A 72,089-nucleotide genomic window follows, 5' to 3' on the forward strand; every position below is an offset into this window, starting at 1 on the left:
CAAACTATCAAGCACAGGAAAGTATTTGAAATGATTTCAAATACTATTTGAACTCAGCCGTATAACAGTCATGTTTAAGCTGATGACAGGTTAAATAAATGTTAAATAAATTGTCATGACCTTAAACCCTTCCTAATGTAGGAAAGCACAACATGTGCCAGTGTATCACCATTTATGCAGAATAACTTTGCTTAAACGAATTATTTTTGAAATGTTTATGATGTAACCTCTAGAGGTGTGTCCTCAACTTTCAGGCACTTCAGAAGGATATTTATTTTCAGCTGTAATTAATAATTTAGAAGAGAAAGCCATGTAGAACTATAGATAGAATATGCAGAACCATCTATTTTAATGGCTCTGTTGATGATTTCATAGAATGAAAATGAGAATATAGATTTGAATGAACAAGTTAGTTCTAATCATTATAATTCTTTGGATTCTCACAACTATCCTTTGATAACTCTAATGGCTACTCAAGCCAAATACCATAAAGACCACCTCAGTAATACACTGTGACCTGGAACCTCACAGCATGTTTCTTCAGTGAAATTAACGTTGGTTCCAGGCTACTGCTGTGAGGTAAACAAAATAAATAACACTTGACTTAGTCCAAAAGGCATTTTGACTGGCAGCTACAATTATGTGGAAAGTATTGCACATATGTCATAAGTGATTAGTGTGCCAGTGGCTATGACCCTCTCAGTGGTGCTGTAGAGTACAACGTTGGGACTGCATCACTCACATTCCTCTGATGGTATTTCACAAGCTAGCACTAGCACTAGCAATAGGCAGAATTATCATGATTTATATACTATATGATTGAATATAAATACTTATTAATACTTATTTTAGAACATACACATATTGGTACATATCATATCATAGTACTACATGTACATGGACAAAGGGTGGTATTAGGATATCATTTCACACAAAAAAATACTTTTATTTCAAATGATAAGACGTCACTCTGCCGCCCCCTGTAGGTTTAGTTAGGAAATAGGATCACCAGCCTGTTCTCTCTCTTGCTGTTTCATTGACTGATCTTTTGGCAACTCCTCATACTCCTCACTGCTGATATTAGTGTCTGTCAACATGAGGACCAAAGAAACGTCAATAAAAGTCAAGGAAGCTATTATTATGCAGAAAAATCTGACATTATCAAGTCAAAACCTTAGAATATACCTCAGAACATCATTAAAAAAAATATATATATAATAAAAAATGCACTGGCAAGCTCAACAATCAAACAACCAAATAGGCTGGTAAGCCAAGGAAAACCCCCCAAAACAAGTGTTGTACAGATCAGGAACCCTCTCCGGGAGGTAGACATTAACGTGTCAGAGACCAGAACCTTCTGCAGAATACAGTCACCAGCCCAACTACAGATGCCTCACTGCAAGGTGCAAACAACTAATTATCATCAAACAGGATGGTCAGGTTACAGTTTGCTAAAACGTACCTAAAAAGCCTAAAGAGGTCTGGCAAAGGTATCGTGGACAACAATATTATCATGTACCAGAGTAATTACAGGAGAATTTGGAGAAAAAAAGATTTTCAGCATACAACCTCATCTGTGATACATGGTGCAGCCAGGTGGTGTTAGGTTTGGGCATGTATAGCTGGCACTAGAACTGGCTAACTTCTCTTCTAACGTCTTAATTGATGATTATAGCTGCTGACAGCAGCAGCAGAATGTATCCTGAAGTGTACAGAAACATATTGTCTGCTCGAGTGCAAGCAAATGCTTCCAAATTCATTGGAAGACAATGACATAAAACATACTGCCATAGCAGTTTTCAGGGCCAAAAGGTGGAAAGGTCTTGACTGGCTAAGTCAATCTTCAGCTGTAGTATACAGTAGGCCTGGCAGAGCATCACCAGAGAAGACACCCAGTGCCAATTGGTCGCAGACCAAGTTTATTGTTAAGTCATATTACACAAGTGTAAGAGAGTACAATTCTTAGGCTTCGGTTCCTGACATTGCAGCACAAGACAATAAGGCAATAGGCATAATTCAAGATAATTTTAAAAAAGTGACAATAGAACAGGACATCAGTGACACATATATAAATATACATTATTTGTAGACAATAAGGCACTAGGCATAATTCATTAAAACAAATTCAATAGTACAGGACATAAGTGACAGTGGTAAAGGAAAAACTCATAGTATTTGTTTGATTTAATCCAATCTTTTGGAGTGCAGAGCCACAATAAGAACAATGATTCACTGTCCTATTAATTATGCAGAGCACTGTATTTCAATAAAACATTCAATGAGTCTCTCCTGGCTGAAATTTTGTAATGTCCCCCAAGGACCACATATCTATTGACCTGTGACCCCCCATTGTGACCTGACATCAGTGGATGGCTAATTATGGGGGCTAAACAATGACCGTGACAGTTTTAAACCATGAACTAAAAGCCCTGTTGATTCCTGATAACACACACGAATCAAGCCTTTTATTCTCTGACATCTGATAGAACAGAAGATAGAGGAATTTGTCATGTCTTTGGCAGAGTGTACTGGAGCCACAGCTTCACCTATGGAGGTATACTGTATATGGAGGTATACTGTATATGGAGATATGCTGTATATGGAGGTATGCTGTATATGGAGGTATGCTGTATATGGAGATATACTGTATATGGAGGTATACTGTATATGGAGGTATGCTGTATATGGAGGTATGCTGTATATGGAAGTATGCTGTATATGGAGGTATGCTGTATATGGAGGTATACTGTATATGGAGGTATGCTGTATATGGAGATATACTGTATATGGAGGTATACTGTATATGGAGGTATACTGTATATGGAGGTATACTGTATATGGAGGTATGCTGTATATGGAGATATATGAATGAATGAATGGTCTTTATTGTCATTGCTACAGTACAGGTACCAAACAACGAAATTTAGGAGGGGTGGCTCCCCTGGTGTTAGGAAAGAAAAAAAAATCACAAGAAGGGAAGGAGCTGGTTTACATAAATAAAGGCTATGTACACTATCCACTATACTATACTGTACAGATAGACGACTAGGGTTGTCATATTGCACAATAGTGTTATTGCACATTTATTTAAAGTGTCGCAGTTTGCAGGCTTGAAATGTACATATTTGTGCCTCAGCACTACACCTGATTTTTTTTCAGTCCAGCAGCAGCCATCAATCCGTCCAGACTGTCCAGGGCCCAGAACCTAGGTCTTTGCTGTGTTCAGGGCCTGGACGGCCCTGTGGTAGAAGCTGTTCTTCAGTCTGTTTGTCCTTGCGGCCAAGGTCCTGAACCGCCTTTTCGAGGGCAGCCGGGTAAAGTGTTCGTACCCAGGGTGGGTTGGGTCCCTGGAGATCTTGGAGGCCTTCCTGAGACAGCGTGTGTTGTACAGCTCTTCCAGAGAGGGGAGGGGGGCGCCGGTGATCTTCTGTGCTGTTCTCACGACTCTCTGTAGCGCATTTCTCTCCGCGGTTGTGCAGCTGGAGAACCAGTTGCAGATGCCGTAGGTGAGGATGCTCTCCACTGCGCCGCGGTAGAAGGTCACCAGTATCTCCTGCTTGCTGTGTTCCTTCCTGAGGACTCTCAGGATGTATAGCCGCTGTTGTGCCTTCTTGATGGTGGCTTTTGTGTTGTCCTTCTAGGTCAGGTCATCCCGCATGTGCATCCCCAGGAATCGGAGGGTTGAGACTCTCTCCACGCTCTCTCCGTCGATGAGCAGGGGCTGGATCTCGGACTTTTTCCTCCTGAAGTCTACAATGATTTCCTGGGTCTTTGACTTGTTCAGCAGCAGGTTGTTAACCTTGCACAGCTTGCTCAGTTGCTCTACCTCATCCCTGTACGCCGCCTCGTCCCCCCCCGAGATGCATCCCACCACGGTGGTGTCATCTGCAAACATACTGTATATGGAGGTATGCTGTATATGGAGATATGCTGTATATGGAGGTATGCTGTATATGGAGGTATACTGTATATGGAGGTATACTGTATATGGAGATATACTGTATATTGAGGTATACTGTATATGGAGGTATGCTGTATATGGAGATATACTGTATATGGAGGTATACTGGAGGTATACTGTATATGGAGGTATGCTGTATATGGAGGTATACTGTATATGGAGGTATGCTGTATATGGAGGTATGCTGTATATGGAGATATGCTGTATATAGAGGTATGCTGTATATGGAGGTATGCTGTATATGGAGGTATACTGTATATGGAGGTATGCTGTATATGGAGGTATACTGTATATGGAGGTATGCTGTATATGGAAGTATGCTGTATATGGAGGTATGCTGTATATGGAGGTATACTGTATATGGAGGTATGCTGTATATGGAAGTATACTGTATATGGAGGTATGCTGTATATGGAAGTATGCTGTATATGGAGGTATACTGTATATGGAGGTATGCTGTATATGGAGGTATACTGTATATGGAGGTATGCTGTATATGGAAGTATACTGTATATGGAGGTATGCTGTATATGGAGGTATGCTGTATATGGAGATATGCTGTATATAGAGGTATGCTGTATATGGAGGTATGCTGTATATGGAGGTATACTGTATATGGAGGTATGCTGTATATGGAAGTATGCTGTATATGGAAGTATGCTGTATATGGAGGTATACTGTATATGGAGGTATGCTGTATATGGAGGTATACTGTATATGGAGGTATGCTGTATATGGAGATATGCTGTATATGGAAGTATGCTGTATATGGAGGTATACTGTATATGGAGGTATGCTGTATATGGAAGTATGCTGTATATGGAAGTATGCTGTATATGGAAGTATGCTGTATATGGAGGTATGCTGTATATGGAGGTATGCTGTATATGGAAGTATGCTGTATATGGAGGTATGCTGTATATGGAGGTATGCTGTATATGGAGGTATGCTGTATATGGAGGTATGCTGTATATGGAGGTATACTCTATATGGAGGTATGCTGTATATGGAGGTATACTGTATATGGAGGTATGCTGTATATGGAGGTATACTGTATATGGAGGTATACTGTATATGGAGGTATGCTGTATATGGAGGTATGCTGTATATGGAGGTATGCTGTATATGGAGGTATACTGTATATGGAGGTATGCTGTATATGGAGGTATACTGTATATGGAGGTATACTGTATATGGAGGTATGCTGTATATGGAGGTATACTGTATATGGAGGTATGCTGTATATGGAGGTATGCTGTATATGGAGATATACTGTATATTGAGGTATGCTGTATATGGAGGTATGCTGTATATGGAAGTATGCTGTATATGGAGGTATGCTGTATATGGACGTATGCTGTATATGGAAGTATGCTGTATATGGAAGTATGCTGTATATGGAAGTATGCTGTATATGGAGGTATGCTGTATATGGAGGTATGCTGTATATGGAGGTATGCTGTATATGGAGGTATACTGTATATGGAGGTATGCTGTATATGGAGGTATACTGTATATGGAGATATGCTGTATATGGAGGTATACTGTATATGGAGGTATACTGTATATGGAGGTATGCTGTATATGGAGGTATACTGTATATCGAGGTATGCTGTATATGGAGGTATGCTGTATATGGACGTATGCTGTATATGGAAGTATGCTGTATATGGAAGTATGCTGTATATGGAAGTATGCTGTATATGGAGGTATGCTGTATATGGAGGTATACTGTATATGGAGGTATGCTGTATATGGAAGTATGCTGTATATGGAGGTATGCTGTATATGGAAGTATGCTGTATATGGAGGTATGCTGTATATGGAAGTATGCTGTATATGGAGGTATGCTGTATATGGGGGTATGCTGTATATGGAGGTATACTCTATATGGAGGTATGCTGTATATGGAAGTATGCTGTATATGGAAGTATGCTGTATACGGAGGTATACTGTATATGGAAGTATGCTGTATATGGAGGTATGCTGTATATGGAGGTATACTGTATATGGAGGTATGCTGTATATGGAGGTATGCTGTATATGGAGGTATGCTGTATATGGACGTATGCTGTATATGGAAGTATGCTGTATATGGAAGTATGCTGTATATGGAGGTATGCTGTATATGGAGGTATACTGTATATGGAGGTATGCTGTATATGGAAGTATGCTGTATATGGAGGTATGCTGTATATGGAAGTATGCTGTATATGGAGGTATGCTGTATATGGAGGTATGCTGTATATGGAGGTATACTCTATATGGAGGTATGCTGTATATGGAAGTATGCTGTATATGGAAGTATGCTGTATATGGAGGTATACTGTATATGGAAGTATGCTGTATATGGAGGTATGCTGTATATGGAGGTATACTGTATATGGAGGTATGCTGTATATGGAGGTATGCTGTATATGGAGATATGCTGTATATGGAGGTATACTGTATATGGAGGTATACTGTAACTGTAAGCTGTTCTGAAACCACTTCTACCTTGAGGCCAGAAGACTACTGACACACACACACACACACACACACACACACACACACACACACACACACACACACACACACACACACCTTTTCACTTATTGCCTTTTTGATTGTTTCTCCTTTGATTGCAGCTCCTTTTCATTGCACTGGTTACATCCTGTAGCCTATATTGTGCATATGACACATACACTTTGATTTGGTGTATTTGATTTGTGACTAAGGCATGCCCATAAGAATATCAGTTCGTTATCAGTGTGAGGGTATGTAATGTGCTTTGGGGTATTACAATGTTCACATGATATCATCCCCAAAATATGTAAAATGTGTCAAATATTGTTCAAGGAAATACATTTTTGCCAGATGCAGCAAGAAATACATGGAGATAAAAAAATCTAACAATTAGAGTTGACAAGTTTCAGATCAACATCCCTGAACATGTGTTATTACAGTTATTTCAGATTTAAAATCTCTAATTACAAAATTATTAATCTGCCCTGAATTTTGAAATCCTATAAAGTGTTGGCCAACCAAAGAATTACCCTTGTGTAATAAGGCATAAGACAGATACACAAGCTGTATAACATACATGCATGCATAATAACCATAAATACATACAATACATGAAGTAAACATTTGTCATATCATTTCATTACACCCTTTTTTGGACATATATATGTTGACTAGTCAATAAGTGCATGCTGAAAAGGCACAATACAATTATTCAAATTAATCAATAACTACACCATAACAACACAAGTCAATAATAAGTATAATGTGTACACGCAGTAAGGTGTGTAGAGCATTATAATATGGTGGGATATATACAGTATGCAATAATTGCATGCTGCATATAGAATATAACCCCGTAAGGACAACTAAGAGTTACATTTGCTTATTTCTTCTAGTTGCTTTCAATATGTATGATTTACGTATGTCTGGATCTGTCAAATTGAAATGATATTATATGAATTGTTTAAATGATGAACGCAACCATTTGAAAGTACAGTAGCCTACATCATTGGTGGATACATTATAGGAATAACAACATGTTTGGAATGTTCAACATCAGATCATGCGGTGTTTCAAATACTTTCATCTACTCTACAACTAAACTTCCAAGGTTAGATTAGACTTCGATTTAGTGTTTTATCCTGTCTCACTCTCTCCGTTATTTCCCTGCGCAACATTACGGTCGTTCTGCCGTTTCTCCCCTGGTTGGTCCCAGAATATTTTCGATGTAGCGCTGCAATTTGGGAATCTGTCCTTGTATGATGGCGGACGAAAATGTCCATTGGAGGAACCGCAAAGCAGAAAGCAGCGTAGTACCCTGAGCAGAGCAGAACACGGAGGCACCCAGGAGCGAAAAAACCTCCTCAAAACAAACCCGCAGACGCCCGGACTCACGGACTCACGCCGGAAGATGTCAAGGTTGCAGCGCTGAAATAAAGCTGGAGCAATTTGGACCATTTCAGATTTTTGATAACTAATTTCTTTTTTTTCTTTTTTTTAAAACCACATTAGTTGTGCAGTCAACCTTTGGACGAGGAAGAGGATTTCCAACCCCCTCTCTCCGAGAGCTGCATCTTTACGGGAGGTAAACTAAACGTCAATTCTAGCTTCCTTTCGTCTTTTTTTCTGATTTAGAATTCTCAAATTTGAAATTTTTGTTACAGGCCGCAGTTGTAGTTTTTTCTCTGCTCCTCGATAATGAACAAGGTTGGTCTGTCTGCGGTAATGTGCCTGGTCGGAGAGAGCTGGCCACTTTAACACGGGGTGATGGCTGTGTCGCGAATAATCTGTTGATTTTTCAAAGCGATTTCAAAGTGAAGTTTTTAAGAGTGCTGCGACGAATTGATTACCAAACACTTGTGTAAACAGCTAATTAATCAATGTCATTAGATTTGATGACGGATGTATTTTGTTGTAGTGACCGAAGGACGTAGAGGAACATTCTATCGAAACACTAAAATGCTGTTGCAGCCATGTTTTGGGAATTTTTCCTGCAATTGTCTATCTGTCACATTCTGCAGACAAGTCGTCTGGGTGGTGGAGCAGTGTTTGCTCGTGTTGTTATGGACCGTATTCAGTTTGTCAAGTTTCCTAGAAATCGACATGCTTTTAGAAAATGCCTCGAATTTTGAATAGTTCCTACTTCTGTTCTCAGAATGGTTAAGGTTTGTAATTAATTTCCATTATGACATTGGCGCCACCTTTCGGCAGGTATTTTTTGAGAAATTACAATTTTGTCCTGTTTCAACATTTGATTGGAACCATTTGAATGATTGTGGAATAATGAATTTAATATATTTTTTAGACATTATTGAATACAGGTATATTTGACTCATTTACAGAAAATGCATGCTTCCTTGCAGTATATTTGTGTTGGCTCCATCCTAGAGTGTTAGAACATAGATACATTCATATTGATATACAGTTGCCTTGAAAAGTCACTTTTATAAATCACTACTGTGTGTGTATGATGCTTTTGTCTGCTGAGAAATAGGTAGCTGCAGGATCCGTGTCAACACGATCTGAACATTGTAAAGAAGAAGTCACAAGACCTTCAGATTGTGTAACACACCCTGCAGCTACCTATTTATCATCATCATCATCATCATCATATATTATTTGATTAATAATAATAATAATAATATATTATATATAGAGGCTAGAACTGACTTTTGAGTAGAGTTGCAAATGCACTCTTCTGTCTCATAAACCAACCTTATGCATGGTCTGAAGTTCACTGGTGTTGGGGCCATAAGAAATACTAGTTGTCTAGTGTTTTATAATCAGAAAGGTTATTTAAATACACAGTATTCATCTACATTTGTTTTTGCTACCAACATGTAGTAGCCTGCAGGTAGTAAGACATACATAACCTAAATAAAGGGCTCTATGTGCCTCTCTATAGTATTAGATAAGGTATGAACAAGTCTCGAATAAGAAAGAGAGGTAGTGAGGGAGATGGTGATACTGAACATGTGAGTAATGTCCACTGCATTGCATTCCTCTGTTTTTCTAATTCCATCTGAAACCAACTAGAAATGTAGGCTATTGTGTTGAAAAGGCCCAGGTTGATTGTTTCTCTGTGGTGTGAGAAAGGAGGTTTCAAGAGAAAGAGATTTCATCGGTTTGATGCAGTGGAGATTGGTGGAGAGAGACATGAGGAAGACTGGCTCACTGTAATGCTTGAAATGGAATGGAAATACACATGTTTGATATCATTCCTCATTCCATTCCATGCATTACAATGAGCTTGCCCGAAACCGAGGTATGAACTGGATTTGATATGTAAACTTTTGATATCATAATGGAAAACAAAACAAAACACTGACCAAACAGAAGGGAACAGAACAGCACACACAGGGGGGAAAATGCAGAGGAAGAGACAGTCAGCACATTTTAGGAACAGGAAAACAATCATAACCGATTTCTCTGCTGTTTACATTAATCTCGTGGACACAAAACAATTTCCCGTGCTGCATAGGTTGTCTTTGTAAGTCAATCTGGGGCAGCCATTTTGCTTTAGTAATTTAGAAGCTCGCTGACCTTTCAGAACCGCTATAAATTTGAACAGTTGGTGGAAAATGTGTGCTATGCATGCAAAATCTGAATGTGAACTCTGACCTTTCCCCATTTGCATCTAATCAGAAATACTGGGGATATAAATTGCATGAGGAAACCAATTCCATGTGTATAATGGAAGGGGGATGAATGTATGAATGACAGCAAGGTATTGAATGTCAAGCCATGAGGAATTTTGGATTTGTTTGTTTGTTTGAGTGTTGAAGTGAAAAGCACCTTTTAACAGACACACAAATTCCTCTTTGATTGTTGATTTAAAGGAGTGTTAGAGAACAGTGACTTGATGTGTGTGTGTTTTAATGAATCCAAGAGTTAGGCCTAGGCATTGGGGGGAGTCCACCTTACACCTTAAAACAATGTCATGCTACAGATCTCTATTTAGAGAACTACACGCTTAACATGAAAGCACGAACTGACCAGACCTCTTTTGCACAGGTGACTGACTCCTTGGCCCCAGGACGAAGGAGAGAGTGAGAGGACTGATAAGACCTAAAATACCTGCTTGTACCCTCAGACTCATCACCAGGTAGGTAGGCCTAGGTGTGGAATCCTGGTCAGTTTGTGAACCAAAACTGTCTTCAGCTCCAATTCATACTAATCAACTATATATTTTGTTATTTTTGTTATGGGCATCCACGACCTCTAGATAAGCATATTTTACTCTAGTGATTATTGTCTGCTGCAGTGCCATTTGGCATATATGCAGTCAATGTAGGCTGTGTAAACCTACCTTAATTTAAAATAAAGAAAATAGGTGTTTTAACATAGATGGTGCTTTATTGTGAGGTTGTATGTGGAAGAGGATACTTGTCTGACCATATTTTCTGCCCTAGTATTGAACATAAGAATACAGGTCTTATCTTTGCATCTGTAAGTACTTGCTAAAAGCTATCAAGGCCTTAGCAAATAGTATTTTTTTGTGCTCTCCTTTTCTATTGCTGGCCAAGGTAAACCATTGGCATTTTTCCAAATCTGCTAAACACGTCAGCAATTATCCGCCGTATACAAGTGTTGGTGTCCTGAATAGAATGAACATCTCTGAAAATGTCATCACTCGAATTAGGCCCAGGAGAATGGGTTTTCAGATTTTGGACTGCTACATGAAAAGGGTTTTTGGCATTGGGAGAATGTGCATTGCATATTTCCTTCCATCTTTCCCTCGCTTGTTCTCTCTCTCTTTCTCTCTCTCTCTCTCTCTCTCTCTCTCTCTCTCTCTCTCTCTCCCTCTCTCTCCCTCTCTCTCTCCCTCTCTCTCCCTCTCTCTCTCTCTCTCTCTCTCTCTCTCTCTCTCCCTCTCTCTCTGCTTAAAATGAACCTTATTGGCCTCATGAATAATGCACAAGGACACCCTACTGATAGAAATTAGGCTTTTTTCACTGTAGTTATTCACATAGAGCTAGTGAGAGAGTTTTTTTGTCCATTTTGTAAAGGTTTTGCAGCTCAGGTTGCCTTTCTAAAAATAAAAAAAATTTGCTCAGAGAATCTCATTTCATTTCTGAGAGCGAGGGGAGAGAGAGGAATAGAGGGAGGGAGCGGGGGGGTAAAAGTCTCCTCTTGGTCTAATGAATCCATAAATCATAATAGGGCAGGTTTTCCATGCTTGCCGCAGTCTGCACTGCAATTTTGATTTTCATCAAAAATGTAATCCGCCAGCATACAAGAGCTTAGCGACAGACCGGATGCAGCTCTGAATTTCTAATTTTAAGGGCTGCTCTTCAGGATTTATTTTGCTATAATTCAAGGCTGCTTTTCAATATCTGAAGTTATTAAATTTTAATTCACAACATTAACATATAAATTGAAAAGATTTTACGGGGGTTTCGAGAGAGCATGCGGAAGGAATTTTACGAGGTGCTGCTGTTTCTGTTTCCAGACCATTCCAGCTAATAGAAGGAAATTGGAAAAAAGAAAAAGAAAAAAACATTATTCTGTTTCTCTGCATTATTGCTTTTTTGAAATCTCTCTTTGGAAGCCATCTTGGGGAACATTTATTACATAGAGGTTGGTGGGGGTGGGGGGAATGTGGTATAGATTAAGGAGAGTGGGAAAGTGTTTCAGACTGAAATAGGTTTTGGTCACCTCTTTGGGTGGGTGACAATATTCTACCCGCCACTAATGCTCTGCATGGTAGAAATGTAGGAAATCTATTTATGTATGTTAGGTTTTTCTTCGTAATCCTATAACATAGCAACAAATTCAATTCTCCCATCATACTCTGTGTTCTATTCTCGTTTCTGTTTTATTCTTCCGGTTGCACAATATGACAATAATTCCACACAATTATTATCATGCAAATATAACACATTTTCCTTTCCTTTGCAAAACTCTTGCTCAAGAATGAAATCCGATGCCTGAATGATTACTTCTGCTGTTACCCCATTGCATACCGTCCATATTTGGTCTAGTATTTTTAGTATCTTGACTAATCTCAATGTGCTGTTTAGAAATGATATCAAGTAGGCCTACCTTTTCCCCAGACATCTCTCTCGCGTTGAGAAACATTATCTCAGGCTGTACCACATTTATTTGAATACCCATTCAATGACATTTAACAAAACGGCTGCCCCCAATCTCGAGGCAAGCAGTCTATTGGTAGTTTTGCATAACTGACATTCAGTTCTACACACACTCCATGTAATGATGCACACATCTTGTAGAATGACGCTTGCTGCAGGCTGGAGTTAAATCCCAGACATTTTCATGTGAAAATGAAATTTTATGAAATAGCCTTATAGTTGTTATTTCATGGTTGATGTGATACCTACATCATGAGTATTGATTTGCCTTCTTGATTGGATGTTTTATTGATGATTTGTCAGCATCTGTGATGAGATGAAAAGCGTTCATGTAAAATGTGTCATCTGAATTGGAACTTGCCATGTGAATGTCTGTTACAATTCCAATGCTACAAAAACCCACATTTAAGCAATTAAGGCCTCAGATCTCAATGAAAAGCCTGACGATTTGGTTTTGCATGTTGAATTTGATTGGAAAGAATACAGCCAGGAAATGTCTCTCTTCATGCATGATATGCACTCCAACTGCTCCGAAAATATTAGCCTACATGAGAAGTGTAACGTGGGTGGCAACATGATTAATCACAATTCAGACACCCATCAAATCATTTGGCCTAGCTAGAGATGAAAAGTGAGACATTTGTTCCGCATTTTGCTTGGAGAAGTGACACCATTCATAATCTGGTTGATTCTTGAGAATTCTGTGCTAGCTTGCTGCCTTTTATTCTTTTTCATGTTGAATTTACCTTTCTTCCCCATTTGAGCAAAAATGCTTTTTAAATTGGCTGTGTGATGCATGCATGAGCAGTATGCTCGATACAAAACCTTTTGACCATGAATTGATTTTCAGCCATTTGAAGCTGATATGGAGAGAAAGGGAGCGGAGGAGATCAATGCTGCTTTCCCAGAATGTAATTGTTCTCTTATCAATATCCATAATGCTGTGTTCCAGGTTTCCCAGTGTTTTTGCTTTTACCGACACACTGTTTGGGGTGACATCCTGAAATGTTTTTCAGTTTTACAGCATCAGGCTATTATTTGAGCAAGTCGTTCACCTGGTTTGTTTATATATCTGTTTTCCTGAATTGCCTAGCCATATACTATGTACAGATGACAGAGCCAAGACAAATTGCTTGTGCGTGGACGTCCAAATCCTCGATTTCAACTGGATATGAAAAAAACATGTCAGGAGTGCAGACTCAGTCACTAGCCCATATGGTGGAATTCTTTGAACTGTGAGAGGGTGGAAAGATCTGAGAGTGATATGATGATACCTATATTCTGTCTGCTCACTCAAGTTCTGTTGAAAAACATCTGTTGCCTATTGATTGTGTGGTGGAGAGAGACATTTCAGGAAATGGCTCATGGTTTTGTAAATGTAGCTTGCCTCTTAAAGAGGATGTTTTCGATGGCCTAGCTTAAAACCCTCGGTTCACCCTTTCCATGGTTTATTGCTTTCACTGACATTTCATCAACTTGATTTTTCATTTGATTAATTGTTTTGATGCTTCCAGGTAAGCCAAGCTCAAATAACCAGGCTATCGATAGCTAGGCTAGCTGACAACTGCATAGCAACCAGCCGAGCAGCACAAAATTAATGCCTATGTGTGGTAAAGGAATTCACTGAAGGAATTAATCACTGTCCGTCAGTATGGGATGAAATCTAATCATGTCGAGCTCTGGGAAGGAATTCCAATTTTGCTCCGGCTTGTTTTTCACTCAAGCTAGCTAACTGTGTTTTTTGTTAAAAGCTCCTGTCATGAACTCCAACCAAAAATTGCCCTCTGTAAAACAAAATCCTGTCATAAAATTCAACACAAACTGCCCAGATGTGGAGAATTTGCCTCTGTGAGGAGCATTATTCGAATGACCAACATTTAGGCTAAGCTTTGTTGTTGACGACAGGGGCCGGGGCGGGGGGGGGGGGGGGGGGTTGGGAGCATGATCACTGAAATGCAAAGAGGACCAATGTATTAAATAATGAAGGATGCCTTTCACCAAGATTAGAATAAGCCAGGCCTTAACAATGCTGGCCACTTTCCTCACATAGTGGTTAGTTGTCATTTCCCAGACAAGGTGTTGCTCTCATGAAAAAGGCTGATTGTTGTTTTTTTGTGCTCTATTATTAGTGGTGTTTTGTCTTCCCCTTTACACAAAATCAGTCTTCCTGGTAGAATTCTGTTTGTCGGTTGAAATGCAACCGCTCGACAATCATTTGAACTTTGAGCTGCTAAAAAAACACACACACACACAAACACACAGATACACATAGACACGACCACACCACACAGACACACATGCACACACGCAATATTCTGCTGAATGGATATTTCGTGTGTATATTTTTCTTGCCTTAAATGTATAGAATTCGATAATTTCTCATTTTAATGGATTTTATGCCTCTTATATTTTGTTATCATATATATGTATTTTTATATGTACCCTCAATAAAGCCCCCCCCCCAAGAAAGTATCTCACACTTTGAAACCGTAGCGACAAACATCTTGGATCTCGCTTCCTCATTATTTGTTCACCTCAAGCCCATGTATGAGCCTTTTGTCCAGCAGCACTCTGTAACCACTAGCACTGTTAGGAGATGGACACTGGCTGATGAGGCTCTGCACCACACGTTGTTTTGAGACCACAGACTGGGATAGTTCTCTGTGAGTCACATGGGGAGGACATTTATGGTCTTTCACATTGCATCTCATGCTACATTAACTTCTGTGTGGAGAACACCCTTCCTACTAGGATGGTGCAGTGTTTTCCTAACAACAAGCTTTGGATTACAAGTGACCTACAGGCCCTCCTCAACAACAAGAGAGCCTTCAGCTTCGGGGGGGGGGGGAGGGGGATTCCATCTACGTCGCTAACAAAACCTCTGCTTAATTGAACAAGCCCAGTTTGAATTAATGTTGACTGTGTAAGGTTCAAGCTCTTCCATTAACATAACTTAGTCATGTCTAGTCAATGTTAACCCAAACAAGCCTTGATTGCATGTTGCATTGGGCATGCGCACGGAGTACATATGCAGCCCAGAACAGGCGATTGTTGAAAAGAAAATACTATTTCGAAAACAAGAGCGGTGTTCTTCTCAGTAGCGGAACAAACCCTGCTGATGGATTTTTACAATCCCATACATAATCTAGGGGATATGGGGAGTAACAATAAGATACACTGGGGGGACAAGAACCAGAGGCGACGGGAGAATATAAATAAAACAACATTTATTGTACAAAGGTAACAAAAACAGGTTTCTGTGAAACACTTACAGCTTAAGCTTAAGCTAACAACAGTGTTTCCTCCAGGATTTTTCACATTAGTGGCGGAGCGGTTGTCTTTGCACGCGCATAAAACGCGCACTGGCGCTCAAAACAAGGACGTAGTTTCACCAAAAACTAGAGGGTGGCAACAATTATAATTTCTTAAATAGCGGTTAAGTCATTCAAGCCGAGCAGGTGATTTTATATAGAAGGTGATCAAATACCAATATATCCTACAGCTGCAGCGGAACATGCGGAACGCGCATTACACACACACACAGAAAGATCAATACAAAGTAGGCCTACATGAGAGTACACGCACAAAACCAGCTAACGTTACTCATTAACTGTTTACACAAGTAAAATCACAGTGTGACAGTCAGATGGAGCATTCGGTAAACAACAACAGCAAGGTAATGCTATCAGTTGAGTTAAAGAAAACCAACTCTTACCTTTGAGGACACCAACATGAGACCTGCTTACCCGTACCTCCGCCGTTCTGTTCGTGGTGATTTTAGAGGCAATAGATTATTTTTGCCCCGCGCTTATTGCTATGAATAGTTCGAAGCTAGGTGCTTGCACGTTAGGTGCGAGAATGCTCGGTTAACCCATTAGCGGGAACATTATTTGTTTCACAAAATAGGCTGATTTAATTGACCATGAACATCAGAGACATACATTACGAATGTTCATTTAAAATACTCTATACTGAGCACTGGTATAAGAACATGAGCCAGAGAACAGCAGTAAATGCAATAACTCACAGTCGTCGCTGATGATGTTGCATGTTCGATTAGGATACGGGATTAAAGGCACCGGCGACGGGCTAAAAGAGAAATCCAGAAATCCGCTAAATTCGGACCAATCACAAAACTGTTTTGAAAGCGCGTCGCCTCGCGCGCGCGCCGGTTGAGAGCGATTCAGTCTCGATTGCAGTGCGAACACAAACGACGAGGTTAATTGCAACATTGTAACATATTGTAAATAACTACGCCCTAAATCTTAACGAAATGTTGGTCTGGAAGCGGCCTAAATCTAGCTTCAATCTGCTTTTTTTCTGTTCTCCGGTCATAATAACTCGCTGCCTTTCTGCGCAGCCTGAATCAAAGTGGACTGTCTGAATCAATTAGTGGCGGAGGAAATTCATTCGTGGCGGCCCGCCACGAATAAATGCATATAGAGGAAACACTGAACAAGCAAGCAACACACAGTAGCACACTATGGCGGTAGCTTAAGCTAACTAGCAGCAAATATACTATAGAAATATACTATAGTAGAACACACAGTAACAGACTAGAACTTTAATCCAAGCACACAGAAAGATACTAGCAGAACACACAGTAACAGACTATACTAGTACACACAGTAACAAACTAAAGCTTTAACCCCACATACAACTCTCAAGTTGTGGAATGGCCCACTGGCACCATCTGAGTGCCTTTTATCCATCACCTTCCGGCACCATGGCAATAGGCAGGGAGGAAGGACAATCACCTGGGAGAAACACAGGAAACAAACAGAACACACATAAACACAGTACGGACGCAACATGGATATTTATGAATAATATAATGGAGTCATCACAAACAAGGGCAATACTGCCGCAATTAACGAGGCGAGGGAGATGGCGTGTCAAAAAAATTGCTAACAGATTAAATGCGTAAATTATAGTTGCCTACAATTTTTTCTTTTTTAATAAAGGAACATTCAGGAAATCATAGACGGAGCCAGGCCATTTTGCTTCGATATTCGATATCAGGCAACTTCCATCGCAGATCATGTGACAGCATAGATGGTGACCTTCAATGATTGGCACAATTTGCTTGGCAGAGCATTAATATACAATTGCTCAGTATGACTAGTATGAAGAGTTGATGCAGTGGTGTTTTTCAAAATGTAAAATCAAGTTTAGAATTATCTGAATTTGTCTCACATTCCAGAATAATATTTTGTACTTTGGGTCTGACATTCTGTAAGACTTAAAATCAGTTTTTGCGTAGGCCCGCTACAACTTAGTGCTATCACATTTTTTATCACAAGGAAATACCTGATTTTGTGCTGATACGGTAAAGTGAAACACTATCTGTACAGTACAGTTGCTTCTTTGTGTAAGGCTGACATTGAAATGGACATTTCTGTGAACAACTGCATGGGTAACAGGATTTAAATCCAAAGCAGTGTTGACATCAAAACTATTTTGATCTATTATCACAGATGTGCATCCAAATCCAATGATGACTATTCTGCCTGACAGTGTATGGACAGCTGCCCCCAGTACATACCTGTACATTTAGGCTATGGAAAGATTTCCGATTGGCATAGTCTGCCTCCACAGGTGCAGATGGGGGCCTGGATACGCACATGGGTACACTACAGTCTATTGCACCTAGAACATTTGGGTAAGCCTGAAGGAGAGGATTAAGTTAATACAGAGGCTTGTTAACCTGTAGGCTACTTTACATTTATTTTAGCTGTCACATACCTGAAATTGAATAAACGCCTCCTTGATTCTTTGTATTTCAAGATGACCAGGGAAAGGGATGAAAATATTCAGGTACTGCTTTAGATTAAGGTATACCCTTATTTCCCGGCATAGTTACCTTCGCAAGACCTTCTGCATCAACAACCAGAATGTCCCACATGCAAAGAAATGCAAAGCTATGCAAACAGTCTGAACATTGGTCAAGGCTTGGCTATGGTGAGTGTGCTTCCTTATGTTTGGTTCCAGCAGACTACATGGGTAAACTATGCTGGGCCTCCTGAACCTGTACCTCTCCTACAGATACTCATCAGGGAAGCCCAGTGGATTACTTCTATCTCTGAAGACCCTCGGGGCTGGTGTTGCAAATGCTCTGTGTACAGTTGTCTTTCTGAACACAGGTATGACAAAAGCAATGCGACAGCGAAAAGACACATAATGGAACTGTCTTTTGGGATTTAGTTTCTTCTTTGAAACACAGCTAAATTAAGCTAGAAGGTTAGCCTGCTATAGAGCTGGCTAGTTCAGCGGTATAAATCACCTTGGTTACTGAGCAGGGATTAGTTTAAGCCACAGTCGTGGAACGGAACTCTCACTTAAATTAGCGAGACTTATCAAAATAAGCATGGAGACGTTGATGGAATACCCCCCAGGTCTGGTGACAAGGAAGAGCTAAAGCGGCTGCAGAAGCTCAAGAAGAAGCTGAAGGAGAGCAGGGACACCTTTCCCTCCTTCTACAGCCCAACCATTTACCCCATCACTCTGCCCCAACTTTGCCAGAGCCAAAGACCCCCATGCCACAGCCAACAACCCCCCCCCCCCCCCCCACTCCCCAGGTCCTGACAGCATGAGCTCGAGGGGGCTCACAATCTGTGCGGACCAGCTGTGTGGGGTACTCCAACACCTCTTTAACCTGAGCCTTCAATGTGGAAAATATATTGCCTGGTGCCAGTATTTAAGAAAAAGAACCCCAGTGTCATGAAGACCATGGAACGACTGGTGCTAGCACACATGAGGGCCCTGGTGAAGACATCCTTGGACCCCCTGCAGTTTACCTACCAGGCAGACATGGGTGTGGATGATGCTGTGCATCGTCTCCCTGCTACACAGAGCTCACTCCCATCTAGGCAGCACTGTGAGGGTCATGTTCTTTGACTTCTCCAGAGCATTTAACACCATACAACCCTTACTACTTGCTGATAAGCTGCTGAGGATGCAAGTGGGCGCCCCATTGTTTCCTGGATTACAAACTACCTGACCAACAGGCCACAGTTTGTACAGATGCAGGGATGTGTGTCGGACTTGGTGGTGAGCAGCACTAGCACCCCCCAGGGGACAGGTCTGGCTCCTCTTCTCTTCTCTTCTATACGTCGGACTTCAAGCACAACAAGGACACTTGCCATCTGCAGAAGTTCTCGGATGACTCCATTGTGGGATGTCAGTGGAGGCCAGGAGACTGATTACAGAGGACTGGTGGACAGTGTTGTTGAGCGGTGTGACCAGAACCACCTGCTACTCAACATCAGCAGGACAACGGAGATAGTGGTGGACTTAAGGAAGACTAGGGCCTTTCGGTGTCCTTTTTCCATCCAGGGAGAGGACGTCAAAGTGGTCCAGAGCTACCTGGGGGTGCATCTGGACAATTAACTCGAGTGGACTGGCAACACAGACGTCCTGTACAAGAAGGGCGAGAGCCCGCTTTATTATTTATTTTATTTTGCTGTGTGCAGGACTCTGTGCTGAACATGTTCTACCAATCAGTGGTGGCCAGTGCAGTGCTGTGCATGGTGGTATGCTGGTGGAGCAGCATCAAGGAGGGTAACACCAAGAGGCTGGACAAGCTTATAAGGAAAGCTGGTTCTGTCCTCGGTGTCACCCTGGACACAGTAGAGGAGGTAGCCAAGAGGACGATAAGGACCAAACTCTTGACCATCATGGACAATCCCTCCCATCCCCTACATGACACTGTGGCAGAGCAAAGCTCCTTTAGCCACAAACTACTACATCTACGTTGCACTAAAGAGCGCTATAGGAGATAATTTCTGCCTGCTGCAATAACACTACAACTCCTCCTCCGGCTGGCTCGATCTGGGTGATCAGAGTCAGGCTGGATGATGTTAACTCTTATCTGCTGTATATAACATCCCACATGTTTATTTGTCTCTCTTTATTTTCTAATTGTATCTATTTTATTTAGCCTATTATTCAATCGTCACTTTATTTTGTTATGTGGTCTGAGCTGCTGTAACGCCTGAATTTCCCCTCAGAGATCAATAAAGTATCTATCTATCTATCTATCTATATATCTATCTATACAATAGTCCTATGCTACTTTTACAGTTGGAGGCTGGAAAATGTGGGTGTTTTCCTAACGTTGGAGCACCTGAGTGCTTTGAGTTTATTGTCATCAAAGGTCATCCATAAACAATGAAGCTCTGTGCGCTGAGGGCTAATTATAGATAATAATGGGTATCTAGCCTCTCCCATTTATTTAACTCATTTTTTAAAGCGCTGTCGTGACTGCTTTTTTCCCCCAGTTTCTTTTCTAGTTGTGATTGGTTCTCCCCCGGCTTTGGTCATAACAAATCATATACTGTATCTGTCTATATCAAAGAGCAAACCTATTTTCAGTTTTCACTATTCAGACAAAGAGGACCTAGCCTATGGTTTCCGGATTTAAATATTTCAATTCTGTTCCTGTTCCACATTTCTGTTTTCCATATTGAAATTGTTCCTCATTCAGACAGTTACCTAACATTGCTGTTAAATTGTACTTTCTCATTGGTATGCCAAGCTCTCTTCCCTCTCCTCTCTCTGAATTCTGAAGTGGATCAGTCAGACATAGCAGCATCCATCCAAGTGTGTGGGTGTTACTGAGTGTCAAGTGCTTTGCCATAGAGCTGGATAGAGATATGGTACAGTAATAGGCTTGTCGGGGCTAACCATTGATGTTGTCCTCATTACTATGAGGTATGAGAAAGGCAAAGCCCTCGTGTGTCTATCATCTGCACCTGTTCAAAGCAAGGATTCAGTTATTCAAGAGTTGTATGAATAATCTCTCTCTCTCTCTCTCTCTTCCCACCCCCCTCTCTGCTTTAGGAGTGCTGGCCCACAGTAGGTGGAGTCATGAGTGCTGCTCAGGAAGTGCCCAATCTCGGGCAGGAGCAGATGGACACAGAGGGGGGGGTTCCGGATGGCCCCTCCCCAACCCCAACCACAGCTTCCAATGCCACCAAGACCCCAGCCCAGGTCACAGTTAAGAAGGAGCCTGATACTGGTACTGGGATTGGCACTGCAGGGGCTAGCAATGGGAAGAGCCAACCTGCAGAGATCTGCGTTACACTTGGAGATAGCCGGACCCAGGGTATGCCCCGCCCACCACCATCATCACCTAACCTCACCACACTCTTGTCAACTAGGATAGGGCAAATCACTTGCAGGGTTGATTTGGTGAAATACAGTGTAATGGAAAGAGGAAGCATTTTGTCTTCTTTTAGCTCTATAGTCCAACAGTGTTGATTTGAGATCACATAATTACATAATCCCCCTATTTCAGGGAACCAACATTATCAGAAAAGACATGGAATGCAATGAGGAATGGTATCAAACACGTGATTGATACAATTCCTCATTCCATTCCATGCATTACAATAAGCCCGTCCTCTGATTTCTACCTCCACCAGCCTCCGCTGCTATACATCCACCATAGATACAGTAGAAACAGGAAAAGACAATGCAAGAAAAAATATTTGAACCAGCGCAGTTCTGTATGGTTTGGTTTGGGTTGGCCTTGTAGTGTATAAAGCCCCTAACTTCAACAGCGTTTTTTTAACTTTGAGGCTCGCTCTGTCTCACACAGGCTCCTACGTTTGTGGGATATGTGGGAAGAAATACAAGTATTATAACTGCTTCCAGACCCACGTCCGTGCGCATCGAGGTAAGGGCTACTTCCCAACACTGCTTCTTTTGTGTTTTCAACATGGATATTGTTTGATATGATTAACATAATCAACTCAAGTCGTCTCATTTTAGCGATTTAAAGTCACCTCATGTTTAATGATCTCCTTCTGGTGAATATATGGGCATGAATCCAATTTCGGAAAGCTATACATTTGATTTGTAGCATTGTAGCAATGCTTTGCCCTCATTTCTTAGCATTAACTTGTCATCTGCATTCTTCCACTAATACTTTTTAAGTAGTCAATTTTTCCTCTTCCTGACATCCATTACTTTTAATGTGAAGGATGACAAATGTTTTGGATGTGTGACTCAGACTGAGTCAAGCTGTTGTTATAGGCATTGGCACCATTCCAATGGAAGAACTCTTCTGAATGTATATTTTTCTCTCTCTCTCCCTTTCTTTCTTTCTCTGCAGAATCAGATGGCATGCCATTGGAGGGGGCACCCCCACCTTCCAACAGTGAGTACAAGGATGTTTAGACACACACCCAGCTACACACACGCACACACACACACACACACACACACACACACACACACACACACACACACACACACACACACACACATACAGATGGAGTTATCTGAATAGTGAAGTTATCTGAAACAAGAGGGGAGAAGTGCTGTAATCTTACTGTAAGTAAGCTGTGATGCTATTGGTTGCGGCTGTGTGTACCACAGACAAGACAGTACGGTCTCTATGTGTCTATGTAAGCATATAGTGGAATTCATTCAAATAATAATGCAATTTGAGATTGTATTTGCATGTTCCACCTTTGCATGCATTCTTTCAGTCAATATTAAAATGCAATCATATGATTTGCATTTTCATTTTCATGTACTTGGTATGCACATTCGCTGTCAATATTAAAATGATAATGCAAAGCCATTTGACATTTCATTTTCAAAGTCATGCGCTGCTTTGTAGCTGACAAAATTCAAAAGTTCATTCTAATGTGAAAATTACTATGCAATCCCACAATAGCATATTCATTTTCCACTTTTGCCTGCATTATTTCAGTCAATATGAAAATTGTAATGCAATAATGTGATTAGCATTTGCATTTCCATGTTCTAGGAAACCCCCCCCCCTCTTTGTAGGTGACAAAATTCAAATGTTCATTCTAATGTGAAAATGACTATGCAGTACCACAATAGCATTTTCATTTTCCACTTTTGCCTGCATTATTTGAGTCAATATGACAATTGTAATGCAATAAGGTGATTAGAGTTTGCATTTCCATATTCTAGGAAACACACCCGCTTTATAGCTGACAAAATTCTAATTCTCCATGCCCCATCCATTGCATTAACATTTGAATTAAGTCCACTATATGCTTCCATATGTGTCTGACTGCAGATACCTTCCGCTACTCCTGTGACATCTGCGGAAAGAAGTACAAATACTACAGCTGTTTCCAGGAACACCGGGACCTACATGCTGTTGATGGTAACTACACCCTCTCAACTCTGTAACTACCCCTGTCATCTCTGTAACTACCCCTGTCATCTCTGTAACTACCCCTGTCGTCTCCGTAACTACCCCTGTCATCTCCATGACTACTACATCACATCGATGTACAGTGCCCTCCACAATTATTGGCAGGTAAAGATGAGTAAAAAGGCTTATACAAAATGCACCTTTTGGTGAATTAGCTTAATGTCACAGTGAAGTATATTTATTCTGAGAAGAAAAAAAATCTGTCATCAAGAAATAATTATTCTTAACAAAACTATGTGTGCCACAATTATTGGCAACCCATGCATTTAATACTTTGTACAACCTCCCTTTGCCAATAAAACAGCACTGAGTCTTCTACTGTAACATCTAATAAGGTTGGAGAATACAGAGCAAGGAATCTGAGACCATTCCTCTGTACAGAATCTCTCCAGAGCATCCAGGGTCCTAGGTCCTCTCTTGTGCACTCTCTTCTTCAGCTCAGCCCACAGGGTTTCAATGGGGTTTAGGTCAGGGGACTGAGATGGCCATGGCAGAAGCTTGATTTTGTGTTCAGTGAACCACATTTTTTGTGTTGATTTGGACGTATGTTTTGGATCATTACCCAGTTTTAGTTTCCTGGCAAGCAGCCAGATTCAGATTTAAAATATTCTGGTATTTCATGGAGTTCATGATGCCATGTACCCTAACAAGGTTCCCAGGGCCTTTGGAGAAAAACAGCCCCACAACATCACAGAACCTCCACCATACTTATCAGATTATTTTCCATATAGCCATGCTTCTTTTTACGCCAAACCCACCTTGAGTGTTGATTGCCAAAAAGCTCAATGTTTGTTTCATCGGACCATAGAACACAGTACTCCAGGCACTTAGGTTTGTGTGACAGGAAAGGCTTTTTTCTGGCATGCCTTCCACAGGGTTCCCACGGGTCCTTGAAATCCTTGACAGTTTGTGAATTTGAGGGGAAAAAAATCAAGGTCTTAAAAGTATTTGAAAATAGACATGGGTCATTGAAAGTGCTTGAATTCCTCTCTCTCTCTCTCTCTCTCTCTCTCTCTCTCTCTCTCTCTCTCTCTCTCTCTCTCTAAAGCTCATCATACTTAGCTCATCAACTAGTAAATAAGTCTCTGTATTGCTTAACTTTACACATATTTCACAATATATTGTTTTTCTGTGCTGTAGAGAAGGCAAGAGACCATCTAGTGTTCACACATTCAAGCCTCTCTTTTTAATTGTTGTCTGTGAGCGGATAGTTTATATTGAGTATTATATAAATTCTCATCTAGATCTGTCTCAAACTGTGCCATGTTGGGTCCTTGAATTTGAGGGAATTGAGTCTTGAAAGTCCTTGAAAGGTGCTTGAATTTGATGTTTCAGAAGGTGTGGGAACCCTGCTTCCAAATAATTTGTTGACATGAAGGTGGCATCTAATGGTAGTTTTGGAGACTTTTTTTTACCCCAAGATGCTACTCTCCTCTGTAATTCTCTAATAGTGATCCTTGGGGATTGTTTTGCCTCTCTTACCATCCTCCTCACTGTGCGTGTGGGCAAAATAAACTTGGGTCCTCTTCAGTGGCGGCTGGTGATAAAAATGTTGGGTGGGGCACAGGTTAAAGGGGCATGCTCCATGGGGAAGAATATCAACTTTAAAATCTGGATTTACAGTCAATTTTAGCATGAGAATATATATATAACTTAATTATTTTTATATATAACTTATTAAAGGGCAAACTGCAAACACAACAAAAATATAACGCACAACAACTGACAAATCAACTGGAATAGTCTTTGTTAGCAGAGTAGACCTAATGTTAACAGAATGGACTTATACCCTTTGTCTATCTGTGCAGCGGTAAGGTGAATAATTCTAGCAGTACTGTCCACAGACAGTTGTCTTGTTTAGCCATTCAACTAGGCATTATTTATTCAATGGAGAAAGACATGGAACACAATGCAATTGTGATAATAAATGTGTTCTTTGTTACTTCTTTAATTAAATTAAAGTGTACCTTTCTATTATCATACAATATTTCCTTGAACATGTAAACTCTATAATCATACAGTTGTCTTTCTATTAGTTGTCTCTGTCATACTGAACTGTTTGTTATCATCCTGAACTATCTCTGTTGCTCACCTCACCTCAGTTCTGTCTCTATTGCTCTCCTCTCCTGTTGTCTGTCTCTCTGTTGCTGTCCTGTTGTCTGTCTCTCTGTTGCTGTCCTGTTGTCTGTCTCTCTATTGCTGTCCTGTTGTCTGTCTCTCTGTTGCTGTCCTCTCCTGTTGTCTGTCTCTCTGTTGCTCTCCTCTCCTGTTGTCTGTCTCTCTGTTGCTCTCCTCTCCTGTTGTCTGTCTCTCTGTTGCTGTCCCCCATGTTCGCCTCAGTGCTGCTAGCGACACCCGACCCAGTGCTAACTGCTTCGTGACTCTCACTCTCAACAACATTGGTCGTCGCAGCTGCATTTTTATTTTATTTTTTAACTTAGCTATTCGGTTGTTAAGTCGCGACGTGTTTCCGGGTCCAAAGTTGGCTGAGGCGCTGTCTTCCAAATGCCGCAATAATACTAATAATAAATTATATTTATATAGCGCTTTTCCGAGGCTCAAATACCCTGACAATATGGGGAAAACGGGAAAGTGCTGTGTCCCTTGTTGTATGAATAGATCTGAGTCTAAAAAACGATTAAACTGTCATTCTACCGCTGTAGTACACTGGTATTCTGGTGCGGAGAATTTCTGGTTTGGACCCGGAAATTGCAAAACGTCACGTTTGACGTCAGACTTAACAACCGGATATTCAGGGCTCTCAAGTCTCACGCATTTTTATTTTTTTTTGTATTCAATGTTAGGTGGCCGTCGTGGCCCCCTACTGGTAGTGGCCCTAGGCTGCAGCCTAGGTAAGCCTATAATCCGCGCATGCTCAGGGCGCACTTTTCTGCGCCCCGACCGGGAAATAGGAGACAGCCAATTGGAGCGCTGCTACAGCTCACGTGTAAGCCAAAAGTATTTGCACTGCCATAGGGTCCCATTCGGCCGGCGTCCCGACACTCTTCCCTATGTATTTTCACAGTGAATTTTACACACACACACAGATAAAATGTTTATTGTATTGGAGGATTTTTAATGAATGCTGATAGGCGCCGACAGAATATCAGCCGCATTTTATGAATAAACAATGTTTATTTTTAAAAATCTTTTACAAGTAGCAACTAGGAAGTGGGGGCGGCACCCTAGCGCCCTCTATTGGCCAGCCGCCACTGGTCCTCTTCCAGGCAAGTTTGTAACAGTGCCAGTTGCTTTGAACTTTTTAAGTATTGCATTTAGATATGGGTATTTTCAGGTGAGTAGCTATTTTATATAGCGATTCCCTGACTTATAAACCTCAACACACTTTTCCCTCATTTGATTTGTGTATTCTCTTATCTTTCCCATGTTGATGTATGAATAAGGAAATATGGCCTCTGTGTCACCTCATATTTATACCCCAGTGAAACAGGAAGTCATAGATTACTGCTTGAAAATTCCCCCCCCAAAAAATCCTAATCAATTTAAAAAAGTAAAATATAAATTGAAAACATGCTTCAGTTATGTTGTTCATAAGATTTTCCAGGGGTGCCAATAATTGTGGCACACATGGGTTTGTTAGAAATAATTATTTCCTGGTGACAGATTATTTTTTCTGAATAAATGTCCTTTTATTTATTTTATTTTTTTCTCTATCGCTTTAACACGTTTTCTCAAAGCATAGCTAATTTTCTCTTAACCCTAAACTCCACAAATCTCTTGCAAAAGCAAACACTGCATTCAAAATAAAGTTATGTCTTCTCAAAATGAAATGTTGTCACACACCATCAAATTAATCGACACTTGAACACTGATGTGCACAATGGAAAACACTATGATCAGATGAAAACAGTACTATGATAAGATTATCAGTGGGCCTTTTGCATTTTAAGTTTTACACTACATATGTACAGTAGCCTGTTATAAACTGTTATGTTTTTATTCTGAAATTCTGTACACGTATCAGCAATAATAGTTGGATTTGTAAAGTGTTCTTCATACAAACAAACAATAGAAAAAATAAAATAAGCCTTCAGCATATACTCTACACAAAGGCCACAAGACCTCGTCGACATCACAGGCAATGTTCTCCCTGGCCAGGCAGAGGGGAAAGTATCGCCTGGCATGACGAATCCAGCCCTGATATACTTCAGATATATTTCAACACAGGAGAGCTCACCTTTGGCCCTTTTATTGCTAAAGATATGATTGCTAATTCAAATGCAATTGGTATTTGCCCATATGAGGAGTGTGATTGTATGATTGGTGGTTCTGAGTGGTAATGTTTTCCATGTGAACACAAGAGATTTTATCAAGGAAGAGTGTGCCAAATGTAGAGAATTGTATTTAGTGTTTTGTTAACTGTGTGGTTTAGAGCTGCAAAATGAGTGATAAGCAAGAAATGTGTTTGTCATTGTGAAGAATTGGTGTGAGATAAAATACACCAGTTTCAGGTTTTGGTCATTGTGTTTGAGGTTCTGATGTTAGTGTTAAAGCAATAGAGAAAACCTGTAGTTCAACACAGGAGAGCTCAGCTTTGGCCCTTTTATTGCTAACGCTATGATTGCTTATTGAAAAGCAATAGGCCTAGGTGTTTCCCCATATGAGGAGTGTGGTTGTGTGATTGGTGGTTTGAGTTTAGCATTCTGAATGGTAGTGTTTTCCATTTAAACACAAGAGATTTTATCAAGGAAGAGTGTGCCAAATGTAGATCATTGTATTTAGTGTTTTGTTAACTGTGTGGTTTAGAGCTGCAAAACGAGTGATAAGCAAGAAATGTGTTTGTCATTGTGAAGAATTTGTGTGAGATAAAATACACCAGTTTCAGGTTTTGGTCATTGTGTTTGATGACTTTTCCTAGATATGTGTGTTACTACCCAGTATCGTTACATTTTCAAAATCACATCAGGATAAGCTAGTATGAAGCTATTTTGCAGTTTTTCTGTGTAGGAGGCTGGCTAATTGACCAGATGGACCAACTAGTGGTCTTTGTGTGTAAGTAGCATATTCCCATTGTAACGACTGCTCTTATAGTAGGTAAAATAGACATAGACACAGCATTTTTTATAACCCTTTTTACTCATCTTTACCAGTGGTGCCAATAACTGTGGAGGGCACTGTAACTACCCCGTTCATCTCCGTAACTACCCCGTTCATCTTCGTAACTATCCCTCCCATCGCCGTAACTACCCCTCCCATCGCCATAACTACCCTTCTCATCTCTTTGACTACCTTCATCTCTGTAATTACTCCTCCCATCTCTGTAACTAGGGGTGTAACAGATCACCTAACTCACGGATTCCTGAGTTCCGGATCAGATAATGTTTCGGATCAACACAAACTTTTTTTTATTTTTATAAAACCTGCTTTTTCCTTGAATTCTGTGAAAACACCACTTATCGTGTGAAACAAAAAAACAACATTCAAGATGTCAAAACTGGTCAAATATATATATATATATAACATATTCTACACTGAAACATTACATGTTATACTGAAATGCACATTCAACTTAAATTATAGTGCAATAGGAGAGGGAGGAGGCGCCTGGTTGCAGCAGTGAATCACTGGGCTCTTTAAAGCAGACAAATAAACATGTTTTATGGCACTTTTAACTAAATAATAAAGTGAACCCTTCCTTTAAACATGGCATTAAAAAAATGTCTACATTATCAGAAGTTGTCGAACTACCTTTTTCGTGCCTCCCGTCAACACACCAGGGTGATGTTATGTCAAATGTGTGGCCATGCTCAACCTCCCTCATACGACTTTCTCGTTGCACAATGCCTACACATCGTAACTTTTTTATCGACCACCCTTCTTCCATTGTTATAATTGACAGAGAAGCCAAAGTGCTCCCATACATGGGATTTAAATGACGACTTGATGATGTCTTTCGAGCTCTTCTCTGCCGCCAACATTACTAGCACTCGCCATGATACACTTGTTGCTGTGGATTGCCAGCTTCACGTGTAGTGAGTAAACACATATTATTTTTTTTGCATTCTCAACCTATCATTGCACTTTGAAGTAAAACTTAAGTCCACTTTTTTTTTTTTAAGTTTTTTTTTAACGTCTAACTTTTCATGGCAACTCTACATTGTGATCTAGAAGAGATATTAAGTAATATTATTACTTGGTTAAATTTTGCAATTGATCCGCGGTACACATGCCGTTGGGGGGGCGATCCGTACGGATCACCCCTATCTGTAGATAGATAGATAGACTTTATTTGTCATTGTTACAGTACAGGTACCAAACAACGAAATTTAGGAGGGGAGGCTCCCCTGGTGTTTAAGAAAGGAAAAAGAAACACATTTTGAAAAAGCATAGATGCATAAAATCACAAGAAGATAAAGAGCTGGTTTACATCAATAGAGGCTATGTACACAATCCACTGTACTATACTGCACAGATAGTCAACTAGGGTTGTCATATTGCACAAGAAAGTATTTTTTCACATTTTTTTAAAGTGTCACAGTTTGCAGGCTTGAAAATGTACATGTTTGTGCCTCAGCACTAGCTGCCATTTACAATCCGTCCGGACTTGTCCTGGGCCCAGAACTTAGGCCTTTTCTGTGTTCAGGGCCTTGACGGCCCTGTGGTAGAAGCAGTTCTTCAGTCTGTTTGTCTTAGCGGCCGGGGTCCTGTACCTCCTGTTCGAGGGCAGCTTGACAAAGTGTTCGTGCCCAGGGTGGGTCGGGTCCTTGGAGATCTTGGAGGCCCTCCTGAGACAGCGTGTTTCGTACAGCTTCTCCAGAGAGGGGAGGGTGGCGCCGGTGATCCCCTGTGCTGTTCTCACGACTCTCTGTAGATCGTTTCTCTCCGCTGCCGTGCAGCTGTGGTACCAGTTGGAGATGCCGAAGGTGAGGATGCTCTCCACTGCGCCGTGGTAGAAGGCCACCAGCATCTCCTGCTTGCTGTGTTGTTTCTTGAGGCATCTCAGGGTGTATAGCCGCTGTTGTGCCCTCTTGATGGTGCCTTTAGTGTTGTCCTTCCAGGCCAGGTCATCCCGTATGATGTGTCCCAGGAAACGGAGGTTTGAGACCATCTCTACGCTCTCTCCGTCGATGAGCAGGGGCAGGATCTCGGACTTTTTCCTCCTGTAGTCTACGATGAGTTCCTGGGTCTTTGACTTGTTTAGCAGCAGGTTGTTTACCTTGCACAGCTTGCTCAATTGCTCTACCTCATCCCTGTACGCCGCCTCGTCCCCCCCCGAGATACATCCCACCACGGTGGTGTCGTCTGCAAACTTTACGATGTAGTTGCTGGGGTGGATGGGGGTGAAGTCGTGGGTGTAGAGGTTGTAGAGGATGGGGCTTAGCACGCAGCCCTGGGGTGACCCAGTGCTGAGGCTGAGGGCTGTGGAGGTGTGGGGGCCCACCCGCACCCTCTGGGGGCGGTTGGTCAGGAAGTCCTTGATCCACGCACATATAGAGTGTGATAGACCCAGGTCTAGTAGTTTGGTCACTAGCCTGTCTGGAAGGATGGTGTTAAAGGCGGAGCTGAAGTCCACGAAGAGCAGTCTCGCGTAGCTGTTTCCCCTCTCCAGGTGGGATAGAGTGGCGTGGAGAGTCGTCGCTATGGCGTCCTCTGTGGACCTGTGGGCTCTGTAGGCGAACTGGTATGGATCCAGGTTGGGCGGGAGGCGTGTGAGTATGTGGGCCCGGACTAGTTTCTCGAAGCACTTCATGATGATTGGTGTGAGTGCCACCGGGCGGTAGTCGTTTAGGCAGCTCACCGTGCTTTTCTTCGGGACTGGGATGATAGTTGAGGTTTTCAGGCAGGGTGGGACGGTGGCCTGGGACAGGGACTGGTTAAAGATGTTGGTGAAGACCCCGGCCAGCTGGTCGGCGCAGTCTCTCAGCACCCGTCCCAGGACGCCATCCGGCCCCGAGGCTTTCCTGGGGTCCACCGCCTTCAGTACGCGTCTCACCTCGTGCTCTGTGAGGGTGAGGCTGCTGAGAGCTGGAGAGAGTGGTGTCTGTGTTGTGGTTACCTCCGTTCGCCCCTCGTCGAACCGGGCGTAGAAGGTGTTCAGCTTTCCCGCCAGCAGGGGGTCGTCCTCTGCGGCTGTGAGCCTGTTGGCTCTGAAGTTTGTCATCTGCTGAACCCCCTGCCACATCCGCCTGGAGTCGTTGCTCAGGAGGCATTCCTCAATCTTCTCTCTGTGCTCTGCCTTGGCCGCTTTGATGCCGCGCTTTAGGTTGGCCCTGGTGGAGCTGTACAGCGGTGTGCGCTTCCCTGCGAAGAAGGCGTTGTCCCTCTCATTTAACAGTTTTTGGACCTTCCCAGTCATCCATGGCTTCGTGTTGGGGTAGACCCGGACCCGTTTGTCCACGGTGACTGAGTTGGTGCAGTTCACTATGTGGTTCAGAACCGACTACGTGTACTGTTCCAGGTCCTCATGCTCGTATTCCTGCCATAGGGTGTCATTTAGGCAGATCTGCAGTGGAGCGGACCCTTCTGGCCAGGTTCTGACAGTCTTAGTGGTGGTGGGAGCACTTTTCCCCATTGTGGTGTATGCAGGAATCAGGAGGATTGACACATGTAACTGTAACTATCGCTCTCATCTCTTTGACTACCCCTCCCATCCCTGTAACTACCCCTCCCATCCCTGTAACTACCCCTCCCATCTCCGTAACTGCCCCTTTCATCCAACAATCCTCTCACTACACAATTGCCTTGGGGGAGGGTTTGTCTTTGTCTGTTTGGATTGGAGCTTGTTTTGTCCCGAGGCTAATTTTAGATTTGTTTAGATTTGAATCACATGGGAAGTTCACATAGGAGTTTTACACAGAGACAACCTGACCCAACCATACAGTGCTGGCTTGGATCTTTTCCTCTCACGTTATCCTCTCGCTGTTTCAGCAACTCGGGTGGATGAAGAACCAGGCCAGCCCAGCTCAGCTCTGTTCAGCTCTGTAGTGTCAATTATGGAGCTTTTCCATTGTTCACCAGAACGGTCCAGCTCGGTATGGCACACATTTGTTTGCGTGCCGTACCGTACTTTCAGAAACGCTTCTCCATTATACACAACAGACCTGGAGCGAGCCGGGACAGTAGGAGGAGTTACGTGTCACTTTAATAAGTGCCGCTATACAGCTCAACTGGGGGAAATGCGATAAGAATTATGTCAAAATGCAGCACTATCATGCACAGATCAGCCTTAAAACATGTAACGTTAGATATATAATGTTAGACAGGGAGCACAGATTTTTTTTTATGACGTTCACGGCATTAGTCAACTACATGCTCACATCCAGTCATCTGCTCACTGCTCTCCATCAAAAATGGCACATCCATCTATAATATTACATAATAACAACTGCTCGGATTAGATTGCGGGTTGTTTTCGTTTAATAAGTGCCGCTATACAGCTATAGCGTCACATCAACGGGGGGAAATGCGAGATTGCGCGAGTATCATGCTCATGCGTTCCATAAATTCCTCTGTTGAACGGAAAGTCCTATCTATTCCATTCAATGTGTTTTAGCCTTCCCCCTTTCCACTGGTAATAAGGAATTGGCAAGAATAGATCGATATAAATAGATCAACATTTAAAAACAGATGAAGAGAATGAATACAATATAGAGATAAAAGTGTTATTACTGGAACTGTATTCTATTAGCGGGATAATGCACTCTATTTCGGGCTAAACTGTGCAGTGTAGCTGTACATGACATTAAACTAAGATAATAGGATGGTTATCATAATTTTTCAAATCTTTATTAATAAGTAAATAAATAATAATAAGTGACATTTCTGAGAGCGAAATCTGTTGTGGTATTTAAAAATGGTGGTTAGGGGTGAACTCTATGAACATGGGATGACGATTTCCATTGACCAATCAACGGTCTGCAGTGTCACACGTCACACACAGCCTGGCCCGAAAGTACCTTTCACTACCCCTTCCGAAGTGGAGCTAAAATCGGCCCAGCTCGGTATGGCTCGTTGGCAGTGGAGAAAGCAAAACAAACCGGGCTCACACGGTACGGCGCGGTACGGTACGGCAGTGGAAAAGCGCCATTAGGTTATGTTGCACTACTCCTGTGGCTCCCATTTAAAGCATACTGGATGGGAGATGCCCTGCCGTGTATCAACTAAGGTGACACTCCTCAGCACTGCAGATATAAATGTAATGGTTGAAGGTCACTGACAATACAAGCAATCTGCCCCCTTTCCTTTCACCCTCAACCCAGACCCGTATGAACACGTCGTATTACCTGTGGAGGACCTCAAGGAGGAGGAGCCAGTGGAACCCTACCAGAAAATAGGACCAAGTAAGACGGTGACCTCACCTGCATGCTGGTAAACTGTTGCTAGGCAAAATGTGTATTGGGGATTTGGCCTGGCTAACACATGACAGTTATCGTTTTTTTCCCCGATTAGTACGTCACATTGTCAAATCTCTTCATACAGTCAGCGAAACAGAGGTCCATGTGGACCAAACTGTGACTCGTTTTACATTGCTTTCACACAACATGCATTCAATGACCACGTCCTCCAAAATCCATGAACTCTTCTCTCATTCAAACTCCACCACCTGCAAAACACTATGTATTTGCAAAACATTATTTTGTTCAAATGTAACACACTGTGTTCAAAACTGTGAAGAACACATTCAAAACTGAATTATTTGGTGCATTTTTGCACTAATCATTATGTCTAGAAAATATGTTTGTGATTGCTATTGTACTGTAGCCCTGGAATTTCTGTATTTCTTTTTTTTTCACTTTATTTTCCACTTTTCATTTTCCACAAGTAAATGTAGTGTACATTGAAGTAAATGTACTGTAACTAAGATACTGAAGAAAAACAACAACACTTACGGATAGAAGGAAATTGCGGCATTTCTGATTCATTCTTGTTGCCTAATACTTTACAGTTGTACAGTCAACTATTCTGTCTATGATTCCTATAAATCAAACCATTCTTATGATGAAATATTAATTCTTGTGAAAATCATTCAAACTATGTAATGCTCCCTGCTGTTAGTGTTTTGTAGGTCAGAGGGTTATGAATGACTGTGTATGCTTTCTGAGTGAACATTGTTGCCAGTGTATGGTTGAAAGAGCTCCTTTTGAGAAATGTATGAAGTGTTTTTTTCTTTTTTCAGTATCTTTGCAGAAAGAAAGTTACGGTACATTTACTTCAAAGTACACTACATTTACTTGTGTAAAATGAAAAGTGGAAAATAAAGTGGGAGATGAAAGTTCAAACAAAAAAGAAAAACAGAAATTCCAGGGCTACAATACAATAGCAATCACACCAAAAATGTCTCACTCCTGAGGATTTTGGTCCACCCTCTGGTCTGCATCTGGTCACATCTAATGTCTTCCCTGACAATGCACCTAGTCCATTTCATTTCATTGTATATATTCTGCTAATATTTTCTAGACATGTCAATATGATTACTGATAAATAACAGCATCTGCACACTCAAACACTGTGCAAAAAACAGTTTATTGGGAGCTTTCGGTCACATATGATAGGAAAATGATTACTGCAAAAATGCACCAAATCATTCTGTTTTGAATGTGTTCTTCACAGTTTTGAACACAGTGTGTTAACAATGAAAAAATGTGTTCTGCAGGTGGGGGAGTTTGAATGAGAGAAGTGTTATGGATTTTGGAGAACGTGGTCATTGAATGCATTTTGTATGAAAGCAATGCACAAATCACAGAGAAAGAGTCATAGTTTGGTCCACATGGACTTCTGCTTTGCTGACTGTATGAAGAGTTGTGACTCTGTGACTTCAGCATTGAACACTGTGACTTAGCAACCGTAAAATACTGTAGTAATGCAGACTGTAGGAAGAGTTTTGACAACGTGACCAGTTTTGAACACTGCGACTTAGCAATCGGAAAAAACTAAGTTAGACAAACATATTTAAAATGATATATTAGAAATTCATCCTTGTGTCATGAATTATTGCCAAGGCAATGTTAATAGGTGTATCCTCATTGAGCAACAAAATGTGTTGTATTTGTCCTTAGAGAATAATATTAGTAATTGACTTCACTTTATGACCATACTAAAAGATGATGAGGTGTTGGGGAATGATTATTATGTCTCAAGAATGTCCTTTTGCTGAAAGTTGGGTAAAACTATTTTAGTGATCCACCCAGGACGTTGCAGTAGTTTGTTTGTTGTCATTATAATCCCTTGTTTCTAATATGCATGATTAAAAAACAAATATGTTTTTATTTTCCTCAGAAACTGGGAGCTACGTGTGTGAGTTCTGTGGGAAACAGTACAAGTACTTTAACCCCTACCAGGAGCATGTTGCTCTTCACACACCAATGAGTAAGTCCATCATCTCAGAGGTCCTTTATTTGGGGGTGTTAATAATAATAATAATAATAATAATAACTTTATTTGTATAGCGCTTTTCCTGCAGCTCAAAGTGCTTTAATCATTATATAATCTTAATTTAATTATTTTGTCATTTAAATGCAATATTAAAAGGATGGGTTTTTATAATCTTAATTTAATTATTTTGTCATTTAAAGGCAATATTAAAAAGATGGGTTTTTAGTCTTGACTTGAACATATTTGCTTAACATAATGATTTAGACGTTTGTTGTTTTTGTCGCCAGCTCCTCCTTTTAGTTAACTTCTCTATCCATGTTTGAGTGAGGCAGAGATTCAATCAATCGCAGACACAGCATTCACAAATATTCCGGGAACACACATTAGTGTGAATGTGACTGCACTTAGGAGACCGTAGTGTGGAAAGCTGCTCTCTGCAATGGGATTGAATCCTGACCTAAGTCACCACAATCATCCGTTTGAGGTGATTCTGACAGAACTTCCTCCTTCACGCAGGCTCCTCCTTCGACGCGAGGTTACCTCGCTCACAGCACCGCGGGAACATGGAGGTCAGCAAATACGGCCCCCTCAAACTAGAACACAGCCAATCGGGTGAGGCGACCTACTGTCTCTCAACTGAAACTGTCACGATCACTCTTCAAGTAGCAATTCAAAGAGGCTCCTAAACAAAACCATTTTAATAGGCGTCAACATTTAGACCGAGATGAAACGCTCTTGTTTGTCTTCATCATCCGTCCACAGATCGTTGTATAACTCTACACCTTGCTCACTCTCCCATCTTCTCTGTCTTATCGTTCACCTGATCATATCTTCTCTCTCTCTCTCTCTCTCTCTCTCTCTCTCTCTCTCTCTCTCTCTCTCTCTCTCTCTCTCTCTCTCTCTCCTGAAGAGTGTCTTATAGAGTGGGTACAGCTATTTAAAGCATGGCACAGTCTCACATAAGATTTGGGTCAAAGAGATGGCATAGGATGGATGAATTAGGCCTATATTCAAATTCAATATGAAAATGAATGCCTCTTCAATACTGTTCCAGAAGAGCCTTGAATCCATCCAAGATATATATTATGTAGTGTCATGAGTCAGTGGTTGTTGTATCTACAAGGATTTGCATTGTGTGGGCCTCTGATCATAGAGCATCAAAAGCATCACAACATTCCTTAAACCTTATTTATACCCTACGTAGGAACACAGTTAACCACGCAAATCAGTGACCATTTTGCGTAGCTAATTGCTACATACATAGGGTACACATTGGCTTTTACTGTGTTATCTCACGGTGAGCATCCACCAGTTTTCTGCTGGTTTGGCCGCCATCTTGTTTTTCTTAATACCTCTAATACCACTATGTCTTTCACAGAAAGTCCTTTTAGCCGGAAGATAGAGAGCAAGATGCAGTCCAGTCTGGTTGACACCAACAGCTCTCAGAATTCAAGTGGTGAGCACTGAGGCGTGCGTGCGTGTGTGTATTATTTGCCTGTATGTGTGTTTAAGAATGTGTCTGCTCGCACAGCACAGTGAACATTATTTTTCAACTCTGCTTGCTCCTGAATCAATCTACTGTGAATGTAAATAAACAGGCAGACTGAACTGCTGTAATAATAGAATATGAGAATGGCGGTCAAATTGTTTTCTCTGAGGTGTGTGTGCGTGTGCGTGTGCGTGTGCGTGTGTGTGATGACGTCTTTTTCTTCTCTCCCTCAGGTACTCCGAGCCCCCTGGTGGCGGGATCATTTCCTGCACAAACCCAGAGTGAGTCCAACGCTGCTGGAAACAGAAATAGATACTATACACACATGCATACTTACAGTAAAACAAAGCTCAACATTTCACCTTTTCCATTTTGTTTATTTGTTCTACGCGAACAAAGGCTGCTGCCAGTGACATGTTTAGCTCAATCGTCATTTTTCACAGATTCACTGTTTGTTTGGGTTGTGTGTGTGTGTGTGTGTGTGTGTGTGTGTGTGTGTGTGTGTGTGTGTGTGTGTGTGTGTGTACCGCTGATTACCTGTGTATCATCTGAAAGGGTCTATTTGGGCAGGTTTCTGCAGAGAGTGACTTGGGCTGAGGAGGAGATTGGGCTAGGTAGACAGGCATGAAGGAGAATATTTCTGTTTCTTAGTGTTGCTGTGGCAGCAGAGCAGTACCATGAATATTTGCTGATAGAGCTGTGATGATCATGGGATTTTGGGTAGTAGTGGTCGATCGTCATGCAAATAATGGTCATAACTGTTCATGGTACTCGTCAAAACTTTTCATGTTGCAGTCTGTCTGAGGCTCTCCCTCTGTGTCTCTGAAATACATTTTTACAAAGGCAGCTGTTGAAGGGAGGATGATCTTAGTGTTTTAGCACTACCAATATTATGTTCCAACACACAAAATCTAGGATGTGATGAATTTACAGTCGCTTGCTTAATGTCCTTTTTTAAAAATGCAGACTTTTTTGAGGGTCTGATTTGAAACCTAATGCAACCTCCTGACATTACCGCATGACAGAGCCAGATTAACCTGGTGGTGGACTGCTGTTGCTATTACTAAATAACTAATGAATAGTCATACACGTACAACATTTTTAAATAGAATACATATTTGTTTATTTAACGGATAGCGAGAGCATCTGGCATAAAAGAAAGTGCGCACATCAAAAGTTGTCAAACGCTCTCTCCCTCAAACTCCCTTTGGGAGTAGAAGATGGTGACAGTTTGATAGACGGATAAGGTAATAAAAGAATAGTTAATCATTGTTATGGATTTACAATTCTAAAATCAATGTATTCAAACATGGGGGCTGAAATGATCAAAGCATTGAACATCTCACTAAAAGCTTCAATCATTCAAAAACTATACTTGCATCTAAACTGGTTCTTTAGCAGAATACTAAGAGAAGCACGTCCTCTATTTAATTTGTTGCCTTCATACAGATTACCACATGAAATGTTTGGTACACACAGTATTTTAAATACTGTAAAATATCACCCTTTTTAAAACAACCCGTAGAAAGCTGTTTAGAATTTCAATGTTATCCTCCAGATATTACAGCAAATAATCTGGTTAAACTCAAATATACTGATTGCTTTTTAAAATAATATACTGTATATATATACATAATGAAGGATAAACAACTTTTAAAAGAATATGGGACTGTATGCTCAATCCAAAATGACAATCAACTGATTGAACCTTTCCACAGAATTGGAAAAAAAGAGAAGCTAAGGATTTAGTTTATCTGCCTCATATAAAAAATATGACAATGGCTGAAAAAGATTAGTATAAATAGATCAGTATACCAGTTTAATAAAAAGAAGAAAGAAAAAAAAATAGACCGCTGTGCCATACGGGATACAAGGTTACTGGGAACTGATACAGTGTAGTCTATACAGTGCCCTCCATAAGTGTTGGAAAAAGAGGAAGCACATTGTCTTCATTTAGCTCTATACTCCAACAGTTTGGATTTGAAATCAAACCATTACTATGCAGTCAGAGTACAGATTCTCAGCTTTAATTCAATAAGGCATGGGGAACCACATTTGGTTCATGTTATGATGTGTTTTTACTTATACTTACTGTATACTTGAAATAACCAGTTAAGCTCTGTAACATTTAAACTGACCACCCTTAGTCAAAATGCTTTTCTCTGTAACTGGACCTGAGCCAGATTTAGAGACCATGGTCAGTGAGACACCAGTATTAGTTAGACTGACCAGGGTCAGGTCATTTGTTGCCATAGCAACCAGGAACTTAGTCTCTTGGGGAGAAGTTGAGAAACATCTCAAAACTATGTATGGACTAGCATTGTCAGCAATTTGTCAGAAGAACATGATTTGCAATAGACAGCTGGCCACTTAGGCAGCTGTAACTCTGTGCATATAACCATGTACTGAACAAACACACTCACTCGTGGCTTTGGCATGAAAGCTGTGTGTCCTGATCGATCAGACAGGAATAAATCTACGTATGTCTTCAACTGTCAACTCTGAGCAGACCTTGTGATTTCATGATTCATCCTTTGGGGCATATCGACATGTTATTACAGTTCACCATTTAGAAAGTATACCATTCGTATAACACAGTGTTTAGTATGGTCGACAATCCTTTGCATGCAATAACTGCCTCAAGTCTGCAACCAATTGATCCCACCAGACGCTGGGTATATTTCTCTGGTGATGCTCTGCCAGACCTGTACTACAGCATGTTTTTTTTTTTAGGTATGTTTGCGTAAACATCTTATCATAAGGAAATTAAATGCATGTTCAATTAGATTTAAATCTGAAGATTGACTTACGCTTGGCCCTGAAAAACGTCCTAGTTGCTATGGCAGTATGTTTGGGGTCATTGTCTTACTGCTATTCAATGACTTTGGAGGACTACATTCACTTGTAGCTGAGAAGACGAGATGTTTATTCACTTGTAGCTGAGAAGACGAGATGTTTCTGTATGATTCAGAAAATATTCTGCTGCTGCTGTCTAGTAGCTTTACATAACCCTTTTTTATAGATGAGCCCCCCCCCCCCCCCCCCCATGTAACCATCACAGCCCTATTTGCTGGCGCACTCTTTACTTTAGCATACAGCAAACTGTTTTAATGACTCTCAATAATAACCTGCAGTTAATGAGCCAGGTGGAACTGCATAATTAAAAAGCTTTTTTATTCAATCCAAAAACCAATCAATCAAATGATGTTATGTTTAGACTGGCCTATTGCAAATGCATTTGGGGGGAAAAGGACACAACATCCAGAAATGAAGAAACTATCAGAACAACGGATACAAATGTATACCGGTACATATGAAATCACTATCTGATTCGAGCTGTGGAATTCTTAAAGAACTTGATACAGAACGATGTTTCTAATTGGCTAAAAGGGTTTTTTGTCCCTAAAAAAAACCTTGTCATCGCTGTTCTTCATCAACAGATGTCTCCCATAGAGAAACCATTGGCTAAATGTATAATTAATGGATAGCATGGACTGGTGCGGCCCAGGCCTAACGCCAGGTGCACACCAGGCCTTTGCGTTTTGTTGCCGTACGTTGTTTTGAGGCTACCCCCCTGCTGGTGGTGCCACAACCTAGCAATCTAGACGATGTAATGAGAAACCAAAGTAAAACTGAAAGACAAACTTGAGTTTCATTTTCAGCCTCAAACCAGCTATGACTATTCAACAAAACAATAAAACCATAACTGATATTGACGTTTCTCTCAAGCAAAAGACTGTATGACTAGCAATGGAGTTTTGAAGTAGAGGGTGAAGTATTTACTGTATTACGTTTGACAAGGAGGAGGAAACCTACCAGACAGACAGCCAATCGCGTTTCATATCAAACGGATGCTCACCATGCCATTGAAAAACAATGCTTTTAATACGAAAGTAGACAGTTACTGATAGAATTGTGAAGCTACAAGTTGTTGTCTCGTTGCTATCGCATAGAAACATGTAGCTTTTAGTCATGGTTTTATCACCTTCAGGGGTTTAACCACTTACTGTTCTGTTGCTGCACGGTAACGGTTGTGGTAACGTGCCGCAAAAGATGAAAAAATCAAAAACATGCCAGACACAATGCAACAAAGAGACAGTTCGGTAGCATTAATTAATTCCATTGGAATTAATGACTTCCGACGCAACGCAATCCGCTTTGACACTATGGGGGGCGGAAGACCTGAACAGACAGTTAGCTGAGATGAAATGCTCCTCAGACATTTAGACTCATAGCTAACAATTAAAAAAGCATAGATATGGTTTCATTAAGTAGGTTTAACATTGTCCATTAGTGTGTTTTTTTTATGTGTTAAAATTAAACATCTCGTCACAGTAGGAGCCAGTGGCCTAGATTTACACCGCTCAGGGGATAGGATAGGCTGGGCAGGTCCGACTGACGCTGTTGTGTTTCACGGATTCAATTCCAAGCACCCTGCTCAGAACGTTCAGATAGAAGTGCCATTGTGTAGATCATGTTTGAGTGTCTGTCTGGCCTGTAGAACAGGAAGCCGCAGGTTGGTGTCAGCTGATCTATTCTATCTATATATATTCCATTTCTATCTTCTATCTGGGCCCCTTGTGTGTTCTAGAACCCTACACATGTGGCGCCTGTGGCATCCAGTTCCAGTTCTACAACAACCTGCTGGAGCACATGCAGTCCCATGCTGGTGAGTCTACTGTGGATGTACATGAAGCCTCACAGCAGACCAGGTAGACCAGGCAGCCCTAGCATTCTGTCTGATCTGTTTTTCTTCAGTCCTAGTAAAGGTGTAAATAAAGTTGTAAACTCCTAGCAGGTATTGTTATGGTATGATGTGGTCAGCAGAGGTTGCAATGGCTTAACGCCTTTCGAATTCTGGGTTGTCTTATTTCTATTTGGAGATAAGCTGTCTTAGTTGTGCTTCCTATTTAGTTAGCAGCTTTACATAATACAAGAGGACAGAGAAAGAGCAAGAGGATGTTTTCATCCTTTCTTTTGGCAAACGCTTTATTTTTTTATTTTAAAATTTCATTTTCATATGACATCAAATTGTTTTTGCTTTTTCTTTTTGTTATGACCATTGTCACGCCTATACTTTTGTAAGATGTGTGCACAGGTGCGGTTAGGTAAACCTCTGTAGTTGTATGCAATCAGCTAACTGTTTCTTTAATATCAGGCTCTAATATCAGCTAACCCCCCCCCCCCCCCCCTCTCTCTCTGTCTCTCTCTCTGTCTCCTTAGCTGATAATCAGAACCACAACCAAGGGGAGTCACCAAAGACGTCCTCAGGCACGGCAGTCTCACTGGACCAGCTATGGAGGTCAAGCCAGACCCAGGTCCAGGTCCAGACCCAGGCACAGGCCAAGACCCAGGCCCAAGGCCTAACTCATGCTCCAGCCCAGCCTCATGCTCCAGTCCAGCCTCACTCTCAACCCCCGTCTGCACCGAGAAACCACTCTGTCAACCGTGAGTACCCAGCATGCAACTTATGTAATTCTCCCTCTTTTTTTGTAACCTCCCTCCCCGTCTCTTAGTCCTTCTATATACCCTCTCTCTCTATTTGTCTTCTCTCTCTCTGTCTCTCTCTCTCTCTCTCTCTCCCCGGTCCCGTCCCGACAGAGAACAGCGGCCTCCCAGAGAAGGAGCGTCAGCAGGTGGCGGAGCGCCTCCTCAGGGTGATGTGTTCGGACCTGGGTGTCCTCAACGTCCTCCACAGCAAGGACTTCCTGAAGCTGGCCCAGACCCTGGTGGACACGGGTGCCCGCCACGGCGCCTACTCCACCCGCGACGCCCTGGGCAACATGTCGGCCCTGGCCCTGCGCCAGCTGCCCCGCATGTACAACCAGGTCAAGGTCAAGGTCACCTGCGCCCTGGGCTCCAACGCCTCCCTGGGCATCGCCGTCACCTGCCACTCCCAGACGGTGGGGCCCGACGCCTGCTACGTGCTGACGGCCTACCAGGTGGAGGGGGTGCGGCTGAAGCAGTACACGCTGGGCGTGAAGGAGGCGGACCTGAGGGAGGGCCCCGAGCAGGTGCACCAGTGGGTGCAGAACGTGCTGTCGGAGTTCGTGATGTCGGACGTCCGCGTGGCGTACGTGACCGACCCGCGGGTGAGCGCGGGGGCGGGGGGGACGGGAGGGTCGCCGCTGGGGGGCGGGGGCGGCGGCGGCCGCGGGAGGGTGTGTCTGCGCTGCGCCGGGTGCTCGCTGGGCGCCGTGGTCCAGGCGGTGCTGGGGAAACGCAGCCTGCAGGCCCGCGGGCTCCACGAGCTCACGGAGCTCCTCGCCACGTGCCGGGACATCGCCGCCTCCACCAGCCTCTCCTTGCGCAGCGACGACCCCACCGCCGCCAACGCGACAGACGAGGGCACATCGGGCACGTCCCCGCCCCCCAGCTCCACCCCTCCCTGTTGGGACCGGACGGCAGAAGCGCTCCTCCAGGTCCACGCGCACTTCGAGCAGATCTGCGAGGCGTACGGCCGGAGCAAGGCCACCGCCCCCGTCCTCCAGGGCCTGAACAAGCACCTGCTGGGGACCCTGGCCTGTCTGCTGGCCCCCCTCCGCCTGGCCGCCCTGGAGCTCAGCAGCCAGAGACGCCCCACCCTGCAGCAGGTCCTGCCGGTCTACATGCGCCTGGAGAAGCTCTTCACCTCCAAGGCTGGGGAGGCCGGGGCGGGCACCGCCTCCAAGCTCTGTCACTACTTCCTGGAGGCTCTCAAGGAGAACTTCAAGGTGGGGGCGGGGAGGGGAGGGGAGGAGGGGCGGGGGGGGAGGGGGAAGTATTTTCTCATTTTATTCCAAGGCGACTTACAATCGCTACATTTGACTAAGCAAGTGAATCATCTCATAGTTAATCTCTCTACATTTTGTTTAAATGACTCACTGAATCGTGTACTTACACTAGCAGTTATAGTTCTTTTTGAATCGATATATGCACACTATGATTGCTTTTGACGGAAACATTTCCAATTTACATCATGATTTAACACCAAAGGTAGTTACAGAGAATACACACACACACACTGATATTTTACTGTTAAGATCACTGAGCCCTTAAAAGTCCCCCCCCCCCATTGTCTGTAGGTGGAGAAAGCCCACCAGGTTGCCATGGTTCTGGACCCCCAGCTGAAGCTCCGCTCCGTCCCGGCCTATCAGCATGAAGAGATCATCGCCCGCGCCTGCGAGATGGCCACCGAGACCCGAGACGGGACGCACGGCACCGGCGGAACCTCTGGTGGCGAGGACAGGGACGGAGACCGGCCCCCCACGCCCAAACGCAGCCGCGCCGACCTCACCGGAGGAGGAAGTGGCGCAGGGAACCCCCGAGCAGCGGCAGGAGCGTCCTGCGTGGTGTCGGGCGGAGACGCAGACCCCCAAACCCAGACCCAGATCAGACAGGAAGTGTTCCAGTACCTGGCGGACCCTCTGCTCCAGGGAACGCCAGCCCCCGACCTGTTCCAGTACTGGGGGACGTCGGCGGGCCAGAGGTACCCCAGACTGGCTTCCTTGGCGCTGTGGCTCCTCGCCGTCCCCGCCGTCGGGGTCCGGAGCGAGTGCGCAAGCGTGTGCGAGCAGACTCTGGCCATGAAGAGGAGGCAGCAGGTCACAGCGGACGAAATGAACAAACTCATCTTCCTCCGCTCCAACATGGCCTGAGACTGAGTAGACTTGGCCGAGAGGTGTTGTCCTCAATCGTCTTCTACACTCCTCGCCTCCTCCCTCTACGCTCCCTTCTCCCCTCCTAGATATCATGCTCCGATGCGTTTCGCAAAAATCGAGAGAGGATTCGAGGAATAGAAGGAAGTCTGTCGGGGCGTAAACCAAACACTAACCAAACCACAACCATCGCTCAACCGATGACCAGACTACCGTATTTTCCGGACTATAAGTCGCTCCGGAGTATAAGTCGCATCAGCCAAAAAATGCGACATTAAGAGGAAAAAACATATATAAGTCGCACTGGACTATAAGTCGCATTTATTTAGAAATATATTTCACAAAATCCAAGACCAAGAACAGACATTTAATCTGGAAAGGCAAGTTTATTCAACTACACAATAGCACACAGAACAACAGGCTGAATAGAAGTCTGGTATGTTAACGTAGCACATTAACAGTTATTCAGCAACACAATAGCATAAAGAACATACCTGGGAGGCTGAATAGGCTAAATGAACATAACAAGCCAGCGAGTCCAACAAGCAAGTTACCAGTAAGCAAGTTCACCAAGCTACCGTTTGCTTAGCGTCAACAAGCTAATGTTTTAGATAGCTTCTTCAGGGGAATAGGAGCAGCATATAGTTGTCACAAGCCCAGAGCGGCCCAGAGCGCCCTCTGTCGGCTGTAGACGGTAATGTTTTAGATCACTTCTTCAGGAGAATAGGAGCAGCATATAGTTGTCACAAGCCCAGAGCGGCCCAGAGCGCCCTCTGTCGGCTGTAGACGGTAATGTTTACTCCTTGGTTCATGTCAGTCAGTATGAAATGATATATATATTGATATATAAGTCGCACCTGACTATAAGTCGCAGGACCAGCCAAACTATGAAAAAAAGCGCGACTTATAGTCCGGAAAATACGGTACGTACGGTATAGAAGGGGTCGGGGGAACAAGGGCGGCTGAGGGAGATGCCATGAACATACTTCTGGGAGAGGACCTTTGCTGTAAAAGCATGTCGAAGTATCGGTGACATGAATCCAACATAGTGGAGGCTGGTGGATGTAGAAATGGGAGGACGGGCATGCATTACAATGAGCCCATCCTCTGATTGCTACCCCCGCCGTATGTCGGTCGTAAAGGAGGATCTCGCTAACATCCCATGCTGTTGATTCTTTGGTTTAACGCCATTTGCAGCATATAGAAAACGGATGGTCAGAGGGTTGGAGGTCGGTTTAGAACGAAACTGAGACATGAAACTGAGACACAACAACTATGTATGTACAGTATGTACAGGATTAAATGCCCTTTCGAATAGAAACACATCATATCTCACATGCATCTTGGCTTTATTGAATGGTGGACCTACAATCAGATCAGTTTCCCCCATGTAAAACTGACTCAGTTTTATGAAGCATTTTGCTTGTTCCATCTGGTGCTAGCTATTTATTGTTGTCATGCAGGCCTTAATGATCTCTCTATTTTGCTGCATCTCTGCTGACCCGGAAATTGTAGATTATATCGAGTCAACTTCATGCCGTTACATCATTAACAGCACCATCTCTTCCATGGCTTGTTAGTGGTTAGACTTCAGTATTTCCAACAGGAACTAAAGGGACAATGGATGGCCAATAGGATATACTGCCCTCTAGAGATTGTATACTGGGCAGCTCTTTGCTCTGTTCTGCCCTCTGGTGGTTGTACACTGGGCTGCTGTCTGCTCAGTTCTGCCCTCTGGTGGTTGTATACAGAGCTTTTCTCTGCTCAACTCTGACTTTGTAGCCATGCCATCAGATGTTACTGTGTTTCATCCCTAAGTGACTTGAGGGTTTGGGCCATGTTCGTGTTATTAAAAGCATTCTTTAAACTGCTTCAAACTCCAAAGTGTGTATTTCAGTGTTCTCTGTTATACAGTATATCAGCTTGGTTTATTTATTTATTTGTCGTCCCAAGTCTTTTCTTTGTCCCTGGTTCTTTTTACTTGGAGGATGGAATTGATCCGATGTAGTTCGATCCACATTTCAATAGTCCAAAGAAACATAATGGTATGGTTGTTTGGGTTTCATGCTTTTAAATCATGCACTGGATTTGTTTTCATAATGTAGCCTATCTGGTAGGATTCTATTATTTTGTAAGTTATTTATGTCCGCCACTAGACATTGTCTGTCCCCCAAACCTGCTTCATAACTTTTTAAATTGCATTTATGACATTTTCAATTGCATTTTATTTCCTTCAAATTATCCACTGGTGGAAACCTTTCATCAAATAGATGTGACTTGCACAAATCTCACATTGTGATGATTTGTTAAATTGGTTCTACTGAAGTGGACTTGGGAAGTGTGTTATGGGAACGTCACATGAACATGTATATATTTAACCCTTCGATATAATAACACACAAGAAGGTGTGCTTTATCGTGGATATCGAAATGGCTGGGATGCCGTTATAGCTATGGGTCACAGCCGAGTGTGTTATTGCTTTTATACAACGGGTTTACACCGACAGCAACAATTCTGACAACAAGCAATGGTGCTACAGTTTTTTTTCATGATCTATTGCCCTCTGCCTGTAAAATAAATATTATAATTATTATTATAAAACTGTTTAGGGGCGCAGGTTGGTTGATAGTTCTGGAATGCATGGTCTAATATGATTGGTATGGCAACCCAGTAAACACATCTCTACCTGGCTGGCTTATAAAAGCTAGCTAGCCAGTTTTTGTAGATTTTGAGTGTAGCAGCATAAGGATGGCAAAGATGACCCTGAATGAGCCATTATTGTCTGAATCCTTCTATTGGTATAGCAACATTTTAATGCTCAAGAGTGTTTATGGCATGTATATAGTTTGCGAGTGAAAGTGATGAGGTAGCAGTGCTGATATTGTGGATATCGTAAGGGCTTGAATGCTTCTCGGCCAATCATAACACTTGATTTGATCAACCCGTTGTGAGGTATAATAGTGAGAGAGTGTCACACATTGGTTCATCGTGATAACATGCCTACTCAGTAGTAGTGACTATTTTCAGTCCAACACATTTCAACAAACACCTAGGTATTTCAAGTGCTTTTTACCTCAATTTCTACAGTGACAGGAAGAAATTACCAGGTTCATTTCTAGGATCCATCCCAACTTCAAATAGTTAGCTTACTTTAATGGCCAATGCAACTGACATGTTGAAATATTGACATTTGGTTTTAACCAAATGCTAATTTTGTATGGCAATTGTGAGCAGATTTTAATCTGACGATCTCACGTTAGGATTTCAAACCAGAAAAATGTTCAGGACTAATGATGTAATGAACTCAAATTCTATTGCCTCTAACACTTATTTTGCTAACATGAGAATAATGGCAATGCATGCAATCAATATTATAGTACCGATCTGTATCACGTAAGCCAGAGTGTTTCTTCTGAGATGGAACAGATTCAGCAGGCTGGGGGTAGAAGTTGTCTGGAGACTCAGATCTAGGATCAGCTTATCTTTCTCCAGTGCTAACCTTAACCATCATGAGGGCTGGAGACAGCACTGATCTTAGATCTGTGTCTGTAGAGGCAACATCATGCTACTCCTTTCAGGGGTGATGGACGACAGTGTGTAAATACAAGAGAACTGCTTTAGCTAGTTGCACCAGTTTTGTGTAAGATCGAACTTAGCCAAGTAATAACTCAAGTGTTTATTAAATTCAGACTTACACAATACTAAATTCAAAAGGGTTGCACCATGCGTACTAGTTCTAACCTGGAGATTATAAATATTGAATATTTACTGGGTGTAGCTCTTCTTAGTGAATGGTTTATAATCGAGATGATGTGAAAACCTGTAACATTTGAGTTCCCTCACTAGTAACTGTGTCAGATAACTAGCTAGCCAGCTGACTAACTAGCTTGGTAATTATGGTGAAGGAAATGTTCTTTTGATTGGCTACAACTTACACCCTGCTGCTAGTTAGTAATTTCCTTTGATTGATGATTGGCTACAACTTACACCCTACTAGTTAGTAATGTCCTATGTGTGGTGCAACTCAATTTAGTAAGTCAATAGTTTTAAAGTAACTTATGATCACTGCAGACTTAGTAAGGGCTTTACACATGAACTTAGTGATGGATTTACACACTGCTGGTGCAACCCTGCTGTTTTATTCCACTAGGGGGAACAAGTGTTGCAGAAATGGACATAACACCATACCTCTTTTTATAAACTAGCATTTCAAAGGTTTTGATACATGGAACTCAAGCTAGATACTGTTATAGAGACAAATATTCAGAATAAAGTTTTTATTTTCCGGTGTTAAGTTATTTAGAGACCACATATTAGGCTTCATAGAAAACTGTTCTTGTTACTTTTCTGGTTGGTGTGTCTAAAGAAGATGCTGATTGAACTGTAAATACAAGATGGCTAACATGAATACTCTTTCCTTATCAGTCTACATTTTTGTCTATTATATTCTCAAATCCAATTGAGCATCAATGTTGTGTTCAGCATCATTTTACAAAGACGTCAAATCTTTGTTCTTTTTGTACTCTGCTAGACTGCAAAATAAAATGCAATTTCCTGTTTGTTTGATTCTATAATTTGTTTTCTTTTATCATGCTTTGGCAGATAGTTTTCTTCTGTTTTGTGGATCTGAGTTGTCTTATCAGTAGACCTAATTTATACTTTTGTAGCAACACTATTTTTATATACAGATGATGATGATAGGAATCCAAGTCTTTTGTTGGTGAATGTGCCGAAGTGGCAGCGCTGTACAATGTTCTTAACAACATTACCCACTTGTAGTATGTGCTCTGTGAATAAACTCGCTCAAATTGATGTATTGTGTGTGTGTGTGTGTGTGTGTGTGTGTGTGTGTAAAACACCCTAAGAGAGAGGAAGACTGTTCATCTCTATCATTTCTTCTAAAATCAGCTAAAAACAAGTCCCCGAAATAGACAAATATGCTCAAGAAATGACCTGATTGGTTAAAGAGTGGCACAACACCCCACTCCCATGAGGAAACATTTCCTTGGCCTTAAACTGATGACTGTGTGGTCTATTGAGATCAGACGAATCAATGAACATTATATCATGAACGTACAGTCAACACTTAAGCCAAAATTCTATGTAAAGGATTAGCGGCAAACATCTTGTAGCATCTCTGACATGCAAGTTTGTGAGAGACCATCCATACACATGAACAGTAGAGATGGATAGCTGTGTCTCAGTGACCGTGTGAGAGAGCATTCACACATTAGTAGAGAAAAAAAATAAGAGCAAGGCCCTATGGTCTTTTACAGTGGCTACCGAGTAAGACAGAGCAAAGCCTTACACAGTGGCAGAGCGAGAAAGAATGAGCGTTCACACACATGTAGCAGGGGAAAGAGAGGGGCCTTACATAAGAGTAATAAGAGAGAGAGAGAAGACACATTGGGAAAGAGAGCAAGAGGAGGGAGGGAGGGAGTGAGACGCCTTACAGAGGCTGGTTAGAGGTGCGTGCGAGGGTTCCCTGGGGGCCACTGGTGGGGTGAAAGATGGAGGGAGTGAGAGCGAGAGAGAGAAGGAGAGAGCGTGGGTCTCGCTGCCTCTCTTCCTCCCCTCGCACCCGGGTCACAGAGCCCCTGAGGCGCTGCAGACTGCAGCCATGCAGAAACACCCGCGCTGGTTTCCAAGGTTACTCCCACCACAAGCCTGCCCGCAAAGGCTAATTCACAGCACATGCGCCCGTCTTGGCCGCGTCTTGCCCCCCCCTGCCCCCACACACCCCCCGACCCCCCATCCACCCCCTCCTCACCCCCTCTCCCACCACCACTGCTGAAGGTGGGTTTTTCCAAGTCGTTTAACCACAGCCCCTGGATGCTGTTGCTAAATTAGTTTTTGCTTACAACACAAGTGTTAAGGTAACCCTCCTTTTTCAGTCATTTAGAATGAGAAAGGGGGAGGGAGGGAGGGTGTCGACAAAAAAAGCAACCCGACAATTGCTTCCGTTACGTGCAGTCTGAGGAAAAGTTGGATCACAGCTCTTTCCCTAGGACAAGGTCAGGAGAGGCCACTGCAGGGCTGGTGTGTGCACACACACACACACACACACACACACACACACACACACACACTCAAACATGCTGTTACACTGATTCCAGAGCCTCTTATCTACAACCCGTACCGCTGGTTTGCAAATCGAACGCCGACTCATGTTTCGATGTTGTGCACTCGGCAAGGCGTACACAAGGAGTTCAAATGCAGCAACTACTGGAATGTGAGGGGATCCCCTATATTTACACCCTGTAGCCACTAGGTGTCAGTCTCAGGCTTTAGCTGGACTGAGCGACTTAGGCTACTGTAACGTTCAGGGGTGAACTGGGAACACTTTGACAGATCACCCAACTTCAGGTAACCTCTTGCATCTGCTGAGCTGGGGAGGGGAAAAGGCCCCATGTTTTCCCGCCTTCCTCTTCTTCCTCTCTTGCCTCTCAGACATAGTGAGAACACGTCAGGACTGGAAGCAGAGCCGGATTTATTGAACAGGTAAACCCTGCCAAGGCCCCCAGGCCCAGCCAATCATAATTGTTTTGACTCTACTTTCTCAGGTCCCTGTGCAGCCATGTGTGTGTGTGTGTGTGTACGTTTATTTTATATGCCATATACATCGAGACAGGAGTGCAACACGATCTGCAGGACGAGGGAAGCCGGAGAGAAGGGGTTTGGCACTCTCTCACCGTGTTACTCGTACTTATGTCAAATGTGAGACGACTCCTTTTCCTCCTGAAGGGGTTTTTGCGGTTCCAGGTGCAGCTGAAATTCACCCCCAGAGCGCCCAGAAGTGAAAGCCCATGGGTTGTGATGAATGAGATGAAGTTGTGATTATTATTACACTCCCAGTACCAATGCGTGTGTCATATATAAGCAGGCCACACACACATGGGTCCGATCTGGAGACTCACTTGGGCGCACTGCCATTAACCGTACTTCTGCTTCTGCTTGTACCAGTAGAGGCTGCGGGAGATCGAAGAATCGGAGGACGGGGCTCATTGTAATGGATGGAATGGAATGACGTTTGATACCATTCCTCCTTCCATTCCATGCATTACAATGAGCCCAGGGCCTCCGATGTCTACCTCCACCAGCCTCTCCTGTACGAGGCCCCGCAACTAGCCCCCCCCTAAAGGGAAAAGAAGTGGGTCCGGTTGTTGCTTCCTAGCAAGCACAGTTCACCTTACCTGCACCTTCAAAAGAAGGGACACACCCCTCAGGCCCTAACCACAAGTCCTTGTTGAATGTCATGTCTGTTACATAAGCACAAAGTCCCACCTTTGGCATCTCGGTACCTGCGTGGCGTCGCTACAGGGGCCATGTGACAGTGACAGGGAGGTGTCACCTCCACCTGTACCTGCACCAGCCATCTGTCCAGCTCTGTCTGCTGTCACCTCACAGAGCCGGGGGACGGGACGGGGGGACGGACTAGTGTCAGACAGGGATGTCTCTCAGGACTGTCTTTCTCTCTCTCTCGCTTTCTCTCTCTCTCTCTCTTTCTCTCTCTCTCTCTTTCTCTCTCTCTCTCTCTCTCTTTCTCTCTCTCTCTCTCCCTGAGGATGAAGGTGTACCCCTCCCCCCCCCCCCCCCCCAGCTATCTCTCTCTCCATGAGGAAGATGCCAGTATTCTCTCCTCTGTCCTCTCCTCTGTGCTCCATATAGAGAGGAGGCTCGTCCCCCTGTCCCTGACCCACGCTGTAGTTCCTCCTCACAGACGGTGACTTTATCCACAGTGACACAAACCTACAGAACTGCCATGCCGCATCCAACCCACCGCTGTCAGGTGTCTCCCCCGGTAACACTCCATCTAGCCCCTGACCTCACAGGCCCCCATTGTGCCTGAGGTAGAAATCGGAGGACCGGGCTCATTGTAGTGCATGCATGCACACACACGCTTGCATACACACACACACACACACATGCACGCGCGCGCACACACACACACACACACACACACATACACCTGTCCTGAATTCAACTTAGTCGTAGTTGTGAGGCTTTTCCCAAAGTTCCAGTTGGTAAAAAGGGTAGACAGCGTATCAGGGTATCATATCCTTCCTCAGGATGAAGGCATCCAGCATCCAGGTGTGTCCGACATCCAGGTATCTATATACAATATGTAGCATGTTCCATACAATAGATACAGTGCACAGCGGTTAGCGATTAGCCATCGGAGCTAGCAGAGACAAAGCACATAGTTCCATTAAGCTTCAGTGATGAAATGCTTACAGTAGCTACAGTAAGTTGCACAGGTGTTAATATTTCATCACCGGCAAGCATCAAATGCCCAATGCCTTCATCAACTTTTAATTTGAAAGTTACCTGATATCCTTGCCTACTCCCTAAAATGTCACTAGGATTTTTGTTGCATACCGAGGAGAAATCTTTCTGATTTTGTATGGGATTTAGACACTGTTGAGATTTGAGTGTCCGTCTCTTCAAATCAAGGGCAAATGTGGAGGAGGTGACTATCTCAGCATTACTGGGGCTATGATACAGATTATCCCCAATATCCCAGATGGATAATTGCCGTCGCAATAAACCCCCTAACGATATGCATCCACCAATAGACCCGGTGACATTAGTCAAGTCAATCTTACCGTGATGTGAGAATAAAAATGCGTAGGTGACAAAAAGAAAAATGAAATATGTCCCCAAAGCCACTAAGAGCGAGTGCTCTGGCTATGCCCCCATGTGTTCTGTCATGAGTGAGTATGTTGTGAGAAGAGCAGAAGGTGGTTAAGAAATGCCTTTCACCTCTTTAACAGCCCAGCTCTTGGCACTCCTCCAGCTTTTGTCATCCTAAGGGCCCTTCTGGACCCAAGGTAATGCAAGTACATTTTTAATGATTTAGCAATGAGTGGCTTTTTATACTATTCCATCATCTCATTTCGCTGATTTGTAACTACTGCCTCCCTGGAATTAATCTTTAGGGAGCATAATTCACTCTCGGCTCTAGGGACCCTCAAAATACAAACTGGGCAATTTGTATTGGCAAGGCTACAGGATAACTGCCCTCTTATCTGGCTGTTCTGATAAAACAATCTGATGTATCATTTACATTTTCTAAACACTATCACCGGGAAAACGCAAAATTAATTTGGACACATTTCGCTAAATTTGCCCATGTGTGCATGGGGCTGTGGTCCTAATTAGATAGAAATCCACTTTGGTAATTGCAACATTGTGGCTATTCACTGCACTGTCGGCCAAGATCACGACTTGAAATCTGTGTACACTGACGGAAAAAAAAAACGTTGCATACGTTTCCCATTGACATCAATATACAATTTGCAGGAAATCTCAAGTTACACAGACCACACGTTTTAAAGCGTTTCGCCCTTGGAGTGTTTTGGAGTTGTATAAGATGGAGTTGAGAGTTGGAGTTGTTAGATAAGTACTTGCTTTGGGTCAGAAGTACAATGGCAAAGTCAGTGTAAGGTTATGTAAGTATGAATGTCTGGAAATGTGGGTGTTAATGCAATCAGGATGTGTGGCTGTTGATACAGCAACATATGGACATGGTTAGCAGTGAGACAGCCAGATCAGCCGTTAGGCCCCTGTGATACAGACCAAACACACCAGGACCTCAGGGCACTACAGGTGCATCGCGGTGACGTCAGCGCCCATCACCGCCTTGACAATGTCAAGCAAATACTTAAAACAAGAGGGGAGTCCGGGAGGGGAGTCCGGAGGGAAGTTAGCAATCTGGAAGAGCAGAAAGCATAACATTCTCTGGACCGAGTCCAGGGACGCTAGGGGTATACTGATGGGACTGGTGGTGATGAGGCTATGGTTGGAGTTTAGTTATTACAACCTGGTCAACAATTTGAAGGGATTTCATGCTGTGTGAGGAGCTAGGGGCGTCCTTTGTTCTGCTCTCTCTCTTCCTCTCTCTCTCTCTCTCTCTCTCTCTCTCTCTCTCTCTCTCTCTCTCTCTCTCTCCTCTCTCCCTCTCCCTCTGTCTTTTGTTTTGTTGCGAGCTCGTATTTGGTTGGCTGATGAGATGAAAAGATGTTGCGATCGATCAGGCAGGAGGTGTATTGATCAGGCTGATCCCCTAGCGTGACCCTTGACCTCTGATTGACAGGGCCGAGGATGGGGGGTTTAGGGACAGTCTGTGGCAAAGACCTCCGAGGGAAACGGGACAAAGACCCTGCCGTTGTGTTTGACCCACAAACAGGAGGCGCTCCCCTCACAGTCCTCGCTTATACCTCCGTATCACACCCGGTTCCAATTTTCAAATGGGAAATCACCTTTCTGCATGGCACACACCACCCCCCCCCCCCCCACACACACACACACACACGGTGTAGATATGTGCTTTGTTTACCTCCCCCAACGCAGTGAGGAATGTGTATTGTTGTGTCAGTTCAAAGGTAAACTGTCACAACATGAAGGAAAGGAGATGTAATGTTTGTTATTTCCATGGTTTATTTTATGGTGGATGCCAGGCGGTAGAGTATCATCACTGTTCCACTCTGGTGGTCCAGAGTATTAGTTTATCATGTCCCTCTGATCACTGAACAGCACAGAACCTGTCTTATTCAGACAAGCATAATGCTCCCAAACACACCAATACACTGGAGAGTCTCTCCTCTCTCCCTCTCCTCTCTCTCTCCTCTCTTCTCTCTCTCTCCTCCCTTCCTCTCCTCTAACTGTCCTCTCTCTCTCTCTCTCCTACCTTTCTCTCCCATCTCTCCCGTCTTCCTCTCCACTCACTCTCCTATCTTTCTCTCTCTCTCTCTCTCTCTCCTCTTTTTCTCTCCTCATATTCATCGCTGGTCTATGAGTCTCTGAATCAGTCGGAGTCACTTTATGGTGTATATGAGCCTATCTCTCTGCATGCAAGTGCATGTACGCCCCTCTCACCTACTATCTCTGTCTCCTCAACCTCACGCTTCCCTTGTCTCCCCTGTCTCGTAGTGGGAGCTGGTTGGTCCGTTCCATCCACTACAATGAGCCTGTCCTCCAATGTCTCCCTCCATCAGCCTCGCCCCGGTCCTGTCTATCTCTTCTATCATCCCTTCTCTCTCTTTGAGGGGCTGCATGTTGCATACGAGTGTCTCTCTCTTGTGCACAGTGCACCACTCCTCAAACCCATCCCCATCCTACTTGTAATCATTGCACAATTGTAACAGACCACAGACCTTGCCATCTGTGTTATGCAGTACACTCCCCCCCCCCCCCCCTCTCTCTCTCAGTTTGGGTATTTCCATTATTTCTGCTTACAGATAAAACACAGCACCACAGCAGTCTTTCTGTAGAGAGGCTTGTTCAAACACAGCCGCACAGAGCCACACACACGCCGCTCGCTCTGCACACACACGCCGCTAGCTCTGGCGCCGCTTGCGAATCGGATGCTTTGTTACCAGTTGGCACACAATTTATCTTTTTATTGTTCATATGAAAGTAAATATGTCTTGCCCGTCAAAGAGAAGAAAAAAAGTAAAAAAACTGATATTGCGCAATAACTCTCACTCGGTTGAATTAAAGGGAACACTTGCATAGGTGTTGGTGTTTGAGATGTACACACAATGGATACTTTAGAGGAGCGTGTTGACGGACAGGTTCCTGCGGTCGACTTGTCCTACTTTTGACAGCATCTGATTTACGTACTTGCATTCTTGCATCTGCTGGTAGACTGAGCACACAGATACGCACTCATTCATAAAGGCATCTGCACACACAGACATGCTCGCAGATGCTAACAGATGTTAACGCACACTCCTCTCTGTTCCTGTCACACACAGGCACACACACACGTGTACGAATAGGCACACACACACACACACACACACACACACTTGCATACACACACTGCAGGCCGCACATTGACCCAACACAGGGTCCAGCAAACCTCCATGACATCCTTTATGTTATTCACATTAACAATCACTTTGCACATAGAGTACACATCAACAATCAACAAGTAATGACAAGACAGTGTTTGTTTCAAATATCCCAAATATCTGTTACATTAGTTTGAGTGCACGTTCTTGCTTGTATTTTGTAACAAGTCACCTATTTACTTTTACCAATAATGTCTTTGCTTGTTTCATGTTTCACCTTCTGTGTCCTGGTATGACCGGTTTGACAGGCATTAAGAACAAAATGGAGGTGTGTTGGGCCGTACCACCTTGTGCAAAGGGGGAAATGGATTCCTTTTCTCGACAATGAAGCTGTTTATCTTGACTGTCAACATATTTATGATATTGGATGCAAATGGCGTGCAGTATTGTGACTAATATAGAAAGGGTTGACTGTATGTTTATGAATGTTTAGCCCCCCTCCATCCATTATGTGTGGAACAGGCCGACCATATATACAGTATATACCCACTTCACACCCTTAACAGGAGTTATGTTCCTCTTTATGTTTTCAATGATGTTCTGCACTTAGATCTGTTTACTGTTAGACTGAGAACAGTTATTTTCTGATACAGTTTGTTTGTTGTTATTTTTCGAAACTTAGTTACACCTACCTTGTTTCGGGAATAAAACCTTAATTATTAGCACCCTACTTTCATGTCTTACTGTGGCCAGTGTGTTATACACACACATGCACGCACGCACGCACACACACATACACACACACACTCTCAACCGTCTGCGTCACATATATTATATTATAACACCTAATAAAAACCATCATTTTTATTTCACTCCAACTGCTCAGTTTTCGGATGAGATGCAAAACAAAAAAAGCTCAGTGAAGACCATGTGTCCAGCCTTTCGCCCTGTGTGGGTGTGTGTTTTGGAGTGGGAGAAACACTTTGCACTGAGAAGCGGACGACAATATAACACTTTCTCCTCCACTGTGACCCCAATTAGATCCCATTGTGGTTTCTCAAACCGCGTCTTTTATCTAGAGTGTCTGGGGTTTTTCAGTTTTACTGCCTGAGGCAGTGTTACAGTGGTGCCCTGTGGTGGCTGTTGTCTAACCTGATTTATACAACAGCTTTTCCTAACACATCTGCACCCACAGTACAGTAGAACAACTCATTTCATAGCAATAGCGTCATAGTGGGTGCAGCGTTTCATCTCGCTGTCATTGAATTGTTTTTGGGGTGTTTCTCCTATGAAGATGGCTTGGGTCTCGAGCCAGAATGCATCAGCTGCATTCTCTGAAAAAAAAAGAAGAAGAAATTGTGATCGTGATCGTGAAATGACTTCTTTATTGTATTTTTGCAGATAGTCGCAGCCTTATGTTCCTCAAGGAACGAAGAGGATTAAGTAAGTAAGTACATTTTTCGTATTTGTATGTGAACAGAACACCTGCAACTCCCCAAAGATGAATGCACCATGTGACGTTTGGTCTTCCAAAGGGTGGACAGTAGGAGCTACATTAGGATCCATTTGAGGGTGCCACACACACATATGCACAGTGAAAAATCTGGAGTGTTGTTTGATTATTAAAGCCTCTGAATAGCGCTGCATACTTTGTCCTGTTTGTCGATCTTACGAAGTCGAAGTTCAAGGAGTGGCTGTTGGTTTGACCTTTCTCACTCTGCAGCTCACCAAACAGATAACGGCGGCTCTTGGGGTCTGAATCACACACGACTCTGCAAATGCCACTCAGACACTCCTAACATTTCCTGAACTCTAAAACTAATGTAAGCTAGCCATAGGAGAAGAAAACCCCATAATGTCATTGGGTGTCATTTTTTCAAAGGACCTATTCATCTTATTTTTTTTTACTACAGAACGTAGACAAAATGTCGTTTTCACATATGAAACATAAGTGTACCTTTAAGAAATGCAACTTCACCATGTCTAAGCTCTAAACCATAAAAAGGAGAAGAATGCACATCGTTGGAGTTTTTTCGCGAAGCAGTGATGTACAACGTGACCAGGGTGATATGGGACCATGTCACGTTGACATTATTTTTGCACGTCCAGTAACTTAAACCATTGGTCTCTGCACATGGGCTCCAGTTTGAAGCAGAAATGGGACGCTCCATTGAAAGCATACCCCTACACTCTAGCACGTAGGCCTCTTACTTCATGTGTTTTAGTGAGAGACTTTCCCTAACCCTCAAGCTAAGACGTTTGTGATACTTGATGTTTTCAATAAAACCAAGTAATTTTTCTTCCAATGGACCATATCCTGTACACCCTTACATTTTCCCACATTTTTCCATCCTTCCTCACCCAAAGATGGATCAGAATATCCCCAAACGAAAAATTCCAGAAACCTTCCAAGAAACTGCTCTCCTTCTCCCTCTCTTTTCTTGGAAAATAATCAGCTTTCAGCCATCACTTGCGAGTGGAGGCCCGCTCCAAATTGTCCTCAGTCTCCGGGGCTCGATGCCTCAACCTGGTTAATGCTGCCACAGAAACCACTCCACTTTGGTGCTTTTATGGACAAGCGTCACTGCCTAATGAGGCCTCTAACCACCTCCATATGGTGTAGGCCCTAGTGACTAGAGGAGACGGAGGGGAGAAGGGTAAGGGTAGGGGACAGGGGTAGGGGAAGGGGTACGGGGAAGGAGCAGGAGGCAAGCCCTAGCGATTACATGAGACGGAGAGAAGGGGGGTAGTCAGCGATCATACAGTAACCACAAGAGATCCTATAGAGCCTGTAGCCCACAAAACCTGTAACCCACAAAACCAGCCCGGCCTCACAGACCCAACACAGTAGTCTGCTTCCCATACATAGAGCCCACACAGTAGCATTGGTGAAATGTGGAATGTGATGACGAGAACCATACAATCAGACATTCTGAACTCTGGATTCCATGACGAGAACACTCTGGTTCTGTGGGTTCTGATTCCGAGGTGGTGCAGTCACTGTATGTGGCCTGGGTTGTTAGTGTATGTTGATGAATGCTACCAGTTTGATGATGACCATGGTTTTGGTTCTTGGTCTTTGAAGACTGAAGATTTGAGATGATTCTGTCCTCAGGGTATTATTATTGTTATTATTATCCGAAAGCTTCGTAGCACTAAAACACATTTTTCAACCGGCATGAAACGGATGCCTGTGATTGCGCCGACTGGTTTTTACGCCATTAAAATAGAGCCATATAAGTCCATAGGCCATGGCTGAAAGATGATCTTCATAGGACAAAGCTTTCTGGAATCTCATCCCTGTTCTTTATGTTATGGCAACTTAATCCTTGAATCAATATGGCTTCCATATGCAATGATACCTGTACCATACAGACCGCATAGCTTAAAATACACAGTCTACACGCTGTCCTGTTGCAGTCATGCTTATGTTTAAACCAAAATGTCTGTTGTAGGGCCTTCCAGAAGTGAAACACAAGAGTCTGCTTCCCTTGTGTGCTGCGGTTTGACATTCAAAATATGTAGAGTTTATTCTTGTATATCCTGTGCTTGTTATCTATCCAGACCCGAATCAAACGTGGCTCATGCATCACAAACAGCAGAAAACAACCATAGAGACCCAACCAAGGAACTCTACTGTGACACTGTCACCAGTGTGAAGCCACAGACAGAATGATAACGTTTTGGGACATTTTGGGTGTGGACTTGGAGGTGAGCTTTGGGACGTTGGAAACCACAAAGGCCAACCGACTGCTGGTGAGATCCATTCTCTTTAACCCTTTGATGCACAACATGGGTCAAAAGTGACTTGACTGAGTTTATTTGCTATTTCTTAATTAATTTCATCATTCCAGGAATTCCTCAGTTAACATGTTTTTGATTACCACAAATTATTCTTTTTATTTTTCCTTTCTTACTTCATGAACAAACATAGTTTTTGTATTTCAACATCCATTTTAAGCACATGGGTAAAAACTGATCCATATGTATTCACCATTGAATTTGATAGGAATTTTTGATATTTGTATGTTTGCAATTAATCAAAATATTGAAAATACCACTGCAGACTTGGTGCTGGAGCTGAAGAGTATCCGATTGAAAAGAGACCTACCGCCAGCTTAATGATGATTTCCAAAGGAACAGATGTCACAGACAGGGCATTGGATTTGAACTGGATATCTAAAGATGAACATGACTTCCTTAACTGTGAACATCCTGTGACTCCTGTGTTCTACATGTTACCTAAGATCCATACAAGTATTGTAGAACCCAAAGGCAGACCTGTTGTAGCCAGTAATTACTACTTTTGGAACCCCTGTCTAATTTTGTTGATCATTTCATATTTTCTTAGACTTTCATCATATATCAAGGACTCATTAATAACATTTCTGAAATTAAAGATCTACTTGAAGATATAATGTTGGTTACGTATCCCATGAAAGAGGACTAGATGCTCTCTGCTTTTACCTCCAAGATCGCACTGACCTCCCTCTCAGTGAATTCATCTATGAATTAGCCTCTCTAGTCCTTAAACTCAATCACTTTTCATTTATAGGGGATTTCTGTATTTCTGTTCTACTTTTGCTCCAGATTACACCAATCTCTATGGGTTTTTCAACCTTGACAGGAATTATTTTTGTCCAAAAATCCTCAAATGGTACAGGTACTTGGATGAACTGTTGGAACTTGTGTTATTCCTTAATGGTGTTTACCCTGATTTAAAATTATCTCTTGAGTATGACCTGCAACAAGTATATTTTCTATGTGGATTGAGTTAAATAATGGTAGCCTCATTACCACAGTGCACAAGAAAAAAACGGACTGTAACACTTTTATTCTAGCTAGCAGAGGGTGCGGGTGGGCTCCCACACCTCCACAGCCCTCAGACTCAGCACTGGGTCCCCCCAGGGCTGCGTGCTAAGCCCCATCCTCTACAACCTCTACACCTACGACTTCACCCCCGTCCACCCCAGCAACTCCATCGTAAAGTTTGCAGACGACACCACCGTGGTGGGCTGCATCTCGGGGGGGGACGAGGCGGCGTACAGGGATGAGGTAGAGCAGCTGAGCAAGCTGTGCAAGGTTAACAACCTGTTGCTGAACCAGTCAAAGACCCAGGAAATCATCGTGGACTTCAGGAGGAAAAAATCTGAGGTCCAGCCCCTGCTCGTCGATGGAGGGAGCGTGGAGAGAGTCTCAACCCTCCGATTCCTGGGGGTGCACATACAGGATGACCTGTCCTGGAAGATCAACACAGCAGCCATCATCAAGAAGGCACAACAGCGGCTCTTCTTCCTGAGAGTCCTCAGGAAAGACCACATCGGACAGGAGATGCTGGTGACCTTCTACCGCTGCGCAGTGGAGAGCATCCTCACCTACTGCATCTGCATCTGGTTCTCCAGCTGCACAGCTGCAGAGAGCAATGCGCTACAGAGAGTCGTGAGATCGGCCCAGAAGATCACCGGCGCCCCCCTCCCCTCTCTGGAAGAGCTGTACAACACACGCTGCCTCAGGAAGGCCTCCAAGATCTCCAGAGACCCATCCCACCCTGGGTACGAACACTTTGCTCGGCTGCCCTCGAACAGGCGGTTCAGGACCATGTTCGCAAGGACAAACAGACTGAAGCTCAGCTTCTACCCCAGGGCCATCCAGGCCCTGAACACAGCAAAGACCTAGGTTCTAGGCCCTGGACAATCTAGACAAATTGATGGCAGCTACTAGATTGAAATCAAGTGTAATACTGAAACACAACTGTGTACATTTCAAACCTGCAAACTGCGACACTTTAAATGAATGTGCAATAACACTATGTGCAATATGACAACCCTAGGGTACATAAGGTTCAGAGAATAGGAAATGTTAGAATAGGTATAGCATAGCATAGAGTACAGCACAGTGTTTTATTTGTATAGTATAGTATAGTGGATAGTGTACATAGCCTTTATTTATGTAAACCAGCTCTTTTCCCTTCTTGTTTTTAGTTTTTTTTTCCTAGCACCAGGGGAGCCCCCCCTCCCAAATTTCGTTGTTTGGTACCTGTACTATATCAATGACAATAAAGACCATTCATTCATTCATTCATTCATTCATTCATATTTACGATCGTCGGCCTCGACCATTTTCCGAGCAGATTGTTGGGAGAAATTGACTCTTAACACACCTCACACCACAGGATAACCTTGTAGGATAATCTTTAGAGCCATCCGATAATCAGACATTTGCTGTCCTTGGTCGGAAGGGGGGAAATCGAGCCAAAATCGTCCAGATTATCTTTATGTGTGTACCAGGCTTTAGTCTTATTTTACAATAGTTTTACCTAAGAAAAGATTTCATATCTTGTGAAAGATAACTGTACATACTATCGATGCTGCATGAAGAACAGGATGAGGAAGACGAGGAGACAATTATTGGTCCTGAGTTTGAAATCTCTAATGCTGATGATCTAGACTAGGTGCCAGAGGGTCAAGCTGTAGTGGTGAGTGTGTCTTGGAATCCAGCTCTCCTAGATGAAGAAGACTCCTTTGATGACAACGAACACTCATCTGATGAGTCCTCTGAAGAGGAAACTCAGTCCAATAGATTGAGGAAAAAGAGACATCCCCCCACTCAGGGCAGAACAAGAAGCCACAACATCCTGAGGAGCTGCCCAGGACCTGGACCTGGTTCAACAGCTGTTTCACTGAAAGATGCCTGGGATATGTTCATCAGTGACAACATCATTGAGGAGGTTCTGAAATGCACCAACTTAGCATCGACAAAGAGGAATTCATGGCCATTATTGGTTTGGCTTGTCAGGGAGGGGGGGGGGGGGGGGGGGGGGGGGGCAAGAGCTGGGTTGTGGCCTTACGGGAGCTGTTTCTTGGTCCGCTGCAAAATCCACTGTACTAGGCCACCGGTGTACAAGGCCCTCATGAGATATGAGATATGACATCTGCAGCTTCATACGATTTGATGACAAGAGGGCCAGGCAGTGGCGTAGCGGACGGGCCCGCAAGCGACGCACCGCGGGGGGGGGGGGGGGGCCCAGCCACTAGGGGGCCCCCTAACATTGGTTGCTAGCACCCCCTCTCATTGCTCTCACTTGTTTGTACCTTTTGCTAAGTCAAGCATTTAAAATGTAGAGTGCATATTGCAAAATTTCGCAACGTCAATAATGCATCGACGGACTCTAAAAAACGCACGTTTTTTTTTACCTCCGTTGCGAAAGGGCCCCCGCCGACACCTTGCGGGGGGGCCTCAGGATTTTGCGGTACGCCACTGGGGCCAGGGCTTTACAACTGGAAACATACCACAAGGTGGCATTCAGGTATGTGTGGGACTGTTTCCTGGCCAATTGCAGAAGCCAGTTGATCCCCAGTGACTGTGTCACCATAGAAGAGCAGCTTGTGCCATTCCGGGAAAAGTGCAAGCTCTTGCAATACATGCCCAGCAAGCCTGCTAAATACGGAATAAAAATATTTTGGATGTGCGATGGGAGGGTCCCTTATGCAACAGACGGAATGGTCTACACAGGAAGACAGCCAGGAGAGGAGGTTCAGAGCAACATTTGTGCAGTGGAATCAGACAGACAGGTGAATATAGAATACAGAAGTGAATATACTCTTGAAGTTCTAGCGCAATAACTTGGAAAATGAAAAAAAATACCATTGTGAGAAATTGATTTATTCATAAGTAAAAGAGTAGAATGGAATAAAATAAAAATACAATAGATAATGTATTCAGTTTATTTTAGTGTTAGAATTTAGATAATTCCATGTTGAGTAAAAAATGGTTTCTTTTTTGTTGTTGTTGTTTTTAATCATAGGTCACAATCACAATGGACAACTTCTTCTTGAGAAGAAGACGACCGCTGTGGGGACTCTTCACCAGAAGCAAGCCGGACATACCGCCTGTCATGAAGCCATCCAAATCAAAGAAGATGCATGGCTCAGAATTTGGATTCAATGGCAACATGACCATAGTGAGTTATGTGCCGATGAAGGGAAAGACTGTTGTCTTCCTAAGCACCATGCATGATGAAAAAGCAGTGGATGACAATAATGTGAAGAAGAAACCAGAAGTGATCCAGTAGTATAACAAAAAAAGGAGTGGTGGACATAATGGATCAGATGGTTCGCACCTACAGTACTCATGTAAGCGGAGAACACAGAGGTGGGCCATTGTCTTCTGGCACAATGTGCTGGATGTTGCCTACACCAACTTCACGTTATGTGTGACAAATAAACATATTTCAAATGTATTATTGTTTGGTCCAAATCACTGCTAAAATTATGATTTTAACACAACTATTATTATAGTATGTCTTTTTTTTTCTTTTTTTTTAATCACACTTGCATACATGGGTAATTTATTGTCCCATTTGTGTAGATTTGATGTAGTAATACAAACACAAATGTTGTTCATGAGTAAGAAAGGAAAAATTCAAATAATGATTGTTGGTAATCAAAAACAAGATATAGGCTATACAGTATATGTATACTTGAAATATTAAATTATGAAATAAACCCATGTTGTGCATTAGAAGGGGTTTGCATAGCGTGTGCATCAAAGGGTTAAAAGGGGGATTCATGTTTTGTGTTTGTTTTTTAAACGTACCTCTTGCCGCTCAAATTCTATCAAAACATTTGCTGAAGTTAAAATGGAACAGCATTTGAGAAACAAGCGGATTGTTACACTCCTCTCAGATAAAGGACATCCTGACCTTTAACCTCTAGACCTACAGCCCCATTCCTCCTGCTGTATGGCGCCAACCACCCCCATCGCTCATTGCACTGACTTATAGGACTAGTAGCTAAACGTGGCTCCATTGGAATAGCATTGGATTGTCCCTGTCATGTGTTTGAGATTAGGCCAGCAGATCTGGAAGAGGCCAAGCCACCAACTGTTGGGCCGTGTGATTCTAATTAGCTTGTTGTTTCACTGTTGTTGTTCTTGGGAGCAGAGGTGACCCTCAGGTCTGGGCCGAGGGGAGGAGAGGAGAGAGAGAGAGAGGAGGTTAGGCGGGGAGAAGAGAGGAGAGAAGGGTCAGGGAAGGGCGGAGAGGAGTTTGGGGAGGAGAGGAGGAGAGAAGGGGAGGATAGAGGAGAGGAGACAAGGAGTGGATAGAAGAGAGGTGAGAGAGAGGAGGTTAGGCGGGGAGAAGAGAGGGGAGGAGGGTCAGGGAAGGGCGGAGAGGAGTTTGGGGAGGAGAGGAGGAGAGAAGGGGAGGATAGAGGAGAGGAGACAAGGAGTGGATAGAAGAGAGGAGAGAGAGAGGAGGTTAGGCGGGGAGAAGAGAGGAGAGGAGGGTTAGGGAAGGGCGGAGAGGAGTTTGGGGAGGAGAGGAGGAGAGAAGGGGAGGATAGAGGAGAAGAGACAAGGAGTGGATAGAAGAGAGGCGAGATGGGGTGGTTAGAGTAGAGGAAAGGAAAGGAGGATAGAGGAGAGGATAAGGGAGCAAAAAGTACTGTCACACATTACACACACTGTCGCCCTCTCCAGCTCATCCTCCTTCATTTCTCTTTTTACCCCTCTCTCTCTCCCCTTCTGTTCTCTCTCCCCTCTTTTTTTGTGTCCTGTATCTTACTGTGCCTCCTCTCCCTTCCTCTCTACCCCCCTCTCATTATCTCCATCTTTCTCTCTCTCACCCTCTCGCTCTTCGTTCTCCGTCTTTTCTTATGGGTGTAGCAGTAATGAAATACTTTATAGTACCTCAGTTACATTAGGGGGAAGTGCAGAATGTAGCCCATATTTTAAAGTTATGGAGTAGGTGTGATTCACCAATTCATCTGCCAGGTTCAATTCAATTCAACTTTACTCAGACAGGATTGTCCACTCAGCAAACAGTTGTCACTGTTTCCCCGGGTTCCAATTCATTCGTGTGTGTGTGTGTGTGTGTGTTCATTGGTCAGCTTCCAGAAGTGTTTGAGAGATGGATGAAGTGCCCTATGATGGGGGCACATACCAATCCAATAGTGCCTATAATGAAAGTGCATAGTTTTTTTAAAATATAAAGTTAACCATATGAAAGATGTAGCTCAACATTGGGGAGAAGAATAATAGCCTCTAGTGCTCAGTCTCAGCAGATTGTCCTGTCTTTGTGATGTTGTGAGCAGAGGACAGTGTGTGTGTGCATGTGCGTGTGTGTGCGTGTCTGTGCGTGTGTGTGTGTGTGTGTAAAAACCTGATTTGTTCCTAATTTCTGTATGAACCTTTAAGACGACTCGTGATTCACTGCCAAAACTCCCAAACTGCCCAATCGGAGGGGATGGTTTAGATGACTGCAGGAAACAGGGGAGCTGTAATGTGATTGGAGTGTTTGACGCAGGGGTTCTCTGGTCCGTTGACAGACAAGGTGAGAGGCAGAGAGACAACACACTTCCCTCTCTCCGAAAGCTGAAGGCTATGACTCATTAATGATGGAGCTTTTGGATGAGGTAAAGATCCGGAGAGAGTCACGGAACAACAACGGAGCGTATGACTCAACAGGATAGGACGTATACAAAGATACACATGGATAACACTAATGTGATTTGGTGAAGAGTATGATAGAATCATTGGTAAGCTGAAGATGAGGTCATGTAACCGCCGGGTTCAAACCCGGGTCTTCGTCATGCTACGTACTGTATAATATAATAGATACTGTTAACAGACTCAGTGCTAATGTGAATGTTGGTTCACTGTCATTAGATTGGTGTTTTGATAGCGGTGTCATGTTTTTAGCATTGAAGATCACACCAAGAACATCAACCCCAATCCAAGATCCAATTCATATGTGCTTTAATTGTGTCATGGCTCTTTGTGTGAAATGAATCCATGTCATTGGTACTTGGCCAAAAAACTTTGACTTGACTACTATATATGGGCAACTGGTATTTACCGGTAGTAATTTGAAATAGCCTGCTGAACTCGTTGCCCTCAAATGCAAGGCATGCATAACTGACAGCTGTCATCAGCTTTAGTAGAGATCAAGATTACACTTGATGTATGGCTAAATCTATTATATTTTTCATTGGTTAAATAGATGTCAAGGTCACGACTGAATTCCCATAATACCTCTCCCAATATCTTTTTTTTTCTGGAATTTCTACATTGTAGGTGGTGTGGGATTATATTCTTAAGCCGGTGGCAGAAACACATACAACAGCAGAGATGAGATGTGACCGTTTTAGACGGTTTTAAAATGCAGTTTTATTGATATGAACGACCCATTATTTGTCGGCTGTTGGCATTTCCAAGATCCAAGACATCTGCTCAAATCTTAGCTTTCAGTCTTAAAATGATGATGGAGCTGTCACAGCAATTCTGTTGACAGTTAGGTTGTTATTATAACTCGTTTTCTAGCTAGTTAGATCACTTAGATAAGGTTAGCAAACATTCGTTGTTGTTTCTGTGGGGGAATTTTTGTCAAGCTAGCAAGATAATTGAGTTATATACTTTTCTACCATTGTGATCAAAACAGTTGCTGCATCTCAACACAACATTCTGAAACTGGGCAGTCTCATCTTGTCTCGGGCTTTTGTATGTGTACCTGGCTTTAAAGACTTTAATGTGTGTTCTATAATGGAATTATTTACAAAGACCCATGTTCTTATTTCCAAGGTTCCAAGCACCATTCCAGAATCCCATTGCTGCATACAGGTCACTAGAATGTTAGCCTCTAACTAGCATTTACCAACAACGTTCTATTACCCTTACAGAACATCTGTACATGACAAGATGACGTTACCACCACTAATCTCCCCCTGCGGTATCACTGTGATCTACGTTTGTTTCTCTCTTCTGGATCATCCTCAAAGACAAGTGGAAAGCATTTAGGTTTGTACTTTAGAGCCGTCCACAGTCACAGATTAAGCCTGGTGCATTAATGGATTATGGGACCGTGTTTTTTTTTTTGTGTGTATTTGTACAGTCACTCCCCGTTCATTCACTTGACTGACGTAGCGGGATTACCATACTACTCCTCTCCCGGCAGCACTAGAGGGGACATGTGGGTGGTCACATCCCTTGCCTGGACGGTTGGTTGATTTTAACATGTTGCTGGCAACACCAGTGTTGCGGGCCTGAACTCATATGGTCGTCTTATATCTGACTAAATGTAGTTTGTGTTTACTGTATACTGTAGCTTTGGATATGGGCCTCACTCTGCTAAGTGGCCATGCTATTATATACTGTACTGTACACACACTTTGTTGGTGGTGTCCTTTCTCTCTCTCTCTCTCTCTCTCTCTCTCTCTCTCTCTCTCTCTCTCTCTCTCTCTCTCTCTCTCTCTCTCTCTCTATCTCTCTCCTCACGTGTGCATGCTGTTTTTCCGATGATATACCTCTCCAATCTGTCACTCCCCTCCCAGATTGTCCTCCTCCATGGAAGAATTAAGCCGTAATCTGCCGGCATGGAGTGAGCAGTGGAGAGAGAGAGAAAAGCCAAAATGTGTTTTCATGTGTTGGAAGTTGAACGGTAGTAATAATCCTCTGCATCCGTTACTTTAACAACAGTGTTAGTGGAATCTTTTATGGATGGATGTTACAATAGAGATGAAGAGGCACAGTAGAGTCACTGGACTGTGTTGTCTCGTGTATGACCATACCTCTCCCCTCCTCTCCTCTCCTCTCATGGTCTACTCGACTCTCTCCTCCCTTCTCCTCTCCTCACCTCTCCAACCCCCCCCCCCCCCCTCCTCTGCTCTCCTCTCCCCTTCCTTCTCCTCTCCTATCAAGTCAATCTACCTGGTAACATAAAGGTAAATTATCTAAATGGCTTCAGAATCCTGAATTCAGAATTGTTGCCCTGGGATTCTAGGTGGAAGAGGTCTTCTCCAATTGGCTGCTTTTCCGTGATCTTTCTTTCTCTGCTTCTTCTTCCAAATCAACCTAATTTCCGCTGAATGTTGACCCCCCCTCCCCGACCCTAAGGTCAGTGTGATGGACACAATAGTGGAGTAAAGTTTAATACAACCAATGTTGTATTAGTCATTACAGTACGGACATTGCTGAATAATAGCCTCTGAATGTGCTATTTACAAGAGATCTAAATGATTAAGCAATATCCCCAAAAACATCTGTGCACCATTGACTCATCAACTGGGCACAACGTATTGTAGATGTAAGCAATAAGCAAGTTGCAATGTTCCCCTTAGTAATGCAGATATCAGGATGAGGTTTGCATATTTTTTTGCTCCATCCCTTTCTTTTACAACCGTGACCTGGGGTTGACCTTACCTACTACCCATGTGAGCGAGTGATATTGCGCACCCCACACATTTCAGTTCCTGGAAAGACTTATGACACAGAGGGGTCAGGGGGTAAGTTGATCACGTTATCATCCGCTCCTGTAATCTCCTAGGTTAGAAAGAAAGAGTACAATTGGCTTATTTCAATTGAACCGGAGCAAAGTGATTTCGCATGAGAAAGCGCACACGTGTTCATTTGTTTGTTTGTTTGTTTGTTCGTTGGCATGTTCTCTTTCGGCAGGTTAGCAGGGGGTGTGCTCTCCCTGTACCATGCGCTGTGAGGTTGAAGCATGTTTCCCCTACCAGTGGGCATGGCTGGGGCACTGAGAGGTGGGTGGGAGAGGAGGCTATTCTTTTTTGTTATGAAATCTGATCTCAATCTGCTTGCATAACGGTGAGATTGAGAGCGACCTTCGTGGTCAGTGCACGCGGCACACAGCATCCCCTGTTCTCTGTGGTGGGGACACAGCGTGCCCGTGGGCGAGACAGCTGACTCCTGAACTCTCAGGTCACTCGCTTTTTTCTTCTTCTTCTTCTCCTTTTTTCCCCCCCTCCATTTACATTTTAAATTGTTGCCATTTAGCAGACGCCTTATTCCAAAGCGTCCAAAGCGTCTAAAGCGTTGATTGTAAGTAATCAATACATTTGACTAAGTACGTGAATCATCAATCCATCAGTCGTAGCAGGAAAAGTAATCAGTGGCCATTGGCAGTCGTCGTGCTAGAAGAAGACTCTTTTTTTTTTTTTGTAGACACTGGAGAAACAGCACAAGGGGGTAGTAGAAATCTCAGGAGAAACAGTGTAGGGGGAGAAGCAAGTGTCTCTGGAGACACAGTGCAGGGGGGTAGTAGTTGTCTAAGAAGGAGCAGTTAAGGTGTAGCCTGAAGAGATGGGTCTTCAGTCTCCGACGGAAGATGGGGAGTGACTCCGCAGTTCTGACAACCGTGGGAAGCTTGTTCCACCAGCGGGGAGCCAGTGTAGTGAAGAGACGTGACCGGGCAGCGTGACTGCCACATTGGCGTAGAGGTGGTGGGGCCAGTCGGCCAGCAGAGGTGGAGAAGCGGAGCGAAAGGGCTGAAGTTTGGGGGGTGACCACTGCAGGTAGGCAGGGGCTGTCCCTTTTGCTGTCCTGTAGGCGAGCACCAGGGTCTTAAATCTGATGCGAGCTGCTATCGGGAGCTAGTGAAGGGTGAGAAGGAGGGGGGTAACAACCATTCTCTTGCTTTCCTCAACAACAATTGATATTTAACGACTCAAATTCAACATTTTTTTCCTTCTATTTCTGAACTCTCACCCAGACAACAAAGCGAAGCAAAACTCTCACACATTTCGAACCTATCCGTGGGTGTCAGTGATAAAATTGCAGTGCAATCTGATGTGACCCATAAAACAAGCAATCAGGACATGACTGAGACCTCAACTGAGGCCAAAACCCAGACTCAGACTGTGGTTAGCAGGCCACGAGAGGTCAACAGACAACCATATCCTAAAGGAGCTAGCTATATAAGTGCACTGTAGTCACTTAATGGGGAGGGTGTAGCTTTACTCAACTGCATGGGTTTGCACAAGAGGAAGCCAATTATCGTGTCCTTCGGCTGAGGAGATGCCTCCTGACACTTAGTGGTCCAGATGAGACCTGTTCCCAAGACTGTGCTGTGCTCTGCTCTTCCACCATATGTCATTGCTCCTTCCGGAGGCACAAAGGGAGATATGTGGCCCCAGCATCTAACTGCCACAGAAGAAAGTCACAACACTGTATGAAGAGTGAGGCAAATATTTAACGTTTGTTCCCTCTTGGCTTTATGGTAGGTGGCCATTTTCAGCTGTCCAAGCATACATTTACACTGAACAACCGCAGGG

The 72,089-nt window shown here is 43.2% G+C and overlaps 1 protein-coding gene across 1 annotated transcript; it reads left to right on the top strand.

Moving 5' to 3' along the window:
* Positions 1-21,429: 21,429 nt before the first annotated feature.
* znf618 (zinc finger protein 618) lies at positions 21,430-45,387 on the top strand (the record flags this gene model as incomplete). The annotated part of the gene is made up of 13 exons (XM_080529448.1): positions 21,430-21,667; positions 22,163-22,240; positions 22,679-22,723; positions 23,624-23,713; positions 33,985-34,065; positions 36,002-36,091; positions 36,614-36,709; positions 37,476-37,553; positions 37,820-37,867; positions 42,178-42,255; positions 42,810-43,034; positions 43,188-44,299; positions 44,651-45,387. 13 exons carry the CDS (start codon positions 21,430-21,432, stop codon positions 45,221-45,223), a joined length of 2,832 nt encoding a protein of 943 aa, XP_080385574.1. The 3' UTR covers positions 45,224-45,387.
* Between the last annotated feature and the right edge of the window lie 26,702 nt (positions 45,388-72,089).

This window comes from Nansenia antarctica, assembly GCF_963989245.1.
Source record: "Nansenia antarctica genome assembly, chromosome: 4".
Classification (NCBI taxonomy): domain Eukaryota; kingdom Metazoa; phylum Chordata; class Actinopteri; order Argentiniformes; family Microstomatidae; genus Nansenia; species Nansenia antarctica.